This window comes from Sceloporus occidentalis, unplaced genomic scaffold (assembly GCF_023333645.1).
Source record: "Sceloporus occidentalis isolate IW3139 unplaced genomic scaffold, rSceOcc1.0.p SCAF_6, whole genome shotgun sequence".
NCBI lineage: Eukaryota > Metazoa > Chordata > Lepidosauria > Squamata > Phrynosomatidae > Sceloporus > Sceloporus occidentalis.
This window is the reverse complement of record NW_028316986.1, coordinates 106,570,581-106,640,461: the sequence shown is the minus strand read 5'-3', so window position 1 is coordinate 106,640,461 and position 69,881 is coordinate 106,570,581. Positions and strand designations below refer to the sequence as shown.

The 69,881-nt window shown below is 40.3% G+C and overlaps 1 protein-coding gene across 2 annotated transcripts; it reads right to left on the bottom strand.

Annotated features, from left to right (window-relative positions):
• Positions 1-35,504: 35,504 nt before the first annotated feature.
• OSTM1 (osteoclastogenesis associated transmembrane protein 1) lies at positions 35,505-61,065 on the bottom strand. 2 transcript variants are annotated; one of them, XM_089530631.1, is made up of 6 exons: positions 60,675-61,065; positions 51,717-51,831; positions 48,571-48,668; positions 45,364-45,525; positions 44,047-44,212; positions 35,505-41,692 (listed from the first exon to the last, which is right to left on the bottom strand). In XM_089530631.1, the coding sequence occupies exons 1-6, from the start codon at positions 61,011-61,013 to the stop codon at positions 41,637-41,639; spliced, it is 936 nt and encodes a 311-aa protein (XP_089386757.1). In that variant the 5' UTR covers positions 61,014-61,065; the 3' UTR covers positions 35,505-41,636. The 2 variants fall into 2 exon arrangements, with proteins under 2 accessions (XP_089386757.1, XP_089386758.1); XM_089530632.1 differs by lacking the exon at positions 60,675-61,065 and adding an exon at positions 53,878-54,063.
• Between the last annotated feature and the right edge of the window lie 8,816 nt (positions 61,066-69,881).

The following is a 69,881-nucleotide window of genomic DNA, read 5'->3' as shown; positions in this document are numbered from 1 at the left end:
AGGCCACATGCGAGATGGATGGACTCTATTAAAGAGGGTCAAGATCAACTCGAGGGTGCTTCACAACAACAAAACTGCAAATTCCAGAATGCAACAGGAGGCAGCCAGAGCAGTAAAAGTAGACTAATAGCGCTATAAAAGTGTAGTGTGATATCGTAGTTAATTATTTCCTGATGGTAATTTGTCCATCAGATTATCTTGTGGACTTCGGTGTCAAGGGTGAGAGCGTTAGGATTCCCATCTCAGCCATGGAAACCCACCGACTGACTTTGAGCAAGTGACATGCTCTCAGCCTCAGGGGAAGGCAATGGCAAACCGCGGTTTGGCTGCTGCGGTTCCCGGACGCAGCAACCGGCAGTGGCACGAGAGCGCCCGTTTTGGGGGTCTGTAACGTGCCATGAGTATTTCTGAATATGATCAGTATGGCCAGGACACTTGAAATGCCTAACAGGTGACATTTGCTTACAGGCACTGGAAAGCAAATTTGCCATCAGAGCAATGAAATGTGAGTTGATAAACAAATAATATTTAGTACTGTATGTAGCATAAAGTGATGATGTAACAACAAACAAATTTACAAAGGGCCACATAAAATGAGTATATTTGTTCACTACCCATGGTGATGATGCCCAAGAAGAACATAGCAAATGGGGGATTAAATTGTCAAAACTGCAGAATCCAGGTCAAGCCTGTATAGCTAGAGCAGATTTTGGAAATGAAAGAACAAGTAGAGTGAGGAAGCAAAGACTAAAAAAAGGAGGTCCCAAGGCCATGTTAAGTAACAGCTGCATTGCACAGTGTCAAGTCTCCTTTTAGAAACCTTGTATAATCAGAAGTACTGGTTCAGTTGTAACACTGGGAGGAAAGCAAAATCATCAACAAAGGAGTACATATTCTTCAATTATAACAATAAAAAGGGAAAAGGTAAAATCCAGTAATTAAATATACCAGAAAATGGTAGAAAAGTAAAGCTGTTCTTATTCAATTTTGTGTAATTATTTTTGACTCGCCCTGTACGTCAAACACAATTAAGGCTTAGCATGCATGAATTAAAATACCACAGTATTTTATTTGAACAATCAATTTTTTGTCATCACTCTAAAACAGCAAGATGTTTATTCAAATTCAGTGTGGCTGGTAGTACAGATTCTTAAAATCCAGTTGACTATACAACCACTGTTGTTATTGTTGTTGTGTGTCTTCAAGTCATTTCTGAATTGTAGTAACCAAATGGGGAACATATCATGGGGTTTTCCTGGAAGATTTCTTCCAAGAGGGTTGCCATTGAGGCTGAGAGAGTGTGACTTGCCCAAGGTCACCCAGTGGGTTTACATGGCTGAGCCTACACCACTCTGGCTCACAACTACTATTATACTACTTGTGTAGTATCCAGTACTGAACATGCAAAGACATCTAGCATAAGGTTAAATCCCTTCAGCCAAATGTCCCAGTGGACCTAATAATCCTCATAAATTACACTGTCTTGCCTTAAATGCACTAAAAAGGCCAAACCTTCACTACACACATGTGAAATAGATACAAATGCAGCAATGAAGGAGATATCTTTCAGGAAGGTTTTTAAAGAGGTAGCTCCCTTCCCTTTTCCAAACACAAAAACAATAAAGAATATCATGGACGAATTGTCTCAAGATTGATTTTTTTAAAAAACCAAGAGTTATAAAACACAATGGCCAGAAACAAAATAATAATACCAATTACAAAAGAGAAACTGGTACTTACACAATTATTCTCTTTAAACCAGGCCATGACTCTTCTGTTTTCCTAGACATGTTAAATTGGTTTTATGTTTCAGTTCTGCCTAGTATTTTTTACAGGCTTTGCTAATTTTATTATTCTGAAAGGTGGATAGGTGTTGTTGTTTCTATTGTATTTTTTATTGCACACCATTCTGGAATCTCAAAATGAAGGAGGGGCTAGTTAGAAACATTTTAGTTATATACACACACACACTATCCAGTGGACACCACCAGCCACAATGATGGAATGGCATCTGAATCCAGAACTATACAAACCATAGTAGACAGGTAATAGCACATTTTCTCCTAGGAGTATGCCATGAGTGGTCATTCCAAGTACCTGAAAAATGTCTGAAGTAAATACAACCTGAGCTTGTTTCATATATATATATACACACACACACACACACACACACATATTTTGTTTTGTTTTGTTTTAATGAATGAAATTAAGAGCTGGAATGTTGGCTTTAGATATATTCAAAGCATTTGACTGTTTGGAATGGCCAACATTAAAAATAATTATGAAAGAATTTGGCATGGGAGAAAAAATAAGGGGATTAATAGATCAATTATATTCTAATAACTCAATAAAAGTAATAATAAATGATGGAATAACAAATGAAATTAAAGGGGTACAAGACAAGGATGCCCGTTATCACCAATATTATTTGCAATGGTGACAGAGATGTTAGCAAATGTTATAAGGAAGGAAGGAATAGGAGTGGGGGGGAAAGCATAAAATGAGTTTATTTGTTGATGACACGTTATTAATTAATAAGGATTTAATGGATAAAGTGGGAAAAATAAAGGAACGTTTAAAGGTATTTGGAGAAATGACAGGACTTCAGATTAACTGGAACAAATCTGAAATGATGTTATTCAATTATACAAAAGAGGAGGAATTGGAATTTGCAAAACAAAAAAATTTAGAAATAAGAATAAAAATAACATAAAATACTTAGGAATAAACACCACAAAAGATTTAAAAGAAATGGAAGGAAAAAAATTAGTAGTATTAAGAAAAGAAATTGAGGAAAAATTGAAAGAATATAAGAAAATTCAATTATCATGGTTTGGAAGAATAGCATTAGTTAAGATGAAAATATTGCCAAAATTATTATTTTTTATTTAGAATGATACTATTAAAAGTGTCGGAAACTGAATTGAATAAATGGCAAGAATTATTGAATGTATATTGTAATGGGGGGGACCAGATTAAATAAAGAATTCTGGTATAAATTTCACAGAAAGGGAGGGTTAGGCCTTCCCAATTTAAGGGGATATTATGAGGCTAATCAGTTGAGACACATGATAGAAGGTACGTTAAGTGTACCAGATAAGGAATGGTTAGAATTAGAAAGAGAGGAAATAAATATGAAAATATGGAATATATATATTTTAGGGAGTTTGCTAGGAAAGAAATTAAGGAAATTGGAAATCCACTTAAGAAAAATATAATAGAAATATGGAATAAATATAAAAAAGAACTAATGAATGAAAACTCAATGATAATACCAATAATAATGGAAAAGAAATTACCAAAAAATTTAAGAGATTTGTTAGATAAGGAATTAAGGGAAAGGAAAACAGATAGAATAGAAAAGTGGACAGAAGTAAGAGCAGGAAAAGGAAATATAAAGAAAAACTTAGGGGAATAAACATGTCTTGGTTACATTATATGCAGATAGAACAGTGGTTTAAAAATGGGAAGAAAAGAACTGTAGAAAAGGAAAAATATACACAATTTGAATAAATAATTCAGAAAGGTAGAGAAATGGAGAAAAGTGGGAATATGAAATGAATAATTAGTAAAATTTATAAAATATTGGAAGAGAATAAAGGAAAGGAAAGAAATGAAAATATTTTGAGAGATATATGGGAAGAACAATTGGGATGTAAAGTATGTGAAAAGATATACAACAAGAAAAACATACAGACTTCCTGAACTTCTTCCATGACTGATTTCCTTGTAGCATTTCTACTTTTATTATTTGAAAATAATAGATTCTTCAGATCTGAGTTTGTTTCTGTGGACTAAGGTTTACTAACTGTTTCATCTTCCAGTGGGGTATAGGCCAGGCTTTTTCATCAGAGTCCTCTCACATGCTACAAAAGGCATGAAGGAATAAATTAGAACAAACCACTAATTAGAAATGACTTTTAAAAAAGAAATGATGGGAGAACATGTCAACCCCAAGGGACACCCTGTCCCTGATCTTAAAGTGGCCACTATGGAGGGAAATATACTTGACAGGAAGCAGAGCAGGAGACAGATGAGACAGGTTTTGTCAGAAGGCTCAACCCTAGCTCCGGACGTTTAAAATACATCTCCACTACAGTTGTCAAGTTAAAAAAAACTGGACAGGACTCCTGTACAGTTAATACTTGTATAGAGCTGGGAAGTCAATAAGTGTTACTTGTCACACAAGTGATACCTGTTGAAATTCCTTCTGCACAACCATCAAAGGTACAAGAGTTCTGGGTCCCCTTCTGTTTTCTCTCTACACACTGTCCTTAGGAAAACTCATGAGCTCTTTTGGTTTTTCCTACCATCTGTATGCCGATGACGCTCAGTTGTATCTTTCCACCCCTGACCTTTCTCCAAGGCTTGAACAGCAAGTTTCATCATGTCTCACAGCTGTCTTGCAGTGGATGTGCCATCGGCGTTTGAAGCTCAACATGTCCAAGACGGAGCTTCTTGTCTTTCCTCCTAAGCCCACCCTTCAACACTCCTTTTCTGTCTCTGTGGACAACATTTCTATTCAACCAGTCCAGCAAGCCCGCAGTCTTGGTTTTATCTTTGATTCTTCTCTGTCGTGTATCCCTCAAATCCAGACCACAGCCAAGGCTTGTAGATTCTTTTTGTACAATATTGCCAAAATCCGACCATATCTCTCCGCCTCTACTGCCAAGATCCTGGTCCATGCCCTAGTGGTCTCACGACTTGATTATTGTAACGTCCTCCTGGCTGGGCTTCCTCTTTCTCACCTCCGTCCTTTAATCTCTGTCCAGCATTCAGCTGCACGCATTATCACATCCACCCACCGCTGTGACCATATCTCTCCTGTGTTGGCATCCCTTCACTGGCTCCCTCTCCCTTTCCGCATTCAGTATAAGCTCCTGCTGTCAACATTTAAAGCCCTCCATGGATTGGCCCCTCCTTACTTATCAGACCTTATTTCTCCTCACCTTCCCACTCGGGCCCTCCATTCTGGTAGTCAAGGTCTGCTGTCTCAGCCCAGGATTTCCTCTGCCCCATCCCAGATTCGCCCCTTTTCACTCGCTGCCCCTCACTCCTGGAACCTTCTTCCCCCACAAGCAAGAGCCATCACTTCTTTAACCAGCTTCAAAACGGAGCTGAAGACCATCCTGTTCAGAGAAGCGTTCCCAGGCATTGCATAATTTTCACTTGCTATTTGATGTTCTTTTGTTGTCTGTTTTATTGAATCACTTCCTGTATTGCTATGTATTTTATATATATTATCCTGCTAGAGAGGCCCCCTACCCACAATCTTTCCCTTCTCCTTTTGTGTTGTGTCTTTTTAGATTGTAAGCCCGAGGGCAGGGAACTGTCCAATTAAAAAGATTGTATGTACAGCGCTGTGTAAATTTACAGCACTTTATAAATAAAGCTTAATAATAATAAAATAATAATAATAAGAGGTTTGTCCTATATTTCACCTGGCAACCTTAATCACCACAACCCCCCTCTATCTCAGCACCCAAAACCATCACCAACTTCGGCTAAGGCTAGAGATGCAATTTTCTCATTAAATATTTTTTTAAAAAAACAGCCTTTGCGGGAGAGAAACTCCCTTAAAACACTAGTAGTGACATCTCGTTTCTATAAAAGTAATATTTTGGCCAAAAAAACAAAACAAAACAGGACTCAAGGGAACTTATATTTAGAGGGCAAATTCCACCCCTTATAATTTTGAAACAATTTCCTCTAAATATGAATACCTTTGACTTTTTATTTTTTAAAAGAAAGGGTCTGATGCAACTATATCTAAGGAGCAAATCATTTTCCATTCTGGAAACTATAATGGGGTACACTGGAAGTGTTGCCCTGTCACTTCTGGTCACCATTTTGGCTAATGTAAAGCTAAAATAACAGGCTTGGGGAGAGTGTCAATTGCTTCATTTTTTATGTGTGTGCAGCTTTGGGTGCTCTTGCATGTTTTTCAGCCACCAATTGTTTGTAATTATGGGAGTGGGGACTGACTGAAGATTTTCCAGGCCCCAAAGTGGTGTTTGGGAGGGACACACAGTCCAGGAATTGCACCATCTTAACTCCTGCCATAGCTGAAGTGAACATAATAATAATAATAATAATAATAATAATAATAATAATAATAAATATGTTTTATTTATAAACTGCTATTCCAAATAGATCATAGCGGTGTACAAGAAAATTATAAAACAGTAGAAGAAAAATCTACAATTAAGATACACTGTATCTTCAGGCTAGCCCCTGATGACGCTGGGCCAGCCTGTTCTCTCCCTCAACGGCCGAAAGATGACAGTTATGGAGGGAGGGCATTCAGTCTTCAGGCTAGCCCCTGATGACGCTGGGCCAGCCTGTTCTCTCCCTCAACGGCCGAAAGATGACAGTTATGGAGGGAGGGCATTCAGTCTTCAGGCTAGCCCCTGATGACGCTGGGCCAGCCTGTTCTCTCCCTCAACGGCCGAAAGATGACAGTTGTGGAGGAAGGGCACTCAGTCTTCAGGCTAGCCCCTGATGACGCTGGGCCAGCCTGTTCTCTCCCTCAACGGCCAAAAGATGACAGTTGTGGAGGGAGGGCACTCTGTCTTCAGGCCAGCCTCTGATGACATGGTCCACGGGCCTTCAGATTTGCCCACCCCTGAAAGAAAGGGTTCCCAAAACATGCTGGCTAGAGTCCTATTGATCAGTCTCAACTAGAGTAGACCTATTGGATCAACTGCTGTATGGTGAGTCACCTCATAAGTAAATCCCATTAATTCTGTGGGTTATCATTAACAGTGTGATTGTCACTGTCAAGACAGTGAGCCCTCCAAGTTCACTGGGGTTAGGAGCCCAGGACTCCCATGAGAGTGAAAAAGAACTCATATAAAAAACTATAGTTTTTTTTGCTTGAGGGAACACCTCTCTAGGGATCTCTAGGTCCTCCAGCACAACTCTGTGGCCAACATCTGGCAAAGGCTGACCATAGAATTGCACTGGATGACCTACAAATGCCAAGAGAAAGATTTATGTCTAGGAATCTCTAGGTCCTCCAGTGTAACTCTACTGTCAACCTCTGGCAGAGTTGCACTGGAGGACCTAGAGATTCCAAGAGAAAACATAATAGTCAAATCTGAGAATAATCAAATCTGCAAAAGCCTCAGATGTGGAGGGCCAATTGTACTATTTTCATTTCACTATCTTCTGTTTTCATTATCTGCAACCTATTGTCACTACCACCACCACATGCTCTCTCTATCTACTCATTGATCCTTCCTTGAAAATTTGGATAACGGTTCATGCCATTGATAAAGTGAGCTGTAGCTCATTATGCACCAATAAATGTACTCAAGGAATTTTGTAGCTCCCCAGTTGTCATCAGGTGTACAGAGTTTTCAGAAATTGCATGTGATCAGCAGATGGCAGTCTTGCTTTGCTAAACCTGAGACTTCCTAAGATTCAAAGATTTCAAACCACTCCACACCTCCCCAGCTGTGAACATTTAAAATCCTTACATTTTAACAAAGTGAAATAACAGTGCAGTTGTTTTAGCATGTTTGCTAACATTAACACATCTGATTCTAGTTGATCAATTCTAGTACATTTAAGACAAAAAGAAGTCCCACCCAAACAGATTTATATGACATATTTCTCATTGAAAGGGAGAAGAGATAATCTACTTCTTTGTGAGCCTTTCAGAAGCACCTGTAGCCTAAATGAAATATAGCCCATGGAAATGTGATTCAGGCTGGGCAAAGGAGGGATTTACTTTGGCAATGATTTTTATCCCTGATATGATACATTGCGTTTAGTTTACATCTTGTTTTTAACTTTGTTCTATTTGTATCCAGACCATACCACATAAAATTCTCTATAGTGGTGACATACACATCAGAAGGGTATGCTTAACTGAAAAGGCTTAACCATTCAAGGTACCATGGAAATACAGTAGTTTGAAAATTTATAAACAGAAACTAATTTTAGAAACAAATCATTTTGGCAAGCCAAATGTATCTAGCATTGCCAAGTTTTCAGGTGGCTACTGTAACTGACATTTTATCTGCTAGACAGGAATTATGCGTATCTCCACGCATGAAAAGCTTCACCTGCTACTTTCAACATATGAAGCTGTCCAGTGACAATGTAAGCCCTTTTCCACTTAAAATGTAACTGCATGACACATTGTGAGCATAAGTAAGTTCTCGTTCCAAACACACTATTTTTTATAAAAAGATCAAAAAGTTGACTTGCAGTGTTTGGTAAGTAAGCATTTGCACTACCTCTAGGTTGCATCTACACTGCAGAATTAATGCAGTTTGACACCACTTTAACAGCCATGGCTCAATGCTGTGGAATTCTGGGATTTGTAGTTTTGTGAGATATTTAGCCTTCTCTGTCAGAGAGCTCAGGTGCTAAAATAAACTAGCAATCCCAAGATTCCATAGGATGAAGCCTTTGTGGTGTCAAACTGCAATAACTCTGCAGTGTGGCAGCAGGCATGGTTTAGAAACAGAAGTGGCTGGGCTGGTAAAAATTGATTCCTACCTTGTTTCCATGCAGGTGCATTACTAGCATGGTGCAGGGAGTGAAGACCACAACAGGTCACACCTTAAGTGGGAGAGACAGTACTGTTCCCTAAACATCTGCCTTTTGGCAGAAACCAGCTGTGGCATTCACCTGTGTCCCTTTAAAATGCTGGAAATGGTGTGAGTTTGGAGAAGAAAAGAAGAGTCTCAGATTTTAAAAATAGGTATTTTAATATATTTTAAATGATTTTTCTCAGTTTTCTTTAAAAACACCTTACTAAATGTTCATTCCAATCACATGAACCCATGTACATGTAAATACATTTAGGCTGTGCATATGTATTTTAATTTTACTAGTTGTATATGTCACAACTGTTACCATTACATTGAGTAATGCAGGGGAATTATGATTTCTGAGTAACAGTGCTGTAGTATAAAAAACCATCACTAAGGATTCTGTACGGTGTGATATAGGAGGAGGTCACAGGGGGTGGGGGATGATACCATGAGTATCAGATATCAGGTGATGTCAACCCTAATGATTGCACTCCTTGTGCCTAATGATACCACTGTTTCCATGCAAGACTTTTGTTGCTGTTGTGTGCCTTGAAGTCATTTCCAACTTATGACAACCCTAAAGTGAACCTATCTTGAGGTTTTCTTGGCAAGATTTATTCAGAAAAGGTTTGTCTTTGCCTTCCTTGGAGGTTGAATGTAACTTGCTCAAGGCCACCTAGTAGGTTTGCATGGCCAAGCAGGGATTCAAACTCAGCCCCCAGACTAAATTAGCTTAATTTAATGTTACATATATCTTTGTTTGATGTTAGCTTGTAATTTTGGACAGACTTATCATACTTAATGCTGAAGTCCTCTGCACTTTTATTTGAACTCACTTTTCAACAGACATGCATTGCCCAGCATTGTATTGTAAATGCTCTTTGGGGGTTTCATGGTAATAACACAAATTGCTATGTCATTTTAATGTTTCTTTGTAATAACCCCTGACCCTTTTGGTTGATTCCAACAACTTCTTTAGTGGAACAGAAAGATCTGATGTATTGCTATTTTTATGGATTAATCTCCCACCCACCAGTATTGACCAAGCTGGACTAAAACTTTGTGGATACTTATGGGAATTCACAATGCAACTGACTTTTACAATGTTCTAAGATCTCCCTCCCTCTCTCTAGCTTCCTCTTCCACTTACTTCATAAGACTAATGGAGAACAGGGAAGGGTTTCTGATTTTTCTCTCCCCCTTCTTTTGATCTTTTCCACAAGGAGAGAGGTTCCCTGTAAAGGGTTCATATTCCAATAAGACTGTGCACTTCAAGAGGTGAAGGATTTGCTGCTCTGTTTCAAAGGAATGAGAACAGAACAGCAATATTGTAAATAAGTACAATGAAAGCTTGAAAGGCCACTGCTGCATCTTTGGAAATTAACAGAGGTTGTGATTAATTCTAGCAACTGGGGCCTCGGGAATTATCAAGAGAGGCACAACAAAGATATAGTAAGTGGGTTATCTGAAAAGGCTCCGCCTCCCCATTTCCCTTGTTTGTTTAAATTAGACATTTTAAGACAGCATCTTAAAAATGACATTGTGCTTTAGAGAAAGAGAACAAATATATTTTTCAAAGTAAAATGGTAGATTGTATGCTGCAGGTAAAACAAGGGTCATCCACTGTCTTTTAAGAGACACTATACTACTAGCAGAAAGCACCACAGACTTGGAACAATTAGTAAGGAAGGTCAAGGAAGAAAGTGGAAAGGCAGGATTACTGCTGAACATAAAGGGGCCATTCAGACTACCTTTTACCCCAGATCAGGAACCGAATTATGCATGTGAAGTTCATATTTGCCCCGAATCTCCCACAAGTGAATTTGAGTTTTGCACACCCAAAGATGAAGTCAGGGGAAAGAAGGAGGCCATGGAGAGCAGCATCGGAAGGAGGAGGAGGAGAAGGCAGGAGCCAGAGGATGTGTGCCAATGGCAATCGGGGAGACGGATGGAGCCAGGGTGCCAAGGGCAGAATCGGGTAACAGGGGAGCAGGAGGCGGAGGAGGAAGGAGCCAGAGAAAGGGTCAATTCAGGGCAGGTCAGAGGGAGGACAGGGAGTGGAACAAGCCTCCACTCTTGCAGGCAGCTTTCTCTCTCTTTTTATTATTATTTTTTTGACAGACTATGTGCATGCTTTTTGCTACTGGTAGATACATATATAGATAAATGTGTGTCTGCTTGTGGTACTTTCCCTTTCATTTGCTTGCTCCCAGCATGCATTTTGCAAAAGGCTTTTTTTCTAAATTATTTTTTATATGCGAATGCTACAATGCGAATGTTACAAATGTTTCTCTTTCAATTTGGCAAATTGATACATAACGCTTTTGCTACATATGTGTATTCTGGGGTGGCAATGAGGGAAAGCAAAGGATGCAGAGAGGGCATTCCAAGGTGAGGAATTATTATTATTATTATTATTATTATTATTATTATATGTGTATGTGAGGCATTCTGGGGTGGCAATGCAAGAGGTTGCAGAGATGGCATTGTGGGGTGATGAATTATTATTATTATTATTATTGTGATGGGAAGAGGATGCATGGGGGGAGGCAAGAGCTTTGGAGGTAGCATTGGGCTAGAAGCAAAGGGGAGGCAGGAGGCTGGAAGGCTGCGGAGACCCATGACTTTGGGGGAGTCACACTCTCTCAGCCTCAGGGGAAAGGCAATGGCAAATCTCCTCGGAACCAATCTTGCCAAGAAAACCCCAGGGTGGGGCCATTTTAGGGTTGCCATAATCTGTAGTGACCCAAATACACACAACACACACACACATGGAGGTTTTTAAATTTGACAGAATATGCGCACATCCCGCCCATGTTTTTTTTTAAAGGAGGGGTGAAGCACACTTCTGATTGCCCAATGGCTGTAGGAGATACCACCTATGACGAAAGCGAAACTGAATTTGAGTGACAGCAAAGGTGCCTTCATTTTAAACCGGTTTCTCCGCAGGAGCTAAAAGGCCATTCAGGGTTAAAATACCCTGATTGAGGTAGTGGACTCTTGGTTCCAGAGAGATTCCGGTGGGGGGGGGGGCGAATCTGCCCAGTTACATCCAGTGCAAAAAGGTGAGTCTGAATGGGGCCAAAGAAAACAAAAATAATGACCACAGAGGATCTACATAAATTCAACATAGGCATGGAACAGACCGCCCAAAAAGGGCGGCCTGCCAGCGCCTCCTTTTCCACCGGCAGGAAATCGCAGTGGATAAATCATGCGGTTTCCTGCCGGCAAAAAAAGAACCCGCAAAAAGCGGGTTCTTTTTGTGGCACACTTCTGACACCTGAGTGCACCAATGGCGTACTCGTGATGTCACAAGTGCGCCACGACATGCAGACACTAAGCGTCTGTCGTGTCAAAATGGTGGCGCCCGTGTGTACAGGGCGCCGCCATTTTGACGTACGGAGTACGTACTAGGGTTAGGGAGCATCTGCATGGTGCACGCTCCCTAGCCCTAGTACCACCACCACCACGCCACATTTTGCCTGTCTGTAACGGGCCCTAGACAATGAAGAAACTGAACTAGTAAAGAATTCCCATATCTTGATAAAACATTATTCAGAATAGAGACTGCAGTCAAAAAATCAGAAGAAGGCTAAGAATGGGAAAGGCAGCCATGAAAGCACTAGAAAAGATCCTCAAGAGTAAAGCTTTACATGTGAGCACTAAAGGTAGAATCATCCAATCCATTGTATTCCCCATCACCATGTATGGATGTGAGAGATGGACAGTGAAGAAGGTGGACAGGAAAAAAAATAAACTTATTTAAGATGTGGCGAGGGAGATGAATATTGAGAATACCATGGATGGCTAAAAAGACAAACAAATGGGTTCTAGGATAGATTCAGTCTGAATTCTCACTGGAAGCCAAGATGATCAGATTGAGGCTGTCATGCTTTGGTCACATTATGAGAAGGCATGACTCATTAGAAAAGACAATAATGCTAGGAAAGGTGGAGGGAAGTCAAAAGAGAGGAAGACCTCATGATAGATGAATAGACTCATGGCCAAAATACTTGGCCAGAAGGGGGGGCTTGAAACCACCCAAAAAAGGAGTACCAAAGAGCCGCTCCTTTTTTGGGCAGCAAAAAGCTGGCTTTGCAGCTACACTGCAGCCAGAAGCTGGCTTCATGGTGCTCCGGAGGTGTGTGTGGCATGTGAACGCCATGCTGCCTGAGCATCATGAAGCCATCCCTGTGTAAACAGCTGGGCGGCTTCCGAGTGGCTTCCATGTGGCTTGGGAGCATGCAGCATGTAAACGCCGCACTCCCAAGCCACCCGGAAGACAGCGCAAAAGGACGTCTGTTTCATTCCTCAATTAGGGACATCACGGATCATAATTTACAAGACCTAAGCAGAGCAGTAGAGGACAGGGGGTCTTGAGTATGTAACATCCATAGGGTCGCCATGAGTCAGGGCTTACTCAAGGGTAGTTAACAAGTGTAGAACACGTTTCTCTTTGTGGAAAACATTGAAGAATTATTCACTAGAGTATCCCACTCAGTCAGATATTTCCCAAGCTGATTACATGCTAACAGCTGAGATGACCTTTAAAACATTTTTAAAATCACTTACATGCATTTTATTACAGTCATCTGGAATAACCACTAAATACTGTATTGCCATATCACCATGTCTACTGCCTGCATAGATGATTTTTAGTTGAGAGCTTGGTAAACAATGCATGTTACTCCAAAATTTATTTTAGTCCAATGAGAATTTCTAATTTAGTATGGCCAATGGTTTAAGTCCTAAATTCAGAGAACCAAAATACACAATGTTTATTTATGTAAGATAATTCAGGACTGGATTATAAATTTACAAGAGTGACACAAGTGCCTGCAGGTGAGATTTTCAGAATGTGCATCTCCACTCTTGCTGCCATTTTCTTCTAGTTTTAAATCCAGACTGTTTTCAGCAAACTGGGAAGAAAATTTGACAGTGTGGCACATCATACAAAAAGGAAATATAAAATTCTGGAATGGATTGTGATCTGTGTCTTGCAATCTTGTTTTTCTCTTCTTTATGCATAGTAATTAGTAACAATTAATAAACCACAAAATAATAATATAGAAATTAGTAATATTGGAAAGGGTGGGACAAAAATAACAGTAGCTGTGGACTTTACATATGAAAGAGCAAATAGCTTTGCAAAGCAGGCAAACATTAAAATTCCTCTTGAAGAGCAAGCATATCGATTTTCACAGACCTGGCTTTCTTTTCTTGTTCTAGCTAAGGCACTGACTGCTCAAACTAGTAGAGTTATCTCAAGCTATTTGTTCTGCAGAGAGCTTTTCTGTAGCAAGCACCTTCTTTCAACTTACAGCGTTCTATGTTCTGGCTTGCTGTGGGATAATCTGTGGAACCAATGGACTGGTGGAGAGCCTCGTTTTTGAGGAGAGGGGTTAGATAGGCTGGTGTTTTGCTCCCTTTCAACTCTGATTTGGAACATATAGGAACATACAGAGTTCCTTCCCACTGACCCCATCAACCTAATGTAACCCTCGAGATTTTGGTTAAAATTAACTCAATGGTAGTGGTTTACTGGCTGGGTTATGTAGCCTTGGGACCAAATCTCTGTGTACACCAAGTCCGGAGACACAAAGAATTCCAGAGGCAGGTTCCTATACGTTGCTTTCTCCTTTTAAAGGCAACAATCATATGAAAACACACAACCACACACGCTCACAAGGACTAAGAATGCCTCTGTATCAGTTGCAGAGTGTGTAATAGAAAATATAGCTGAAGTCATGCCCTGTTGCTGGGTTTACCATGGCCAATTTATTGATCGCTGTATGAACAGAACATTTGACTGTTTAGTGTTTAGTCTTATCTAACATGGGTCTTCTTATGTACTTCATTCCCATGTAGTCCAGTCTGCTGCTAAGTTTTGGGAAGAGGCTGACACCAAGGCATGCAATATCAATAAACATTGCTTTGCCAACTTCTTTTCTTTACTAAAGGGATTAACTTGCTAGCCCTGAAAAAGGTTTAAATATTGCAGTGTATTCTGGAAACCATAAAGCAGTGTTACTAAAAGTCATTGTCCCTGGACTGCTGTCTGTCCCCAAGCCATTGGCTGCTAGTCTTTGAGGAGTTCTCAGGAAAGAAAGAAACTACCATAGCCAGTAGACACAAATATGGTGCCAATCCCTGCTACAATGGGGAGGAACAATTGCTGGTCCCATATATCAGATAGCCTAAGAAGCAACATCATAAAGGGCTCTGGACTTTATGTTTTAAAGCACTTTCAGAAATATTAACATAAAATACCCAGCAGGTGGCAGAAACACACAGTATGCTTATACAGAAATTGATAATTTCTGGGATTTTACTTTTGTAAATAAGAAACACCATACCCCTCCTCCCTTGGTAAATTCACAAACTCTTCTTCTTGTTTTGTCTGTTTATTCTCCTACCAATGGAACTCAAGATAGTTTGTATCCTGCTTTTTTGTAATTAGCTCAAGTAAGAAGGGCTGAATTAGAAAGAAAAACAAGCAAAAAATATATCAGTTTGTGAAAATATCTTTGAAGGCCATTGCCGTGCAGGGAGGGGGAAATGTTACAAATTGTTACAAATCTGAAAAGGAAAAATGTTTTCACTTATTGGTAGAGCCTTTTTTTTTTTTTTTTTTTTTTTTTTTTTTGCAAAAATTACACAGAAATATGTATGTAGGTATTGGATTTATACCCAGCCTTTTTCCCAAGATGGGATCCAAGGTGACTTGTAAAGGTTTACTATGGCCCCATACAGACAGGCCAAAATAAAGCTGCTTTGGGTCACTTTGGAGGTATGCTATTTACATGATGCATGTGTCCTAAGAGGCCAGAAGCTGCACCAAAGCTGCGCTCCAGTCTTTAGGACTGGAGCATGGCTTTAGTGTGGATTCCAGAGGCCTACAAGATTAAATTAAAATCTCATTTTATACAAATTAAAAAAGAATTGAATAACACTATATTAAAAACTATGGTTCAAAGAGTTACAACTTTTTAAAAACATAAAGTGGGAGACATTTTAGCAGCAATAAACACTATAAAACAATAACTGACAAACTGCCACAGCAGGCTAATCCATACCTGAACGCCCAAATCCAGCCTTTCCCAACATGGTTTTGTGGACCTGTGACTGTCATCTACCTAGAACTGCTGAGCCTCAGGCCCTGGCCCTGAGTCTTCAATTTTCATGGAGTGTCTCTAGGCAGAAGACAAGGGTGCAAATTCTCCAGATGTGGTAGACTCAGCTCCAGGAAAGAGAAAAGGACTCTGTGCAAATTTCCAGCTCAATTAGTAGGCCAGCAGTTTGCTAGAATTTGCAAGGCTTAATTCTGTTGTTGCAACTTGCAAAGACTGTCCAGGATATTTTCTCCTTCTCTCCCAGTTATGGTAGTACCAGGTTCAGGACTCACCCTCTCCTCTGCTCTGCATCCACGTTCTGGGTAGAAGTGAGAAAAAAAGATAAAGGTAAAGGTTTCCCCTTTGACAAAGTTGTCTAGTCGTGTCTAACAGTGGGGCTGTGCTCATCTCTGTTACTCAGCCAAGGAAGCCAGCATTGTCAAAGATGCCTCCATGGTCATGCAAATGACCTCTGTGGTCATACAGATAAATACAGACCAAAAGTCATGTGGCCGGCATGACTAAATACTACTGGTAATAGATGTTACAGCAAAAAGGGATCTCAAAACCAAGATTTTTTACAAATTTCTGCTGAAGAGCTTCCCGATGGAGATGAACCTATGACTTCATAGACGAAAAGCCAAAGCATATGCTTTCCTGCTGTGTGTAAAGACAGAGTTTTGAAGTAAAGGTTAGTAAAATACAGATGTCAGTGCAGTTACTGATTTTTCTTTAGTAAGGAAAAATAGTGAGCATGCACTACAGGCAAAGCCTGCTGTGTTTGTTGTTTTGTTTTGTTTTTAGATAAATAGGAGTGTATGTTACAGATAAAACACACACACACAAATACATAGCAAAATCTCGCAATAAAAGTAAAATGAACATTTTCTATGACAAAGAATGTTCCAGTTCTTCTTTCTGCTACTGAAATGACATCTAAATCACTAAGTATAGCATAAAATGACTCAGTGAAAGGGGAGAAAGCCATTGTGGTTTATGGCAACTCATTTTATAAACATTTCTTGATAACTACTGTATGTTGAAAATACAAGGTAAACACCCAGAACACTATGGTTTGAAAATTATTATATATTTTCACCAATTCTATTTTATTTCCAATCAATCCATTTCCGATCTTTCCAATCAACTTCTGGTTGTCAACTCAGAGGGACCATCACAGAAGGCTTGAAAAGTGGAATTAGAGCAGAATAGTAACATCTGTGTCTATAACTTGACATAGATGTCTATGTCTATGATGCTCTGTCTGCCCAGTAGCTGGTCTGCAGTCCATCTACTGCTGGAATGCTCCTTTGCATTGAAACTCACCAGCATCTCCCAATTGTGCTGCTTTTCCACTATTGCTTCTGAAGCAGTTCTGACATGCAGGCAGTCATGTGGTGCAAATGGACGTGATTCTGCTCCTCTCTCCACATCTCGCTATTCTCAAGCAGGCTGGGTTTTTTTTAATTTCTTTTCTTTTCTTTTTACTTAATGAGATGTCATGATCATACAAGTGCACTAAAATTCATATAAATACAGACCAAAAGTCATCCTGGGAAGGACATAGGGCAAGGAGGAGAGGCTATGGAAGTGGGTGTGAAAAGACAAAGGGCAGAACAGAAGCGATTTGGAAGAGGTGTGTGATAGCGACTGTCCCCAATCCAGTATGTTTGTGTTAGCAAGTTAGTTAGTGGCAAGTACATTTCTATACTGTTTATCAGTGAACTAGCACTCCCTAAGCAGTTTGCAACGTGTAAGCTAATTGCCCCCAATAAGCTGGGTAATCATTTTACTGACCTATGAAAGGATGGAAGGCTGAGTCAACCTTGGAGCCCTCCTCTATAATTGAATTTACAATGTTGTGGCTGTAGTACCAGCATTTAACCACTGCTCCACCATAATTGTGTTGTAGACTAACGCAATTATGGTGCCTTAGAAGCCTGGTGTGATAAGTCCTAAATCCCACTGAATTAAGTTATAGTTACAATTAGCAATTGGATGCAGGCTTAAGTCTCTAATCCTATGCATGCTTACCTACACCCAGATTTAGGCTGCATCTGCTCTGTAGAAATAATCCAGTTTGACACCACTTTAACTGCCATGACTCAATGTTGTGGAATTCTGGGAATTGTAGTTCTGTGAGATATTTAGCCTTCTCTGTCAGAGAGTTCTGGTGCCACAATAAACTACAGTTTCCATAACTCCATAGGAATTAAAGTGGTGTCAAACTGGATTATTTCTGCAATGCACATGCAGTCTTAGGTCTACATCTGATTATTAATTTCAAATAGAGCCAACTAGTTGAATCAATGAAACTTAAGTTTAGATTCATCAATTTGTTATAAATTTAGCAAATCTACATCTAACTGGGACTAGTAATTTATTTTATGCCATTACTACCCATCACAGGATTCCATGGTTGTATAGAATACTTTGAATAAGCCTATGGATAGAGCTTTAGTATGAAATCAATATCATGTAAGCATAACAGAATGTAGCATACCAATTAAACATACTTTTTTAAAAAAAAGCACAGTAATAATTAGAACAAATACAGCTGCAAAACAAAAAATAGATGCCATTTTGCCATTTCTGATTGCATCTCTACATATCTTTTTAAAGCACAGAAATATTTTTTTAAAGATAGATATATACAATATTTTTACAAGCAGAAGCAAATGTCAGGCAAGGCAGAGGCACGCAGCCCACAAAACATTAAGTAGAATTCTTAAAGACATTTTTTAAAGATTGTGGCCACCACTGTGCAGTATAGACATGCACAAAGCACATGTGTGCATTGATTCTACAGAGACACTTATGCTGACACTGAATATTTTCAGTCATTCTGGCAGATTTACAGTACTGTACTTTGTTTTTGACGGATTTGATGTATCAGTGTATAACTACTGCAGGTCAGATTCCAGAGTCATTACTGAGAATGAAAACAATGGATTTGCTAAGGAGAAGGAAACTTGCCCTCCTTTTTTTTTCTTCCTCTGAATAACTCACAAAGAATCCAAGAGGAGGCATATATTAAACAGTATTTTTTTTACAGCCTACCTCCAATAGACAAACAAAAACATGGTAATGGAAATGATGGCAAACTCCTTAACTCAAACTGCATCAAGGGGGCAGTGCTATAATTTTAATAAAGCTGTCAGATTAGGTGACTGAATGGTTACAGCATGATATTAATACAGCTTCTTAACTGACAATTAGTTAACTGGCTCCTACAAAGAAACCGGCTTATAGGATTTCCCTAATGAATATCATGCTTTGTTTCTGGGCAAAACATATGCTTTGGATATATAATTAGAAAAAGAGTCCCCCATCAAGGGAGCATGTGCAGCAGAATAAAAGAGCTTATTATTATACCTGTGAGGGGTCAAAGTCTATCGGCCTGTAGCTTATGGTATTATGGCAGATTACAAAATCATTCTATTATGTTAGTCAATCTGTTTCCAAGCATCAACTAGCAGGACGCCGTGCACTAGAAACTAACACATAAGGCTCCCTTTGACTTTTCCCTCCCAGAAAGGTCTTGTGATAGGTCAGCTGTTGGTGGCATCATCATCTCCCCCATCACATGTCAAAACCTTTCAGTGTGCAGCTGATCACTTTGATATTGAGAAGCATCTTCACCCATCAACAAACCTAGTTTCAGAGCTGACTTTTCCAAAGTAGAGGCTAGTTTGAAACCCATGAAGAGCCATCCTTTGTGCAAATGAAAAGGGGAGGGAGGGAAAAGCAGATCATTCATGCTCCATCTGACTGTTCTTATAAAACAAACTGGTGAGGGAAAGAAGCAACAAAACAGCAGCTGCCACAATCAGCTTTGGGGAAATCATTGGTTGAAAGAGAAAGATTTTTAAAATTGAGCATAATATCTGCCATTGCATAATGACTGCTACAGTATGTGACCATTCCCAGCCTTTTCACATTCAACATCCACCTGAAACATGTGACCTGCTTTTAATGTTCTGTTCTTTGTGCCCACAAGTTGTATGTTGGCCTATCCACTGAACATCCAAACATATCCATCGAAAGAAACAATAGTGGTGCCACTCTTTCATGCTGGGTGGGTATCGACACCTTGTGCTGCAGTTCAACCTGCCACATTAAGACCAATGTGATCTAAATTAACTGATGTTTAAGGTTATTGCATAAAATCTTATTTACTAAGAAATAAAACCTCTGATGAACAGTATGGTTCCACTTTGTCATATAGTACTTGGTACCTTCAGGCTATATTTTAAAAAAAAACTTTGTTCCCAGCTTCATTGCTGTGTGCACACTTTCTGCCTTTAGAGTCCTGTTTATGTTGTTTGTTGTTGTTGTGTGTCTTCAAATCATTTCTCACCTATGGCGACCCTAAAGCAACCTTATTACCCTCTTTTCCAGTTACGCATGCCATATTTCTCTACATTCCGGGGGTGTAGACCTTCCCCAGGTTTGGTTTCCTTTGGAAGGATGTTACTTGAGTCTTCATGGTGTTTTGTAAACTTTGAATTTATTTTCAAATATACAAATTGAGCACAGGTAGAAGTGTAAACGTCCCAATAGAAAGTAAAACCCAAAGATCCTGGCATAATGATGTTGCCTAAAATGTGTGCGGTTATATAGAAATTATACAACTTGTGCTTATGATATATCTACTGGTACGACTAGTATGGGAAATGGTTTTCTTAGGCCAAACAAGAAAAACAAAATATGAAATGCTTTTCACTTTCATACTTTTACCTTGGAAGGAAAATTTAAAAAATATATGATTTCATCTGTCAGTGGTGTAATAGAGTCAAGGTTCACAGGTCTCAAAGCCCTAGGAAGTCTGATTAGCAGGGATGTGGTTGTCATCTATCGTTCCTCCTTGCCTTCACCTTCCTGTATCCTCTGAGCTTAGCTGCCATTGTCATAGGAGTTAGAGGGGAAATTAATTTTTCCAGCAAAGATAGATTGTTGTGAAATATCCCTGTTCTAATGTGAAAAGTTTTGGGGTGGCTTGGGCATGAATTAAGACCCATAAACTTTCCAAAAGACCCATTCAAGAATTGATATGTTGGTATGAGGCAACAGCTGATGCATTTTTGGACTGTCCTCGGAAATGTGGCTATGAGGACTATCATGATGAGTGCCTACATGTCAATATTTGCACTACACCCCCCCGCCGCCATTACAGTGGGGCCTTGGGAACCAGTGGGGTTTGATTCCAGGACTCCCTGTGGATACCAAAATCCATGGATGCACAAGTCTCACTAAATACAAAGGGATAGTAAAATGGTGTCCCTTATTAAAAAGAAATATAAAAATCAAGGTTTGCTTTTGTTTGTTTGTTGTTGTTATTGTTGTTGTTTTATCAAGCCATTAAAATTTTTGTTTCAATTGAAATTTGAAATTGAAAACCATTTCAAAATCCATGGATAAAGAATCTGTGGATACAGCGGGCTGACTGTAATGTGTTTCCCATGACTCCCATTCTACTCTTCGAGTCCACAATACAGAGCATGCAGGCACCATGGCACTTGTAGAGATGGACAGCAGTGCCTTCCAGATTATTTGCTCCTTTCTGCATTAAAAATCTCTTTCATATAAAAAAGACTAGGCTCCCATTTTCCTGTGCTGCCGTCATCTGGCCTGCTTGCTGTTCTGTGCTGGGCCTGTGCTGCACCTGTCCACTCTCTGTTCTGCTTGGGAGGCAGCAAGCCTTTGGAATGGCTGCGCAGCAAGTCTGGAAGGGAACAGCAGGGATGGCAGCTGTAGCTGTGGATAAAACAGGGGTGGGCAACTGGGAGGGTAGGGGGCCATGTTAGCCCACTAGGAGAACTTGCAGGGCCAAACACATACCCACTGCACCTGGTCCACATTTTTTTAAAAAATGTTGGCCCCCAAAACCCTGTTGAGGGGTCTGGAGGGCATTTTTTGTCATATTGTAGGGCTCCCTGAGCCATTTTAGCAACAGGAGATCTTTTGTGAAATTGAAGGTTTTCATGGCCGGCATCCATAGTTTTTTTCTTTTCATCTTCTTTCTCTGAAGATGCCAGGAATGAATTCTTCTAGAACATGTCCACATAGCCCAAAAAAACCCACAAAAACTATAGGAGTGTGTTTTTTTTAAAGGGAGGTGATTGGAGGTCACTTCCAGTTTATTTCCTGTTTTTAAAGAAGGCCTCTTCAGGCCCTAAAATGGCTGTGGAAAGCAAAAACATAGTAAAAATGCCCCCCCCCCCCATATTCGGACCTAGAGGGCATTTGGGGACATTCTGGGGCACAACAGTGGTGTTGGAGGATGACAAAAAGGGCTTTGCATGGGACTGTACTTTGCTCACCCCAAAACTTGAGGAACAGAAGGAAAGTGGATAGAGCAGTCCAAATGGAATAAATAGAGGGCAAACCCGAAAATGGGTTCTGCACACTCACTAGGCAACTACAATCTGAAAGAAAGGGGGAAGAAGAGGAGTGGCAGAGAGGCCTGGAATGGGTAGAGAGGAGCAGAGGGTGTTGATTACCTATGAAAGCTTCTTTCCCAGCTCTGTGTTATAAGAAGTGATCTGGTGTTCTGTTGTTCTGCCACTTGCACTGCTTTGTAGGCAAGTTCTCAAGTAAGTCACTTGTTTTCCAAGTCTAACCCATTTCCCTTCTGTAATGGGTGTCCTTACTGACCCACACACTCCAGGAGCCATTTTTGTGAATGAGTGCAGCCCCTTCATGGCACTCTTTTCCAGCATCCATAATATCCAGGTGTACCTGCCAGCCTCCAAAATATTGGGGAATATTGCAAGTCTATTCAGTGTTCTGGAGTAAACTGTATATTAACACAGCTGCTGCATATAAAGAAGACATTCAAGGGAGATGATTTGCAGGGGATGATATGTTGGTATCTCTTTCCTTGCCTGCCACTTCCCCATAAAACCACACCTCATTAGTTTTCTCCATCTTTTCTGGAACTTACATTACAAACATGGCCCTGGATCACTGTGAGATACACAGTGCCCAGATGGAAAGTACCAGGAGGAAAGCAACAGAAAGGAAAAAGTTAAACTCTTTCACTGGTGGCATGGTACCAGCCCCTCCTGAAGCTGCTCTATGGGATGCAGTACAGTTTACTTCCCAGTTTTTTCACAAGCATTCATCTATTTTCATGGCAGGGTCTCTCTTTATAGTGTCACTAAGCCTCTCTTTCCATTGGGAAGGCAAATTCTGATCTAGCTCACACTTCCTTGACATCAGTGTAGTAGCACCTGCTCATTATAAAGGGCACAGTTTGGCCCTGTGATGTGTGTTCTTCACAGTTCATGACTTTTATGTGATGCAGAAAAAGGCCACTGGAAAAAAACATTGATATGGTTATTTAGTGGAGGAGATCAAAAGGTTCCCTTTACAGTTAATCCCTTCCATGTTTTCCATTGTATGGAATAAACACTTTTAAAAATAACCCTGCAGGTGTTCAAGCACTGCAGTTTGAGAAACACATTTTTGTTGTGTACCTATTTTGCAGCTCTCTCTCTCTCTCTCTCTCTCTCTCTCTCACACACACACACACACACACACACACACACACGAGCTTGCTGTTTCTCATCAGCTTTATTTTCATCCATTTAGATTTCTCTGAAGAAACATTTCAGTTAGAACCAGTTGTTACAACAGGAGTGCCTGTTATCAGCTCCGGCTGATACGCCAGCTGTGCCCTTTCCTGGAAGTCAGGGACCTTGAGACTATAGTACATGCACTGGTAACCTCACGCCTTGATTTCTGCAATGCACTCTACACGGGGCTACCCTTGTGCTTGGTTCGGAAACTTCAATTAGTTCAAAACATGGCAGCCAGACTGGTCTCCGGTACATCCAGAAAAGACCATATAACACCAATCTTAAGATCACTTCACTGGCTGCCCATCAGTTTCCGGGCCCAGTACAAGGCATTGGTTATCACCTTTAAAGCCCTAAATGGCTTGGGTCCAACCTATCTTCGGGGCCGCCTCCTTCCATATAATCCTCCCCACACACTTAGATCTTCAGGGGGAAAATTGTTACAGCCTTGCAAAACAAGGCTGTCTATGACCTCCCAGAAGACCTTCTCAGCTACTGCGCCCAGATTATGGAATGTCCTGCTGGACGAGATCCATCATATTACCACTCTAAATAGCTTTTAAAAAGCTATGAAGACGGATCTCTTCCGGCAGGCCTTTCCTGAATAGTTCTCCGGCTATCAGAAAGAAAATCTAACTGCTGACCTCTGATTTCATCACAGTTATTGTATTGTTTTTAAGTATAGTTTATGTTTTAAATTCTACATGGTGTAATTGTATTTTAAGGGGGGCTGGTTGAGGGTTCGGACTGTATATTTTAATCTTGTAAGCTGCCTCGATTGCATTTTGTAGAGAGGCGGGATATAAATAAATTTCATTATTATATTATTATTAACTGGCGAACAGGCTAGTAGAAGAGTGCTCTGCAGAAGTTATTGCATAAAATCTCTGGTTTGATGGTATACTGGCGCTTGCCTGAGTCAATATTACATTTCATTGTCACTTTGGGCCCAGGGTCAAAAACACCTAAAAGTTCAGCTTGAATCTGGAACGGGCTTTGAGACAAAAGGTAGTGGCAGAATACTTTCCTCTAATGCTGGGGAGCTTCCATAGCTGGTAACTGCAAGATTGGTGCAACCCATGTGAATGATGGCTTGGCCAAGTGGGTGTGGATACCCTAATGAAGGGACTGTTCTTATTAGATAAGTTCAGAAAGATAGAGAGAGGAGAGGAAAGGAAAGGAGAGGAAAACTACTTTTGCACATGGAACCCAATTTGCAGCAGCTGAAGTAATGGGAAAGTAGGAGGAAGAGAGAGAAACAGAGACATTTTTAAGGCAGTTGAAAAAATGGGAGCTCAAGGGATTAATTGGCACTGAGTCTCTTACAAATTGGGACAGTTGAAGGGTATGTTAGTGTAGGGATAAGGAAGAGGAAAGGAATCAGATTCAGGACATCAGTTCCTTTTTAAAAATGTATTGCATCCACTGGCTAATCAGAAGATCATTTTGAGGCTGCAAACGTGTCCTCACCCCAGCTGTAAATGGCTTTAGCATGTGTGGCAGGGTAAATAATAGTGGTAGCACCACTTGTCTTGTTTATAAAGCACAACAGACTTCTGCAGAGGTTCAGAAAATAAAATAGTGATTCAAAATATTAAGTGGATATTAATGCAGCTATTTTTTTTCAGTGTTTTCTAAAAACAGAGCCTTGGAGTTCCCTGTTCCCTGTTTGAAGGACAATGTTTGTTGTGGTTTGATAGTGTTGGACTGAAGCCAGCAAGAACTGAAGACCTATCTACTCTCAACCACAAAATTTGTTGGGTGATCTAGAATCACTTCTCAGCATAGCTGTCTTGGGAGAATTGTAGTGAAAAGGACAGAGCTCCTTGAAGGGTTCCGTAAAAATGAAAGGAAACTGGGCCCAACTCTGGATCCTCTTAAAGGTTGGGAATCTAAAGGAGGCCCAGGTTACTCTCTGTCCTGGGAGAGTCATACTTTCAAAATTCCAGCATGAGGTCTTTCCCTTGCCAGCAATAAAAAAATGTGGATGTTATCTCCTAGGCACTTTGGTAACCAAACATAAGATGGGTGAGGAGTCTCTCTTTGGGATGTGCACATAGACTGCTGGACTATTTCATGTTATTCTCCAACCAGGCAGGAGCTGACTGAGATGCAGAAGACAGAGCACTGAGGACAGTACGAGTGGAATTCAAACTGCTTTTACAGGCTTTACATGTGTACCTTAACCAAATTGTGTAGGGGTGTGACAAAAGAGGGGGGTGTTTGTTTCTTTCTGTGGGTATGTTAGAGAGAGGGAGGATGGTGGGGAGGTAATAGTCCCAGAAACCCACAGTTTCTACGGGCAACTGGTTGCAATATTTTGGGAGTTATTGTCCAAAAGAAGAAATTTTAGACAGGGGAGAAAGGGACTGACTGCTAATAATCAGTGTGTGTGTGTGTGTGTGTGTGCGCGTGTGCGCCTTCAAGTTGCCTGTTAATTTCTGACGACCCTGTTAATTTCATAGGGTTTTCTTAAACAAGGTACCCACCCCCAAAACAGCATATTCCAGTATTAGTTGCCTTGCATTTAAGTAAGATATGACATGTTCTAAGTAAAGTTTCACCACCACCCCTTTCCCAGAGATGTATATGAAAAAAGAAATTCTGGTTTTCTGCTGTGAAGATCGATCTAAATATTATGTGGGAGGATTTGTATGGGACACTGGGGCTGAAAGACAGTTCATCAAGTTCTAGCTTGATATCTGATCTCTCAAACATAGCTCTTCTTTTTTGCCTGGATTTCTGTTTCTTAAAAGAAGGCTTGATTTGGTTTCCAATGGAAGCCCACTTCTTCCATCTGCTAAAATAAATGCCCCATTTAAATGCTTTTGTCAGCACAGGAAGGAAGCTGTATGATGCATTTACAATACAATTTGCGCCTGATTCCCGCTACCTTTTAAACTGGATCACAAATCGGTTTGAACTGGTTCAAACAACCCTGATTCCCATTCAAACCAAATCGCTGAAACAATTCCAAGAGGGGGGCCATGCGCTAGACCCACTTAACCTGTGTCTTTTTGACACTGATGTTTTCCGCATATTTTTCAATAAATCAGTTCCGTGCAAATGTGAACCAGATGCAGATCAGAATTGATTTAAATTTGCCTTTCGACCTCTGGAGCAGGTCCATTTTGAATTGATTTATCAGTCAATGTGAACCACAAGTGATTGTAGTGGGAACCACCCTCCACTGTTGAATCAATCCATCGATGCATATCACACACCTATTTATCTGTAAGTGGGAATGAGGCCTTGTAGTCGTCCTCTGATCTATACTGTATGGCTCTAATGTTTGCCTGTTGAAGTGCTCTTCTTTCTTGTGATATAGAAACCTATCCCTATTCTTTCCATGCTATTCCTGCCTCTGGTACCAAATTTTCTATTAGAAGTAAAGTCCAGGAACACATCTACTTCTTTAACAGAGGTATACCTGCAACTTGTTTTCTAAAGATGAAAGTTCTGTCCAACTTCTAGGTCAAGAACATATTCATATTGCAACTCCATCATATTTAAAAGTCTTTTTCCTTATTGCAGTTACAATTTGATTAATCCTTACTGTATTTAGACATTGGCTCGAAACAGATGGGCTGAAAGCGCCATGTCAGTGCCAAAATTAGGATTCCAGAGCGCAAAGCAACCCTAATACATATGGACGGCATCATCTTTACGTGGCACCATCCATATGTGGCGCGCATGCACAATGCAAGCATGGCTCCGTGTCCACACCTCTGGGTGCCACACTTGTATTGTGGATGCATCACAGTGCACCAATGGTGCACTGATGACGTCCTCCCCTCACGCCCAAAAGAACCCGCTTTTAGTGGGTTCTTTTCAGAGTGGAGGGAGCCTGCATGGTTTGGTTGCTGCAGGCTCCTTCTGGAGGAAAAATGAGCGGCTCCATTGTTATCTATATTAACCAGAATGATTTATTTCAGAGAATACATGTTTAAACTGGCAGTTTTAGCGTGAAATACATTGATATTTTTATTTCAGAGAGCTTGATATGTGGGACACAGCTCTCCCACCAGGAAATATATATTTACCCCCTGCAAAACTCCCACCATGACCCTCTGGATTTTTTTCTGGTGCCACTAATGGGCACCTGCCATTTGTTTTCCCTCAAATGCCCCCAAACAATGCTACATTGCTACATCCTAGCAGTCCAGCCCTAATGTTTCAATCCATTTATTTATTTAACCAGTTTACTACAGGGATGAGAATCATAGGGCCATTCCTACATGTAGTTTGACTGCAGTTCCTAGCATCTCTCATTTTTGCTGTGCCTGGTAAAAGTGAACAGTCTAACACAGAAGGATCATGTGGTTCCCCTGTTGATTTAAAAACATTTAAGGTAGGAGAGAGTTTCTAGTGGTTAGGCTACTGCAGCTCTGATCCCAAAGCTTGGAAATAATTCATAAAAAATAAATACTTTATCATTCATTATTATTATTTCATTTCAAAAATTAACAACTATTCTAATTATTATTTTAATCATTCTATGACAATGACTTTAACAAGTTTAGTAACAATTAGTAATGCACATTGTTTGAATTTTTACTTCAGGGGCTAATTGTTTAAGGAGTTGGCTATTTCGTAACCATTTTAGTAATTTTAAGGTTTTTTTTTTTAAAAATAAAACTAATGTTACTAATGCATTTTTATTAATCACATAACGAATTGATGTTATATTTTTAATATTAATACATGAACTTCCAGGTTAATGTCTGTACATTGTCTTTAACACTAACTCTGCTGTGTCCTAATCCACAGCGGAAGAATGGGGCCATGTTGCTCTGCTGCCATGCCTGTTCCAATCCCAGTTGATGCAAAAAAAAAGGGGGGGGGGTCAGCATATACCTGCATCCGGTAGCTACTGTAATAATTTTCTTTAATCAAATGGGGTTTTTAAAAATAAAAAAATGGAAGCATTTTTAAAAAGTAATTGCTGGGTTTTTGCATTATAGCTGCAAAAATGGCAGAGAAGAAAAGAGTAGGGAAAAATGAAGGATAGTTCAAAAAGGGAAATATGTTGTATTCGATTGTACGACGTGTGTGCGTGTGTGTGTGTGTGAAAGAGAGAGAGAGAGTGAATGTGTGTTGTTGTTATTACGATGTACCTCCAACTCATTTTCAATTTATGGCAACCCTAACACAAAACTATCACAGGGTTTGCTGAGTGTGTGGCATGCTCAAGTTCTCTCTCTCTCTCTCTCTACACACACACACACACACACACACACACACACACACACAAGCTGATCATATGTCCAAAAGACATTTACTTTGAGTTGATGTCTATAGGAAACATATTTGCACATGGCTAACAGCAGCATCTTCTTACCTTTCAGCTATAGATGGTAGATATTTGTGGTTCCAGTCCTGGTGTGTGAATGTTTTAATTATAGTAATTTAATTATGGCATGCAGAATCAAAGAAAGTGTAAAAACTAGGGGGTGCAGTTTCCAGCCCTGGTATGAACCATAAAGTCTTAGGAAACCGAAGTTCACATCCCATCGATTCTCCCTCTTCAGCCCTCGTACGATTGCTCTGTTAATTTTTCCTTTAAGTAGAATACCTTACCCACATCTATTCCTGCATGTTTCACTGGGTTTTAGATAAAAATTTCAACAAGATCATTAAACTGTTTAAGAGGTGTACACTAAACACTTGCATTGGAAAGTGGGGACATGTCAAAGTTTTTACAGGCTTAGAAATAAAAGCAATTACACACTGATATTAAGCTAGGCAAAGAAATCTTATTTGCATAGGTCAATGTGCACAGTGTTTTTAAAGTAATGCTATAATAGAAACACACGCAGGGGGGAATGTGCATGCTGCTAGTATTAACAAGCATGGCTAAATTGTTCACTGAAGAAACATGTTTAATCTTTGCAGAAACACTGTTCTGTGAATCCTGGTGAGGTCAGGGTCAGATTGGGTTACCTATTGTATAAGCCTCGGATGCAGAAAGCTAAAGCAGGGCACGACTTTCCTTCATGCTTAGCTTTACCCAAGATCATTAGGGCCATATTCATTTCATATCACCATTGTTCAAAGTTGCCAAATGTCTTGTGAAGAACTTAATTTCTCAAAGAATCATAGAATCATACAGTTGGAAGAGACCACAAGGGCCATCTAGTCCAACCCCATTCTGCCATTCAGGAACTTGCAATCAACGCACCCCCCCCCCCCCACAATAGATGGCCATCCAGCCTCTATTTAAAGACCTCCAAAGAAGGAAACTCTACTGCTTTCCAAGGGCGTATGTTCCACTGTTAAACAGCTCTTACTGTCAGGAAGTTCAATTGGGGGTCTTCTGCATGCAAAACACATGCTCTGCCAATAAGCCATCTCTTCAAAGTCTTATTGTCTGTTGTTGTTAACTGCTCTTGAGTTGACCCTGGGGACCCTGTGGATGAGACATCTTGAAAATCCCCTGCCCTCCACTGCTCTGCTTAGGTCCTGTAAATTCATACCCATGGCTTCCCTAATTGAGCATCTAGCATGTGGTCTTCCTCTCTTTCTACTTCCCTCCACCTTTCATTAGCATTATTCTCTTCTAGCATTATTCTCTCTTTCCACTGTCTACATTTTGAACAAATGTGTGACTCCTCCACTATTTGTTGTAGGTCAGTCCTGACAGTCAATAAGAACTGTCTATACAAATTTAAAAGCAGGTATCATTAGGAGGCTCAAAGGTGAAAGATATTGATCTTGTACCTTTGTGCAGAAGAAAGAACTTCGGCATGTGCAAATAATCATTCATGCAGGGGAAAATTCCTCTCTGCCACAACCCAAGCTTGAAATGTTACTTTCTAAAGGCAATTTTTACTTTTTTACTTATGACATTCTTCATAAACTATTTTTTGTTGCTCATTATAATATAAGGAGGAATTTTTTGCCTTACTGGTTACTTTTTTCCCCTTTGCTTTCCATTAAAAAAAAGGCTGACAAGAGAAAGGCATAAAACGTGAAGCACGATAATTGTAACTACTGTATATTTCCCAGATCCCCTGGTCTGGGCTGTCCTCTCCAGTCCTCTGAGTGGGGAATCTCAAGATAAAAGCACTGACTTGAAAAGAGTGTGTGAGAGTGTATCTGTGTGTGTGCACGCGCGTGTGCGCATGCATGAATGTGCACATGCACCCATCCTAGTTTGTTACACTTTGTGGTTTTGATTTCCATAGTTTATTCTGTGAAACTTTGCCAGATGCTTAATCATGCTCAAGAACATCACCAGGGTCTGCCCCTTAGGATAGCACTCTTGTGACATCATCAGGCCTGTTCCCTGTGACATCACAAGGAGTGACCCCTAGGACTCAGATTTTGGCACTGAAATGTAACTACAGTACTGGAATAGTACTGACCTGGTAACTCTACTTGTAACTCATTGCTTTCAAGTGCTATTTTGGAACTCCAAAACTACAGAACTATGGAATCTCTTCTCATTCTGTTCATTCCAGATGATACTACAACATACAAATATAAAATTTGTATTTGTACAATTGTACAAATACACATTATTCTATTTCTTTATCCCACCCACTACCCCCACCCCAGAAAGGAAAAAGGATATTAAATAAACCATTCCCGAGTTACATTTAGACCATTTTCTTTGCAATGAAATTATCTTGACATATCTGAATATAGCTTAGCCTTTATTCAGAGAAGCATACTATAAAAATTGGAGGTTAAACAGCACAACTGTATCTGACTGCTGCCAGTGGTGTCACTAGGGTTGGCATCAACCAGTGCAGTAACTCATGGTGTCATCCTTGCAATTGACCTCCTCCCATATGGCACCATACAGAATACTTAGTGATGCTTTTTGTACTAATGTAACTTAAAAATTGTAACTCATGTATATCACTTAATGCAATAGCAACTACTGTGACATGAAATTAAAATTAAGCCTCTAAATTACAATATCATATGCACAACCTAAATGTATTTACATGTACATTGTTTCATGTGGTTAAAGTGATAATACAGAAAAATGTGATATTTTAAAAGTAAACAGGAGAAGGAGAAAGGAGAGGTAAAACAATGAGTACAATATAAATTATTGCACAAGTAACAATGATCTTCATGATATCAAAAAGTAATGTTAAGCAGTCTTGTTCTGTTAACACCAGTAACATTCGCATAAATCATAGATTCAGATGAGGCACAGCATGATTTTGCTGATCATCCTGCTTCTCCACCTCTCTAAGGAAACTCAGTATTCTGGGCATGAAGCCAAATATACAGATTAGTTGAAAAGCATAAACAGATTTGACACTCACTAAAAGAATGCCCAGCTCAAAGAAAAAAACTGGAAAAGGCTTAAATATCACAAATTAGCTGATTCATCAGGCTGTGTAACTGATAAAAGAACATCAGTCCAAGAATTGAGTTTAAAGATGAAATGAGACAGTGGGCCAATAATGTGTACAAATTCATAAAATATTTCCAAAATACACATTTGGCTTCTGAGCATCACAAGAAGAAAACAAACAACAAAAATTCAATATGGAATCTCAGCAAAATCTCTCTTCTTCCTGAAGGTATACCTCAGCCAGTAAGGGGAGATGGACTTGGTTCTTCCTCTACTGTCTTTAGCCACTATACAGATCTTAGAAAAGCATCAACTGCAAGTGGGAACTGCCATTTCCCACATTGCTCTGGACTGATGCTTTCACAGAGGCATTGCAGTAGGTTAAACCGGCAGTTCCCACATCCAGCCTTCAAGGGTAGGGTTCCAGGGAGGGATCAGATTGCCAGTAGTCCATGCCAGGGCACTAATACCCAGCAGCTACCTGAGGGTGCCAGTTGCTAATGCTAGGCCTATTTCTTATGGGATTGGCTATGGGAACCATAACCAATTCCTGCAAATTATCAGGTAATTCCTGCAGATTATCAGGTAAATTACTAGGTAATTACTGCAAATTACCTGCTAATGTTACTATATTTTTGTGCCACCTGAAACACAGTGGTCTCTTTCACACTACAGTGGACCCTTGTTATACGCTGGGGTTTGGTTCCAAGATCCCCCATGGATAACAAAATCCGTGTATGCTCAAGTCCCATTACATATAATGACATAGCAAAATGGTGTCCCTTATAAAAAAATGGAAAATCAAGGTAAATTTATACTTTTTTGGAACATTTTCAAACCGTGTATGCTTAAATCCGTGTATAAGAAGGGATGACTGTATATAACTGTCCCACTAACTGCCCTGTCTGCCTCTTGCAAAATCCTAGGATCTGTAGTTTGATGGAGCCCTCGAGCCCTCAGGCAGAGAACTACTCGACAAAACTCCAGGTCTCATGGTTACATAGGCTGAAGCCAGAGCAGTTAAAGTACCATTAAAGTATATAATTGTATAGTGTGAAAGAGACTGTATGGAGTTTTTGAAAACTTGCTTAAAATATAGGAACGTAAATAACATGGAAGTAGGTGGATCATCTGTGTCTAAATTGGGATAATTAGTAAAGGTAAATATGAGAGTTTTACTAGAGGCAGGCAAAGGCTAAACATCTAGTTTGAGGATATGAGACAGTCTTTTCAAACTTTCTTTAAAAATCACATTTATCTGCTATGATCTCCTCCAAATTTCCATAAAAACACAACACTTAGTATGAAGAACATAATTGCTACAAGATAGAAATGGCACTTTCCTTATGAAGAAAGAAAAAAATAGACCAGAGTACTTGATTAAGCAGATCATGAGAGCCAGAAATAATACCATTAATGCTCTGTTTGAAAGCCATTTTGTTATAAATTAGTCATCAAATATGAAGGATAAAATAAGTTCTCCAAGAGGTGTCAATTCATTAATTTAAAAATTTAAAAAATCTTATGTCTTTTTATAAAGACTGTATTTAAGCAGTTTCTTTTAAATCTCCACTGTTCACAAAACTTCAGCACTCTTAATACTAAGAAGGAATGCCAGTTATAAACCTTATTTACCATGCTTTGCTACTGGTCCATATCTCATGAATAAAAGCAGCAATTATTACTTTAAAAACATGAAAAGGCTAATTTTCATGTCCCTTTCTCCGGAACGACAACAGTATCAATGACTTTAATGGTAAAGAGGATTTCGTTCAATGTATCCAAGATGAAGTAATGTAAATGAGATATGATTGGTTAAAAAGCAATTCCATCTTCTGTGTAGTATGCAGAGCAAATTTCTTGAGATTAAAATGTAGTTTGGTTTAAAACTATTCAGTCCAGTAACAAGAAAGACAAGAGAACACAGAATGCCTTGGCAAGTTTCTTACTTACAGTTAAGTCGTCAGGCCATAAGCACCCCATGGCTTGAGATTTCAGGGCCAAATCCTGAGATCTAGGCCTGATGATATTATTAAGCATGATACATCAGGAATCAACTACCATTGTTCAGTTCATGTCATTCAAATAAAAATCCCAAAGTCTAATAGAAAATACATTGGGAAAATTAAGTTTTTCATGATTAGCACTGAACCGGGGGGGGGGGGGGGGATCCCCAGCTGTTTTAAATATGTACCCTTACATACCTTCCTTTTAAGACCACCTGTAAATTGTAATCGAACCATAAATTTTCAAAGGAAAAAGGTAAATTTTCTAAACTCTGCTTCTAATGGGTTGCTCCCCAGTGCTTCTCTCTCTCTGGTTGCACCTTCTCTTCTCTTGTCTTTCTTTTTTGTCCTTTCCCAGTCAAGAGTGTAGAATCCTTCTTTATCGTCCAAAGTCATAATCATAATAATGCTACTAGGAATCACCAGATATTTGGAGAAGGGGCTGGTGATTATAATAATGATGCTAATGGGCATGTCCCGTCTATGCATGTCTGTTGATGTATGCCTTAAAATCATTTCCAACTTTTGGCAACCCTAAAGCAACCTTATCTCAGGATTTTCTTGGTAAGATTTGGTCAGTGGGGATTTGCCATCACCTTCCTCTGAGGCTGAAAGACTATGACTTGCCCAAGGTCACCCAGTGAGTTTCCATGGCTCAAGGGGGATTCAAACCCTAATCTCCAGTGCTGACAATTATTTTATCCTTAGTTAAACTTGCAGCTAGACATAAATCAGCACAAACTTTATGCAAATGAATACTCTCTTGTTCAGTGATTAATTTCACCAGTTTTTGTGATGTGTTAAGTGGCCACACGAGTTTCTCCTCTGTACAGTTTGTTTATGATTGAATGAATATGTGTGATTGAACTGTATGCAGTTGAATGCATGAACCATCCATTGGTTTAAAATATAATGGCTGGCATTTTGTATTACAATTATAGATTTGTAACTTAAAGTTACAGATCCATAACTGCTCCATATTCAGTAATGTCATGTAGTCATAGGGTGCATCTATACTGTAGAAATAGTGCAGCTTGACACCACTTTAATTGCCATAGCTCTATCCTACAAAATTCTGAGATGTGTAGTTTCGTGAGGCACCAGCATTCTATGGCAGAGAAGGCTAAAGACCTTGTAAAATTACAAATCCTAAGATTCCATAGGATGGAGCTTAAAGTGGTTTTAAGCTACATTATTTCTACATTTTAGATGTACTCATGGTGGTAGAACTATAGCCACAAATGCAAATACCATCCAGCCAAACAACCAGCAGCTGCATCATGTGAAAGAGGTCTCTTCAGCTTCTGATTGGGATGCAAGAGGTATTGTGGAAGGTGGTTCTGACTGGAGATAACATCATACTGACTCCTATTCTTATCATTCAGGTGTCCAGCATCACTTCCCACTATTTTTATTTTTAAAAACCCAACCTGGATGCAGTATTGCTGGTTAAAGTTCACTGGTCCTAGAACAGGAGTGGGAATGCTACAACTCCCCCAACTTTTTATGCCCCCCCCTTCCCAGGCTGTCCATACCACCCTTGCAGGGTTGGATGAAAGTTAGGATAAGAGGCATGCCATTTCATTTTAGGAATCAGATCACAGTATCATGTGCAAGGAAGAGCAAGCCATGGCTCAGTGCTTTGCATGCAAAACATCACAACATTCAATTAATTCCGATCAGAAAGATCATGTAGTTGTGAAGCCAGAGATCCTGAAGTATGCAGCTAATCTGTCCACTTTAACTGGCCAAATGTGCAAAATGAAAAATATATCATTACCATCCTTTATACCTTCAGATTGACCACAAGATTAATACTATAGTCCTATGACACAAATATTTTAACTAGATTTTTGCAACATCCACAGCTATTTATCAACATTCATGCATTTCTCTTCTCTGCAATAAGAGACATACAGCACTTCAGTAATAGAAAGTGGTTTTGAATAAAGAATCTTTATTATACCTGACAATTATTTTTCTTTAAAAAACAATTTCTGCATTTTTATTACTAATGTACTGATTATACAGTAGATTGAAAAATAAGCCCTAAAAGTTAGAGACTAGTAAAAATATTTCAGTGCACAATGTAACATTTTAAACCATGTGAAAAAGATAGCATTAGGCTTAAAAACAAATTATGTCTTTCACTCTCTTATGTTTAAAACAAGAAAACAACAACAAAAATCACATGAGTACTTTCCAGTTGGCTTAGCAGCTAAGGAAATCATAAAAGCAGCTTTCCTCCTCCACCTTGACCTCAAGTACTTAACCACCATACCCAAGAATAATGACTTTCAGACCTACTTAATATGAATGAGCTCAAAAAGCCACTGCTTATGAGAGCAAATCTGTCATTCCGTAGCTTTCCACAAGCACACAGGCCCTCTCAGCATGAATGAAAGATCGCTTTGAGCTGCTCCCCATCATATGATGCCTCAAATCAATGTAATGCTATTAAGGGCAGCTGCTGACTAAATCCAAACATCTCAAGAAAGCTGAAGGCAATAGATACAAAAATAAGCTTTTAAATAGGTGGTGTATCCCTTCAGTAGGCGACAGGTTGAGGGATTGAACCCAAAGAGGCTCATAAATGGTTCCTTTTCATCCTGGACAGAAATTACTAGTGGGGTGCCTGAGGTTTCTGTCCCAGGCCCGGTGTTATTCACCCTCTTTGTAAATGGCTACAACTGATGGAAACAAAGGTATGGTTATCAAATTTGCAGTCGACACCAATTTAGGAGGAGTAGCTAATACTGTACCACAGAGGGCAGGATCAGCATTCAAAATGACCTTAACAGATTGGAGAACTAGTTCAAAATTTACAAAATGGATTTCAATAAATATAAAGCAATACACTTAGGAAGGAAAAATAACACAAATATAGGATGGGTGATATCTGGCTTGAAAACACCATGTATAGAATAGGATCTAGGGTCTTAGTAGACCACAGTTTAAGCATGACTGTTGTGATGTGGCAGCCAAAAAAGGTAATACAATTCTAGGCTGAATAACAGTAGCATCATATCCAGATTGAGGGAAATAGCAGTGCCACTCTATTTTTCTTTGGTCTGATCTTACCTGGAATACAGTGGGCCCTTGCTATCTGCTGTGGTTTGGTTCTAGGACTCCCTGTGACACCAAAACCAGTGCATGCTCAAGTCCCATTAAATACAATGGCATAGTAAAGTGGTGTCCTTTATATAAAATAAAACATTAAGGTTTCATTTTTGGAATTTATATTTTTTAAAAATATTTTCAAGCCATAGATGGTTGTATCCATGGATAAAAAAATCCATAGATAAGTAGAGCCAACTATATGGTGTCTAGTTCTGGACACCATAGTTCAAGAAAGTTATTGAGAAGCTGGAATGTGTCTAAAGGAGGTTGACTATGGGCCAACACACACTTCAGAAATAATCCAGTTTGAGACCTCCTGCCTCAGTGCTAGGGAATTCTGAGACTGTAGTTTTGTGAGACATTTAGCCTTCTCTGTCAGAGGGGTCTGGTGCCACAACAAACTACAGTTCCCAGAATAACCTAGCTAGGGCAGTTAAAGTGGTCCCAGACTGGATTATTTCTGCAGTGTGTTTTGGCCCTTATTCTGCTTCTGCACTGACTTTAGTTTAGGGAGACCATTTTGAGTTGAGGCACTATTACGCTACATTGTTATTATGCTATTATTTCATAGCAACATTGCATGGAATCCTGGGATTTGCAGTTTAGGAACATACATTTAGAATTCTCAGCCAGAAAGCTCTGGGGTATCACAAAACTACACAACCTAGAATTCCACAGGGTGTTGCCATGGCAGTTAAAATTGAATAATAGCACTATAACAATGTAGTGCTTCAGAGTCCTTCAGAATTTACAGGTGCACCAAAAGGTTTGGGAGAGATGCCTTTACACTGGTAATGCACAGCTGGATGGATTCCTACCTTACTATTTCATTAGCAACGTTTCATGAAGGACTGCTGATTGAATGAGATAGATCAAGGTCTCTTTTGCATATTATTTATTTAAAGTACAGTCGTCCCTCCACATCTGTGGTTTTGACTTCTACGGATTTGATTATTTGCCAATTTGATTAATATGTTATCTCCAGGAATCTCTAGGTTATCCTGCTCAACACTGCCAGATGTTGACCATAGAGTTGTGCTGCAAGACCTAGAAATTACTAGATAAAACCTCTAGGGATTTGTAGATCCTCCAGCATGATTCTGTGGTCAGCCTCTGGCAGACGTTGCATTGGATGACCTAGACATTCCTAGAGAGGTGTTTTCTCAGGTTAAAAAAATAGTGGTATTTTATTTATATTTTTTCCATTTTCATGGGGGTCCTGTGTCCTCAACCACAGTGAATGTGGAGGGTCCACTGTATTTATACTCCACTCTTCAGCCACAAAGGCTTTTAGAGTGGCTTACAAACTGTCAGTTTGACAGTTCCCTGCCCTCAGGCTTACAATCTCAATGCTTTGATCCCAGTTTAACTGCCATGGCTGGATCTTGTGTAATGCTGGGATTTGCAGTTTGGTGAGGCACTAGAGGCCCCTGACAGCAAATTCTCAATACCGCAGAAAATTATAAACCCCAGGACTCCATGGGATGGAGCCATGGCAACTTAAGTGATATCAAAATGCTGTAACTATGTAGTCTGAAGGAAATCTAAGTTGTTTAGGGAAAGAATTGAGTCTTCTGGGCTGCATGAATGAGATAGACCACATTATTAGGGAAAAAGTATAGCTACCTTTATCTGCTCAGAAATAACTGGTTTGTTGTTGTCGTGCACCTTCAAGTCAGTTCCGACTTATGGTGATCCTAAGGCAAACCTATCGTGGGGTTTTCTTGGCAGAATTTGTTCACAGCAGGGTTGCCTTTGACCCCATGAATTTTTCATAGGTTTTTCTTAGACAAGGAATTCTCAGAGGTAGTTTTGCTAGCACCTTCCTCTGAAATATAACCTACAGCACCTGTTATTCATTGCCAGTCTCCCATCCAAGTAATAACCAAGGCTAACCTAACTTAGGCCCTTTATAAATGGGCACCCTAGTACGTACTCTCTTTCAGATGCCCCCAACCCTAGTACATACAGAGTACGTACAAAATGGCAGTGCCCATTCTACATGGGTGCCACCATTACAATGTGACGGCCGTGGCACCTCCAAACGGAGCGGAGCGGACATGACATCTTGGCGCCACGGAAGGGCGCCTGTGGTGCCCTTTCCGTGGTGCCGGAAGGAGCTCCATTTTGGAGTTCCTTCTGGGTTTTGTGTCACTGGCGCAGGCTTTACACGGCTGTGCCAGTGACACTGAGGAGAAAGGGTCCGACTGGCCCCTTTCTCCCTTTTGCCACCGCTGTTGGGGTGTCCTTGGGGCTTGAAGCCCCAAGGACACCCCTTTCCAGGCCGTGGGGAAGCAACCTTTTGCCATTTCCCCATGGCCTGGAAAAGTGGCAGATCGGGGCCTCAAGGCTGCCGCTGTGGCAGCTGAGGCCCCGACCCATCAGGGAAAGGGGCGGGTACAGGCCACCCCAAAGGGGCTGTCTGTAAACAGCCAAAGCTTCCAAAATCATATGGGATCTGGTACCTTTAGGGTATTTACTCAGAGATTACATAGATATAAGAAACATTCCAGAAATTATATAGAATAATGTCACAGATGTCTGTACTACATCAAAGGATTACTTTGAAATGTGCCCCCATAGCAAAAACTCCTTTTATGTAGGAAGGCAGCAAATCTGTGAGAAAGGTCTTATGCAAACCTTTTTGATGTACTGTACTGCATTCTTTCAAACAAGGAATTTCTCATTACAAGCAGAGGCGAATTCAGAAATGCATCCGCTACTCCTGCAAACTGAATTTGCTACTGCCTTGGTCTACTCCATCATTCAATGTGGAATGATTCTTTGGACACAAGTATCAGTGTCTTCAGTACCTTGCTTTTACAGTGGGTAGTACCCATTTCAGTTCTCACACTGACTCATTCAGGATAGTCTTGATTTTAGCAATGTTCCTCTAACAACGTTTTAACAATGTTCGTCTATCATCTCAATTCTAAAAATATGGAATGGGAAGCCAGTTCCATTGATTTCTATGAGTGAAATCCCAACTTACTTCTACTTATAGTTGATTCATGAAATAGATGGAAGATTTTGCCATTAATAATATAGGTCTCTCTGATTTGTGGAGATTTGTTAAGTAGTATTAAGTCTGAATTTTACCTGATGAACACATTTCCAAGTGTGCTTAAATATTATTACTAAGAACAGAACTATATGTCCTGTGCACTTCCACTATCCACCCCCCCCCCCCCCAATTTTTCCACCATGGCTGCAGTCTGAAGGGGAATACTGGCATTGACTCATTCATGCTGGCCAGAGCAAATAAGGAAGATGATAAAAAATTTCCCACCTTTTTTTTCCTTTTTAAAAAATCCCTCCTAATGGGAAACAAGGGGATTTGGACCAGGTAGATCCAAAGATTCCTACAGTCCAGTGCATCCTTTCTGCCCTTTCCAGACACTGAACAATGGCAGCTTTTCATTGTTAAATGGATCTCCCAACTGCAGTGGGTAGGTGTACACTTTCCTATGACCAGAGGGACATCCTCTTGGAGACTATAGACTGTACTTGTATCCTCGTTAGTATTATTTTAGAGATCTTTTAATCATGCAATGTTGTTGTTTTAGAGTGTATGGTACTGGGCAGGTTTTTATTCTCTTCTCTCCCCCCCCCCCCCAATTTTATTTGACCCTTACTATGTAAAGCGCTGTGTAAACTTTACAGCACTCTATAAATAAATAATAATAATAATAAACTGTACCCAAAATCCACCTGCTGTGTTGTGGTTTGGACAACAAAGACCCTCATAATTTGAGACCCAAGGTTTCTTACGTATATTTTTATATCTTATTAAAACAGAAAAATCTATGTTCCTCCTATGCCAATAAAATATTTTCATACTTAGAAATTTTCAGAAACATTTCAGTATGTTTAAAAAAAATATCTTTGCATAAAATATATGTTATATCTTAGGCCAAAACAAGTTCAGTCCAAACAAAATTCATCATGTATAGTTATTTGTTTTTACTATAACTTCCCCATGGCGATATATACAAAAATAGCAAAATACTGTGGTAATTCTAATAAATATATTTATACTATGTACCATTAAGCATAAAGCCACTTTATAAAGAGTAGCTTTAGGGCAGCCTTTCCCAACCTGATATTCTCTAGATGTGTAGTATTATAATTACCAGGATTCCCTAGCCAACTAACCAGACTTAAACCTATAGTCCAACACATCTGAAGAGCACCAGGTTGGAGAAGGGTACTTTAGGGTTAAGGGAGGAAAGGAACATGATTATGTAACAGTACTTCAATTAACACAATCTTCATACAGTCCTAACCCAAAGTAACAGAGTTGACTGTTTATTGAACACTATCTGTGGCAGTATCAAGAGCACAACATAGATTCTGCCAAGACAGAATGATCAGTAGTTCTGGCTTCTTTGCTGAAAAAAATAAAGTACACGAAAATTACAGAAGCTATTTCAGAGAGGTAAGCAGAATTGCAACAAATGATCTGGTTAGAGAACCAAGATCTAAATTCTATAGCCAAAAGGTGCAGAATACTGTTAGCAATTAAGGCAGTAGCTTTAATTTTGCCTTTTTTAAAAAAGGAGGGGTGTTTACAGACAAACTAGAATGTTACTGACTCATAATAAAGGCTGGGAACATGAAAGTTAAAATTAGATTGTTACCAGTCATAGGCTGCAAAGAATAGGAATGTATAATGGAAACAAGGAGGGATAATTCAATAGTTACTAATCAGAAAGCAAGTGAGACAAAAGCACAAGTACAGAAGGAAGGAAACAGTCTCATTTTCCTTTCACAATAAAAGGCAAAAAACAATGTATCGGTGAAAGAAACCTTTGCCACTTCAGTGTATGTACCCGTCTCAGAGCTGTACAAGTCTTGTTTAACATCTTACAATCCAGTGCAATGCCAAATTGCAATTATCTCCTTCAGAGCAATTAAATATGTCCCACAGCAGTTTGCATTCTGTAGGCTCAGTTGTTTTTTTCTTGGATGTTCACAGAACTATCATTTGACTGGAACCGCTTGGCTAGAAAGAAAAAGAGAGAGTTAAGAAACCCCACAGAAAACCCTCCACTTTATTCATCTGTATATAGTGCATTCACAAGAGATCTGAACAAGCAAACACAACAGCCAGACCATTCCCATGGGCCAGACCCTTCTGAGAAAATGCAGCTAATGATTCTGTTAGACATGCAACAAAATCACAAGATACAACGTTTTGGGGATATAGCTTCATCCAGGATGCAAAGGCTCCCATGCAAAAAGGCGTTCATATGTTGTGACAAAAGTAACCCCCAATTACTGTATTTAAATTGGAAAATAGGGTGTGAGGCCTTCAAAAAAATCAAGCTAAAATACAGTATTTTTCATCTGCAAAATGGTTGCATTAAATAACAGCAGCTAAGAAGCACCTGCATACTGGATGTCATTCGAATATAGTGATCTAAACAGTTAATAAAATCGAATGAGCCATGATTTCTTTGCAAACCTTCTGAGGAACTATTTTGAAATTCTTTCAAATATCTTTCTTTCAAAAGCCAATATTACTAAATTTGCTCTTCTCTGAGGAAGAATGATATTTGTATGATATCCATACATGTGTCAAAGTTGAGAAAATGTTTACTTACAGCTTTACATGTTCCACTAAAGGTGAGTTGTTCAACTCTCAAAGTGTACATATATGGGAAGGTTTCAAGGTACATGTGCTTGTTTTTGTTGTTGTTGTTGTGAGTCTTCAAGTCATTTCTGACTTATGGCAACCCTAAGGTGAGCCCATCACAGGATTTTCTTGGCAAGAATTCTTCAGATGGGGTTTGCCTTTGCCTTTCTCTGAGGCTCAGAAAGTGTGACTTGCCCAAGATCACCCAGTGGGTTTCCAGGCCGTGTGGAGATTTGAATCCTGTTCTCCCGAGTTGTAGTGTAACACTCAAACCTCTAAACCATGCTGGTTCGCATACCTGCACTTTGTTTCAGCAAGTTGCTGAAGTATTAGTGTTGAGATTTTGCGGGATTCTACCACATCCTTTTCTCTGGATGCCTAAATGGGATTTCTAAATGCTCAGATACTAGAAATTTGGGAATTGAAGGAAAATTTCATGGGGGAGTAATATTCTAATAGGGGAGGGTGGGTAATGCCATCATTCCTTCTCCCCATCACTGCTCTGCTATCACAGAAGGTTGAAGGCTTTCATGGCCGACATCCATAGTTTTTTGTGGGTTTTTCGGGCTATGTGGCCATGTTGTAGCAGAGTTTCTTTCTGACGTTTCGCCAGCATCTGTGGCTGGCATCTTCATTTTCAATGCGTGTGTATATCCCCACAGATGCTGGCGAAACGTCAGAAAGAAACTCTGCTACAACATGGCCACATAACCCGAAAAACCCACAAAAAACTATCACAGAAGGTTTTGTACAATAAATAGTTCTGGGGTCCACAGGCCACTTTGGCTAAACTAAAAAGAACTGGAGTCTATATAGTCAAGTGATACCTTTTGAAATTGTAGGGAAGCAGTTTCTGGTTAAATATTAGGAGCAAAATCCTAACAATAAGAGTTGTTAGGGGAATAAACTCTTGGGAGATGATGGGTGCTTCCTTTATTGAAGGTATTTAAGCAGTCTGGATGGCTTTCTGTTCAGGGATGCAGAAGAAACATCCATATTGCAGATCCTGCAACAAGATTGGACTGCCAACTCCACAGGTTTTACACATGCTCATCGATGGTTGGGTCTAATTTTGATAAATATATTATTTCAGCTAGATCAGATTCCAGTCTTTTGACACCTGTTTATCATTGTATCTTAACTTGCTGTTATTGTAAAGGTAATCAAAATCTGATTTTATTAATGTATGGTCTGCAAATTATTGCAGTGACTATTCCAACTGGTGCCACCTACCAAGCTTATAGACTCCATCCCAAGGTACTGAGCTCTAACTTCAAGATTCCAATGTCAGCAACCTCTGCTGTACAAAAGCAGTGAATGCACCCCTCTGGCCAGCCAGCACAACCCAAGGCCTCTGATTCACAAGGATTTTGATGCAAACTCATGTTGCCCATGTCATCATTCCTTCAAGCAAGAAGGGGAGCCAAAGTAACTTGCTTGGTTATATACATATCCACTGCCACCCATCCATGTTTCCCAGTGTCCTGGCCAAAAACATTCTGAGTCTGAGAATGCACCAGGATGAAAAAGTGGTCTAGTGTCAATTCCTGACCAACTATGTTCACTGAGATGACTGCAGAGGACATCACTGACATGTTGTATATCTTGCCAGCCTCATCACCAAAGTGCCCCTTTCAGGATGTCTATTAGCCTGCACAAATCACTAATGTTTTAATGAAGGGAAATAGAACCAACAGTAAAGATTTGGCAGTTTTACTTACATGGCATTAGGATACGCTTTTTCTGCTTTGAGTGAAGGAAGCTACTCAAGTAGAAAACAACTGGCAGAAAGAGAATGAATGAAGAAACGGCAATCACTGGCACCGTGTCACTGCAGGGGACAGAACAATTGAAAGTAGTGCTCCAAAGTCTTCGTGTGATGTTCATCTAATCGGGAGAACACTCAGGATTAAAAAACAAAAAATTGTCCACCAAGAGAGATCAGTATTTTGTACAGGTTCAGGAACAAATGTGTTTCAGGGCACCTACAATTCTCTGGGTACAATTAAAGCATCCTGGGTGCATTCACACAGTAGCCCCAATATGAGAATTTCCTTTCCCCTGAAGTAATACCATATCATAAGACACATCTCTTTTTATGCAAGAAATAACAATTTTAAGAGGCATTACTCTCATGTGTGTTTTCAAATTAAAGACTTTGGAGTAGGAATACTGACCCATATCCGGAAAGTATCATGGGGATGTATATCTGAGGTGTATTGGCACAACTTCATTTAAGACTGATAAATAGTTATCAGCTTTCTATACAATGTCATTATTGGAAAAGATATACCCACAGCTCAAGAAAGTTATTTTTAAAAGTAAACTAGTTATTTTAAAAAGTAAACATAACTAAAATAATTGCCATTAGGGTTAAAAAAAATTCAGTACCTGCTTCCCATTTTCTCAATGATAACTTAAATTGATACTTTTTAATTTACTTAGCAGGGGAGTGGATGTTCCAGTCTGCTGGCTTACAGCACAACACACACTCTCCTCCCATACAGCTTATCACCTCAGCATCCACAACAGAGCACGAGGCAACAGCATAAGGCACAGCGCATACCAGTACTTGAGATGTGATACTCTTCCCCCACCATTTAGTAAAGCCATTCCAACTATCTAGGTAACTGAAACATTGCAGATAAACTGCAAAAGGAGTGAAGTGGTCCTTTGTTACTACAGTTGTAATGTACCATACTGAAAAGGAAAATCATTTAATAATGATTAGTTATTTGTAACTAATTACTTCCAAACACTGCATTTACTTAGCCAGAAGGAACAAAACACAAGGAAACTAAGTTGCTTCTTAACCAATTTTGTTTGAATCCTGATTTCAATATGTTGGGATTTTAATGATACTATACCATTCTTACAAGTTTGGTTGCCACATCACCATATTATTATTTTGAGCATAAGCCAAAGTGTTTTTGATTTTGCAGTCCATTAAGATTGTAAAACATAATTAACTACAATCCTACAGACAAAATAGCAGACATAGGGTGGGGATGTACAACAAAATCTGAATGAAAACTTACTGCATCTTCCACATCAATACACAAATGGAACTGTTCTCCAGATTCCTCTTGCTGCCCACTCTTCTGCATATGGTTGTACATGTCATTCAGTTTTTTGTAAGTTACATTGCAGTTCTTGCATACCTCTGAGCGGTTACCTAGGAGCAGATTGTCCTCCTGCATCTACAGTCACGAGAGGGAAATTAGTTTTTCAACAACTTGATCTAGACAGCAGAGTTGATTCTAAGGTACAATCCAAAATTAGAAAAACTGATTCAAGTTCCTTGACAAAGGTCTCTCATATGAACTCACATAATCACTTTTCTTCTTCCATGTGTGTTCAAAAAAGGACACTAGAATAAGGTTCTCACTTTCTAGGTTTGTTAAGCCATCTACCTCACTGATCCCGTGAACCCAACCACGCCTGAGTCACACCTAACAAAACAGCCACAACCCCAAATCTGCTATCTAGAAATAGGTTAAAATGGACCAGTAGAGGGGGAGACAAACCTCCTGTGGCATTCAATGTATGTCTTGGAAGACTCAGCAGGCATAAATCTGCCCTGGTAGTGCTTGCTGTAGTGGTAGCCCCTGAAACGTCTCTAGGTCAAGGTAGGCTTGGAACCACTAGATTGAAAGTCCCAGGATTGGGCATTTCACCTACACCAGCAGTAGGCAGAGGCCCTCCCATTAAAACCCATAGAAGGGATTTTAAACAAAAAGGAGAAACACCATCTCCTCCAGCTCCTATCCTAGCTGATATGAGCAGGCAGGGCTTTGGAAGGGTAAACAATCTACTATCTCCTTGTCCACCTTTTTACAGCACTTAGGTTTGCTCTGGTCAGCTATGAATATATGAAAGCAAAATCCTCAATAGGTCTGACTAAAAAATATCTATCAGTTGTTATCGTACAACCCCAGAATCTCATTTTCTGTTACGTTCTGACGAATCTCACATTCATCATTAAAAATTTTCTGATGCAAAAGCTTATTGTTTCAAGGGTGCAGAATTAAAGCCGTTAGAATCTTGCTGTTTATGTCCTATAAAATATGATGATATTTGCAAAGATGATGCTTAGAAATCAGAATTTCCCATTCTGTCCTCACATGACATGCAAGAATAAAATCATTTACTTTATACAAAGCAGTAGCCAGAGGCATGATTCTACTGAGTTAAAAAAAACCACACCTCCAACTAATTATTGTGCTCTCCCAATTGTTCTAAGATGGTCAAGTGAATGAGAATGAGAATATAGGGAAATCAATGCATACTACAAGAAGGTATAGAGGAAATTCTTTGATGACAGGGTAAGGTCTAAAGAAAAACGGATAAGTCAATTTAAAACAAGACAGAAGAATAATTAAAAAGAAGCTATGCTGAAAAAGTATGAGTATGGAAGGATTCATGTTCTACTTCAGAATGCACAAAACAGAGGCTTATTTGTGGGGCTGTGAGTGAATTTCATTTGTATGTTTCTAAGCTCTCAGTATATCAATGTTTGTCCAACTTGTGCTATTCTTTTCATCTACCTCCTGCTGACAACTCTCATTATTCAATAGCTACTGACTATTCCAATATAAATGCAAAACAGTTACACTAATGATTGTACATCAACAATAACTGACTTGTTTTGGTACTGCGGAACCCAACAAAAAGAGGTGGAAAGGAAAAAACGATATACACACGCATTGAAAATTATCTATCTTTTCATATTGGACATATGCTTGTAATCAAGAGTAGCTTTTACATAGGATCTTTAAGCACACAGTACTTTTTCCAGGGCCCCACATGACAAGTGAGAACTGGAATGACTGATTTTTAAAAAATAAAACAGTTTCTCAGGCCTAGTTGCAATTCGGTTTTTAATTTTTATTAAGAAAATTTTATCCCATAAACAAGCAACACCAAATTGCATGTTATAGTAATGTACCCCAAGGACATGGGGGCAGGAATTGCACGCATTCATATGTTCATTTTAAATGTGGAAGATGCTCCCCCTCTTTCTCCCTGGACCCCATTAATTCTGCTTTCTTTCCTCACTCCTTCTTCTAATTCTGGCTTCCCCAATAATATCTCCCAGCCTTTCACTTTTCCTAAATCTGTCAAATAGTCTACATGATGTGATTTCTTCTTCCATTACAATCCAAAAACGTATAGGGAACCCACAGCAGAACAGGAGCACCTTCCTGTTTGTACTCTCCTGCAGTTAGAGGCCTACTGCTTCTGATACAAAAAATATACAGTTGGCCCTCCACATTTGCAGCTTTGAGTTTTGTGGATTTGATTTATTTGCTGTTTTGAATATGTTCTCTCTAGGAAACTCTAGGTCCTCCAGCACAACTCTGCCAGAATTTGACCATACAGTTGTTCTGGAGAATCTAGAAGTTCCTAGAGAAAACACTACTGCAGGCATTTGTAGTTCCTCCAGCATGATTCTATGATCAACTTCTGGCAGATGCTGAGTTGCACTGGAGGACCTGGAAATTCCCAGGGAAATGTTCTCTTAGATAAGAAGAACAGTGTTTTTTATCTGCAGTTTTTCCACATCCGCAGGGGTCCTTCACTCCTAACCCCAGCGAATGTGGAGGGACCACTGTATAGCCAATGTGACTAGTACAGACAGAAAGTCTCCTACTTCATGAATCAGTCTAGTTCTCTGTCAAAACAGCCCAGTTTGGTAACCATCAATACACCTTGAGGTATCAAATTCTATACTGCTTAGCATTTCATATGCAAACATGTTAACACTCACGTTATATTTTTATCGAGATAGCCAGACATTGAGATAGACAACTATCTATAGCTAAGATAAAACTGCATCAAAATACCAAAGACCCATATAGTTAAATCCCAAGGTTACAAGGCTCAGAATAAGGAAAGAAAGTGATTTACTATATGCAGAAATTGCACGACTCTTCCTATATAATTACCAACCATTGTGAGACCAAAACAGTACCATAATTGCATATGAAATGGAGGTGAACGTTAATTAGAATGCATTCTGTTCTTTCAGTGGTGAACACCTGCGTTTGAAAGATAATTGTTCTACCTGCCTAAACTGCACAAGATTTTGTGAATTATATTTGCTGCATCTTGCTCTCTGTCTCTGTCTCTGTCTACCTCCCTCCCTCCCTCCCTCCCTCCCTCTCTCTCTCTATATATATATATATCATTTTCACTACACAATTAGAAGGCTCAACTGTACTCTCACATAAAGTGTTAAGTACCTGGAGGTTGTGTTCAAAGCATGCCAATGATTCATTGAATAAGGCCAGGAATGTCACTGTACTATTTGACAAGCCTTCACTGTTGTTCTTTAAACAATCTGTGAAGAGAAGACCAAAAATGTCAATATAACCTGGAATCTACTTTCAAAAGGTCCATGTGTGTTTGTATTTGATATATTATTCACTCATTCTTCTTTTATTGGGGGGAAGAGGAAGATTCAGATTATTGTTTAGGGCCAACTTGGACTACGTCTCTGGGGACCACGGTTCCATTCCCAACTCAGCCACGAAATCCACTCTCACACGGTCTCAGCCTCAGGGGAAGGCAACAGCAAACCTCCTCTCAGCAAATGTTGCCAAGAAAACCCCATGATAGTTTTGCCTTAGCGTCTCCATAAGTCAGAAATGACTAAGGCACAGACCACACACATGCGTCCACAACACTTTACAAAGTGTCCCCAAGGGTTTGGAGACAACTCCCAAAATTCCCCAACCAGTGGCCATGCCAAGTAAAGGATTGTGAGAGTTGTTGTCCAAAAATGTAACTTTTCCAATAATCGGTATATCAGATTCCTACTCAAAAATGCTTAGATCTATATTAGATACAGGAAATAAAGAAAAAAAGGAAATGAAAGGTAGACAGAAAAATGCATTTCAACTACACATACTTTAGCTATTATAGGAACTAAAGGAGACATTGACAACTGTTATGGTTTCAGGGGGATGCACTGCCCCCATGGGACACTAGAGTACTATATCTCCTGCTTCCCCCCAAAAAAATATTTACAAGAATTTCTCTTAAATGTCCATTTTAGGCCCAGAAGAGCCACTCATTCAAGATGAAATGCCACAGAAGTCAACTTCCCAGTCACTTCCTAATGAAATTTAAAAAAACAAGCTTCATTTATATACCGCTTCATACTGCCTAAGCAGTGTCTAAGGGGTTTACAACTGTAAGCTTTCCTTAAGCTTAAAATGGCCCCAAGGGCTGCAAAACATAATGAAAGGCTTTTGGGGGCAAAAAAATTGGGGAAAATCTTAGGGCTCAAAGCAGTGAATTTTGAGCAAGGACTTAATGAAACAAGGGAGCTGGGCACAAGAAGGACTTTAGAGAAGGAATTCCTGGCAAAGCGGGGAATGAGGGACGTTAGTTCTAAGAGCACAAGACCTTTGGATAGATGGCTGAGCACAACAGACGTAGACAAGCAAAAGTCACCAGAAATAATGTTTTGTGATACGTACATACAGATAAGATGTAGCAAGGCTATGGGAGGCTTTGGAGATAAGGACAACAGAATTGTGCAGGAACTGAGAGAAAGCCAATAAAGAGACTTGGGGAACAGACTCACATGGACAGAAAAGTAGGGGTAAATAATCTGTGCAACAGAATGCTGTATAGATACAAGTGGATGAAGGTGAGTCATCAGAAGAACAAAGAAGAATGCAGTATTCAAAATTAGAGGTGACCAGTGTATTGTCAGCATACCCTACACCCCGCAACCTGAATACAGGGCTTCATCTTTCTGTAATTTGATATATAGGCCCAGTACAGACGGGCCTGAAAGCATGCCCTTTTTGGGTGGTATGTACCGCTCCATAGTCAGGCATGTTTTTAAGAGGTCACAATGATCTTTGAAATATTAGGAAGTTTCGCATGGGAAGGACATAGTGACCCAAAGACATGTGAAGGATTAAGATAGCACTAAATAAAGGTTTAATGGGTTTGCTGATTGCTCCATCCTTGCTCCAGGCTTTCTGTATATCCTCTCCTAGTAGAGACTGAGAGATTTCCATCAAAGTAGTTAAAGGACCATATTTCCTTCTCATCCCGGGCTGTGTCCCTATTCACCCCTTCCTCTCCAGCCATCAGTTCTTCCAGAATCCCATTCTCGATTCCTGGAAAAACCATTAAGTCTTTGTTACACTGCAGGAGATCACAATGCACTCTTCAAGACTAAGAAGCATATAGATATCAGCACCAGCTCTAGGTAAGTTGTCTAGGAAGTGCAGAAGTAGAGAAACCTGCTTGGTGTACTTGAAATCCAATTTAGGGGCTTCACACATCTTTTCAAAGATATCTAGGTGGACAGACACCAAGTTTTCAGAATATGTCTATAATGGTCTGAGTTTAAAAACAGACTATGTGGCATATACAAAATCCTTTTGAGGCAGGGTATTTCACTAATTTCCTCCAAAACAGCTGGATGGATTTCCACTGGATGCAGATAATATGTTTGGAATAGTCTGATATACAATATAGTCTGTATGACATATGCAAAATCCATGCTATGGTGCATCCCAATAATTAAACTAAACAAGGCTTATCCAAAGTGCCCACATCAAATCATTAAATTGATTTATGTTTCTTATACACCTTATACCCAAAGGTAATTTTATACATAATATTTTAAATAATTTTGTGCATGAAACAAAGTTTGTGTACCTTGGAACCATCAGAAAGCAAAGGTATCACTACCTCAGGCACCCATTAAAAAAGTTTTAGATTTTAGAGTATTTTCAGATAAGCTGTAGTAAACCACAGTCCTGGGGTCAGATGTCACTTTAAATGTCATCTGATTTGTTTCTTTTCCTGCTTGTTCACAGTGAGGAAAAAATGGGCTAAAGGCACTGCTCATTTACATCATGGTTTATGAAACCAGAATTTGAGGCTCATTCTTATGTGCAAACCAAGTTTTTGGCTGACACATAAAGTCGTGTGGGACCAGACAGATCTTCATTGAGATAAAATTCTACAGTCAAAGTCTATCTTCAGAAATAGCCCTCTTTAATTCTGGTTCCTATGTGCCCAACCTCGAAGACATATGCATCTGGTAAAAGGCTTCCAATCACAAGCCTGGCTGATTATGTGGGGAAAGGCACTGCTCCAGGTACACTAATCACAAATCTTGGGTGAAAGGTCTAGCACCAAGGCAATCCTGAGGGCAGGGGAGCTTACTTATTCCTGAAATCCATCAGTTCTCATAAACTGATGTCATTGAAGAAAGACATCATTAAGGTCCTCTTTATTTATGGCACAAATAACCTGAAAATAAGCAATCAGCTTAATATCCACAGTACAAGTAAGGAAAAGATACAGGTAATTTTACACAGGGTGGTTCAATAAATAGTAAAATGGGAGTACATACTTGCACAATTTGCTTTTTTCCATGTGTCTATAAAAAAATTGGACATGACCATAACTATCTGTAGTCTATCAGACATCAAGAGACTTTTGGCACAGGGGTTACTCTCAGTAGTGTTCTGAAAAGAGAGAGAATATATAAAATTACACATTTATATGTATTATTATACATTCATATAAAAGTAGGTGCTTTTGCAGTGCCAATACACTGAGGTCATGGTACCAAGCTTTCTTTCCATCTGCAGGAGAAAAATGACTGCCTCTGAATAAGCTGTCCAACAATATTACAATTCAGAGAGAACCCCTGAAGAAAGACAATAGCATGGGCCTGAATGCAGGAAACCTCTCAATACAAATACATACTCAAAGGCTAGATTCTTGATCCAAGAATTCCTACCCACCCACCCTCCAAAAGATCAACCGATAATGTTAAGACCATGGTACATCATCAACAAACAGCAGGAATCTACAACTATGCCATGCTGTTCATGGAAGAAATAGCAAGAGAAGACATTAAACAAGTGAGTCATGCTACTCATTGATGTTCCACATGGCCTTTTCACAAAACACACTGTTGCAAAAGATAGGAAGAAACCAGAATGTCCTTTTTAAGTATCACAAGCCAACTGGCCCACTATAAAGTAACTAGAGTCTAAAAGTGAACATATGAATATTGCTTTATACCAAGTCAGTTCTGCATCTGTCAGCTTCAACAGACTTCATCCAAAGTCTCAGGCAGGAGACTTTCCAAAACTTCTCTACTGAAGTTCCTTTAGGGTTGCCATAATTCTCTACTAAAAACCAAGACAAAATGTAGGACAAAATTTAGACCAAAATATAGGACAATTGTAGGATAAAATTTAGCCCCAAATGTAGGACATTTAAGAAAAATAGAGGACTGGGCAAAATTTTGTCCTACAATTGTCCTATATTTTGGTCTAAATTTTGTCCTACATTTTGTCCCGGTTTTTAGTAGAGAATTATGGCAACCCTACTTTCAACGGAAGGCTGAATCTCAGACCTATTTAGAGCCTGGGAACATTATTTTCCAGATCTATACTTTCCAGACTCCGCCCTCCACAACTGCCATCTGCCGGCCCGAGAGGAAGTTGGCCAGGCAAGTCCAGTTCCATCAAAACTAGCCTGGAAGAAGGAAGAGCCCTCCCTCCAATCCATCTGCCTTGGTCCAGGCCTCAGAGGGAGAAAAGAACCACTGGACCTCATCCCCTTTCCCTCCACCATTCCCTTCTCCTTTTGTTTCGTGTCTTTTAGATTGTAAGCCTGAGGGCAGGGAACTGTCTGATTAAAAATAATATTGTAAGCCGCCCTGAGAGCCATTAGGGCTGAAGGGCGGGATATAAATACCTTAAAAAAAAAAAAATCTAGCTGCTATGGTCACTGGCCAGGCTTGCCTGGGGAATCTGGGAGCCACAGTCCAAAAACAAGTTCCTTCTTTCAAAATTCAATCTATATGTATTTATAAATTCATTGTATAAGAAATCTCTGTGAATGTCATATGATCAGAAGTGTAAAAAGTGAAAACCTAACCAATGAACTAGATGCATACCTCCATCCAAGAGCAAACAACACTAGACCCTTAGTTTGAGTTTAATTTTGTCCTGCTAACTTGTGCTTATTATGTTTACTTGAAGGCAGTTTAAGTGCTAAAAGATCTGCCACTTAACCTCATATTTGTAATATGCCACTCAAATAATTCCATTTCCCATTTCTGGTTGTTTTTGCTTAACATCCTACTTCCTAGATTTTTCTTTTGCAGAACTAGTATTGTACCCTACTAACAAGAGACCAACTTTCACAAAATTAAACCAAGTGTCTCTAAGGTCCAAAACACACTGCAAAAATAATCCAGTTTGAGAATGCTTTAACTGCCCTGGCTCAGTGCTAAAGAATCCTTGGAATTATAGTTTATTATGGCATGAGCTCTTTGTCAAGAGAAGGCTAAATGTCTCACAAAACTACAGTTCCCAGAATTTCCTAGCACTGAGCCAGAACAGTTAAAGTGGAGTCAAACTCAATTATTTCTGCAGTTGTGTTTTGGACCTAAATCTCTGTTCCTGGCCAAAGTTCAAGCTTTATCTTTTTAAACTTAGATTTATGCAAGCATGCCTGTTTAGTACAGACCCACTTCTAATGCATGTTCATACCTGCTTTTTCTTCTCTCTCTTTGGAAGGGTGGGCATGTTTGACCTTCAACAATCCAGGCTATTTCACAAACCTGTTCAACTCTCCCCACTATCCTTTTAGAATGAGCACTAAAACTATTGGTGGGTATAAGAAGAAAAATTCACAAATTCACAATTACATTTGAGAGTTTCACAATCGCAAGCGGAGAAAGTGTTTACACAGACAAAACACATGAAGATTGGCAGTGGTATCTGCAAGGGAGGATCTTAAATAAATTCATCATGAGACAAGATAACCTGGGGCAACCATGTGTGTTTCTTCTCAGAAGTATGTCATATTGTTTTACATGAAACTCAGGCCCCATACAGACTGCCAAAATAAATCTGCTTCGAGACACTTTGGAGGTATGCTGTTTAAATGTTGCATGCGTCCTAAGAGTCTGGAAGCTGCGCCAAAGCTGTACTCCAGTCCTTAGGGCTAGAGCATGGCTTTGGTGTGACTTCTGGATTCTTAGGCCACATGCAACATTTAAACAGCATACCTCCAAAGTGTCCAGAAGCAGCTTTATTTTGGCCTGTCTGTATGGTGCCTCAGTCACCCTAAAAAAGCAGGCATAGGGTTGCATTTTAAGACTGCATCCGCACTGCACAAATAATCTGGTTGACACTACTTTATTGCCATGACTCAGTACTATGGAATTCTGAGAATTATAGTTTGTTGTGGCACCAGAGTTCTCTAACAGAGAAGGCTAAATGTCTCATAAAACTACAGTTCCCAATATTCCACAACACTGAGCCATGGCATTTAAAATGGTGTCAACTTGGATTATTTCTACAGAGCACAAGCAGCCTAAATTGCTTTTTGGCTTGATGGCTTACTCTTCAAAAATAGGGGACACACAAAATGGATTGCCTTCTCCCCTATTAAGTTGCCCACTAGTGGAAAAGGGCATTATGAAATCATTTCAGTGTTCTATGTCTTTAGAAGTCAGGCAGTCTCAAGTAAGACAGCTTCCTCTGTGGTGGGACAAAGCTCCAAAAATCAATTTCCCTCCCCCCCACACACGCAATCTCTCTCTCTCACACACACACACACACACACACACACATATAATGCCTGTCGCCCATATCTTCACTACTTATGGTTTGTACGTTGCCCTGCATAGCCAGAATTTGGACTATATGGCCTTTGTGATCTCTTCCAATTCTATGATTCTATTCTATGATTCTACCTTTAGTGGCATTTCCTATCTCTTTTATAAAGTTACCTTTTAAAAAAAATAAACATTATTCATTTTTATTTGATTTTTCAGGTTTTTAAAATATTATTATGTCTTTATGTGAGTTTTGCTTTGTATATCATACTGAAGACATCGGCAAAAGTCCATTATTAATTCTATAAAGACAATAAATCCAGAGGAAAGAGAAGTTGCTGAAGGCTTTCTGCAGAAGGATTCCAGCCAGGAACAGTAAGTATTCCCATAAACTTTCTGAGGTACAGCAGGTGGTAACTACACCATAGATGGGAATTGTGTGGTCCCCCAAATGTTCTTGGATTGCCACTCACAGCAGCCCTAATCAGTATAACCAACAATATGGAACGCTGGGAGCTGCAGTTGAGCCATATCTGGAAGTCCACATGATTCCCACCCATGAACTAAACAGAGAGCCTCCTAAATGATAGATTCCAGGTGGGTGGGTACTAATCTGGCACCAATGCTATCATCATTAGGCATCAAATAATAAATATTTTTCCTCCAGGCATTCTAGTGGATTTCTTTATCCTTTAAGTAGTTAACTGAGGTTTGGATTTGCTGTTGCATAGACCAGATATTTTGCTGTTGCTCATTTTTGGTAATGTTTGTTACTTTTTACTGCCCCTTTTAAATTTCTTAAATTTTATGTACAGTATGTCTATTAACCCCCTGGGAATTTTTGTTAGCTGAAGAACTACTGAATAAAATAAAATAAATACATAAAATACTCTGCAGTGGTACAGGCCACTCAAGACTAAATCACTTTTCCCCCCTTACTACAAGATGTTTTGCTGTAAGAATATAATTTTGACCATAAAATCAACTTTGATCTTATCTGATTTCATCTACACTAAGACTTGCCTTCTACTGAAATTAGTAAATCCTGACAACAGAACATATAGACTGCAGACATAAGGAAATATTTGGTCAAAAATCAAATTTTCCAAGTGTTTCTAGCCCCAGTGAACTGACTTGAAACACATGAGTGACAGAAATTCAGTGTGACAGAATTAGTCACATTCATCCCTATTTTCCAGCCAGAGTAAGACATCTGTTCTTTCAAGTTTCTGCTGTTCCAGAGCAATCACTGGTCAACTCACATACAGTATATGAAGCAGACAATAATATTATAGAGATTTTCCAGATGTAATCAAGTGTTCAGATCAACAAAGCTTTTAGGACGATCACTGTTTTCAGATCTTGCTGAACATGTGGCTTACCAAGCTGAATTCAATTCATAAGCCATTTATGATGCCCAACCAAAGATTCAACAACCCAGTCACTTTTGGTTGCTAGTGATCTGGATCAGTTTCGGAGGCTACCAGTTGTAAACATTTATCTGAACATGGAGAGTTTCAGATGTACCGCTTGCCAGCCCCTTCCTTAATTCAGGATTTATAAGTGGTCTGTCTGAGTTTGAGTCTCAGCTATGTCAGCCAAAGAACGCAAATCCAGCAAGTCCACCATGCTGAAATTGCTGGGTCCTTCAACTGCATCATGGGCCATCTGTTACCATGCATTGAAAAGAGAGTCAGGACATAAGCATCCCAGGTGGCATGCAAGAGGGCCTCCTTACCCAGTGGCATGGTGGCTTCCATTTTAGTGGAGTGGCAAAACAGCTCTAGGTTGTAGCCTAAGCCTTAAGGAAGTTTTTGTAGGTGCTGAACCCTATCACCAAAAGAGCGCAGACCACAACTCAGGGCAGACTCACCACTGCACTGACAGTGCAGCCATGATCTAATACTGTCCCTTTGTCATTGTTGTGTGTCTTCAAGTCAATTTTTACTTATAGCAACCCTTAAGAGACCCCATCATGGTGTTTTCTTAGCAAGATTTGTTCAGAAAAGGTCTGCCATTGTCTTCTCATGAGGCTGAGAGCACGTGACTTGCCTAAGGTCACCCAGCTGGGAATCAAACCATGGCCTCCAGAGTGCACCACTCAAACCACTACATCCCACTGTCCCTACTACCTTGTAAACTTTATAAGTACAGTTTGCAGCTGCCCTCACTTCCTTATTCCATCACTTCCTTCTCCTACCTTCCTCCTCTCTACTATGTGGAGAAAGTAGGCCTGTGTTTTTATCCCACAGCAGTCAGCAAAGTGGTCAACTACTAGAAGTCTTTGATTATTTCCGAGTGACACTTTCATCCTGACAGCTACTTTTTAGACAGGAGAGAGAGATAGGCAGCATCTTCACCACCTATTGGCTTTCTGAGAGGACAAGATCAGACTTCTTTGTCCCAACACTTCAGAAAGACAATTTCCAAAGAGGCAGCAGCAAGAATAACAACAGGTCTCATGATACCTCAAAGGGATCAGCAAAGGGATTCTGGTCACAAGCTTCCATGGCCTAGGTGATTGCTTCCAGGGGAAGGTAGGCATAGCCCACCCATCAGTTAGAAAACATAACTCTGAACATTAAGCCAATGTATTCCAATCGCCATGTATGGATGTGAGAGCTGGACAGTAAAAAAAAGCCAAGGTGCTGGAGAAGAGCACTGAGGATACCATGGACAGAGAAGAAGACAGACAGATCAAACTTGAAATCTCCCTGGAAGCCAAGGTGACTAGATTAAGGCTGTCATACTTTGGCCACATATTGAGGAAAAATGAATAATTAAAAAAGGCAACGATGCTAGGAAAGGTGGAAGGCAGCAGAAAGAGACGAAGATCGCATGTCAAATGGTTGGAAGACTGGGGCCTGGGCCTACAGGATCTGAACAGAGCAGCCTTGGAGATGCCTCATCCACAGGGTTGACATGTTTAGGAGTCAACATGAGGCAGTTATTGACAACAACAAAAGCTTTTTGGGAGCAGAAGCCCAAGCTGAACCTGACTGGACCATGAGACTTTGACCAAGTCACCCTGCCTGCCTAAGAGAGCCAACGTAGTGTAGTGGTTTGAGCACTGGTCTAGGACTCTGGAGACCAGGTTTCGAATCCTGGCTCAACCATGCAAGCCCACTGGGTGACCCTGGGCAAGCCACATTCTCTCACCTTCAGAGGATGGCAATGGCAAATCCCCTCATAAGAAACTTGCTGAGAAAACACTGTTAACCTTAGGGTAGCCTTAGGATCGCCATCCATCTAGCATGCAAAGTGCAAAGGCAGGCCTACTCCTGAACATAAAGGTGTTATGCCAGAGGCCACTCCTGCCCTGATCGCTGTGGGCCTGCAGCAACCAAATGCCACAGTCTCAAGCCAGCCACTACCACAGCCCCAAACGGGCTGCCAGCAAGGAATAGCTTGTTGCCATTCCTTTTACAGTCAGCTTTTCCCATCTGGATGCGCTCTCCACAAGGCTTTTGATCATTCTGGGGGTGTTCGTCATCTGCACATCCTGCCCCCCAAACAGCCAGGGGCTACTCCATCTTGCCCATCTGTTTTGGGTCAAAGAAAACAACAATAATGACCATGGAGGATCTACACAAATTCAACCTAAACAATGAGGAAATTAAAATCGTCATAAGATTTCCTGTAGCATGAATCAAACACTGGTCAGAAAAGGGACTTCAGTCAAGACATAAGGAGAAGACTCAGAATGGGAAGGGAAGCAATGATAGAACTAGGCAAGATCCAAAAGAGTAAAGATATACAACTCAGAACTAAAGTTAGAATCATCCAGTCCATTATATTCCCTATCACTATGTAGAGAACTGGACAATGAAGAAAGCAGATATGAAGAAAATAAACTCGTTTGACATGTTCTGCTGGAGATGGCTGAGGATACCATGGACAACCAAAAACACAAACAAATGGACGCTACAAGAGATCAAACCTGAAATCTCCCTGGAAGCCAAGATGACAAAACCAAGGCTGTCTTACTTTGGCCACATTATGAGAAGGAATGACTCATTAGAAAAGACAATGATGCTAGGAAAGGTGGAGGGCAGTAGAAAAAGGAGAAGATGGTGGACTCAGTCAGGGAGGCCAGAGGGGCCTGGGCCAGTAGGATCTGAAGAAAGAGGTAGACAGGGGGTCTTGATGATGTCTCCTCCACAGCAGTTAACAATAACAACCAAAGATTTTTGGGAGCAGAAGGTCAAGGTCATGGAGGGACCATGATACTTTGACAGAGGGCTCAAACAGACAGGCCAAAATAAAGCTGCTTCAGGTCACTTTGGAGGCATGTTGTTTAAATGATGCATGAGTTCTAAGAGGCCGGAAGCCTCGCCAAAGCCACACTTCAGTCCTAAGGACTAGAGCACAGCTTTGACGCAGCTTCTGGCACCTTAAGATTTGGGTGTCATTTAAACAGCATACCTCCAAAGTGACCCAAAGCATCTTTATTTTAGCCTGTCTGTTCAAGCCCAGAGCTATCTTGCCCACCTAAGGCAGCCGGTGTGGTGTAGTGGTTTGAGTGTTGGCCTAGGACTCCAGAAACCAGGGTTCAAATCCTGGCTTGGCCATGAAAACCCAAGTCACACTCTCTCAGACACATAGGATGGCAAGGGCAAACCCCCTCTGAAGAAACTTGCCAAGTAAACCCCATCATAGGGTCACTATAGGGCTGGGTGACCATGGTACAAAACATATTGCAGAAATAATCCTATTTGAGACTGTTTTAGCTGCCCTGGCTCAATGCTAGGGAATCCTGGGAATTGTAGCACTAGAGCTCTCTGACAGAGAAAGCTAAATGCCTCAAAAAACTACAGTTCCCAGAATTCCATAGGACTGATCCAGGGTAGTTAAAGCAGTCTCAAACTGGATTATTTCTCTAGTGTGTTTTGGACCCAAGTCCTAACTGTAAAGGAGAGCAACGCACCATGAAATGTAGGACATGTACCAAGTAACAGCTAAAAACCCTCACAGAAATAAAAATCCATGCTCTGCATGGAGGATGTTTTGGAATTCCTCCTGGACAGAAGGCTGAAACGTCCTGGAAAAGGGGGGGGGGGGGGTCTGGTCACCCTTCCTTAGGGTCAGCCCAAGTGGGAAAGGACTGCAGCAGTTCCCAAACTGTGGTCCTCCAGGTGTTTTGGACTCCAGCTTCCAGAAGCCAAATGGAAAACTAATGGGCAGTGACAAATCAAGAACCCAAAGGCTTCCGTTTAGGGAGCTGGAGATGTTTAGCCTGAAGGAGAGAAGGTCAAGAGGTGAGATGACAGCCCTGTTTAAGTATTTGATGGGATGTCATATTGAGGAGGGAGCAAGCTTGTTTTCTGCTGCTCCAGAGACAATGGATACAAGCTGCAGGAAAAGAGATTCCACCTCAACATTAGGAGAGCTTCCTGACAGTCAGAGCTGTTCAACAGTGGGCTATGCTGCCTTAGAGTGTGGTGGAGTCTCCTTCTTTGGAGGTCTTTAAACAGAGGCTGGAGGGCCTTTTTTTGGAAGTGCTTTGATTGTGAGTTCCTGCATGGCAGGATGGATGGCCCTTGGGGCCTCTTCCTATGATTTAAGGCAGGTTGGCCAACTGCCTGGGATTCTGGGAGCTGCATCCAAAACACCTGGAGGACCAAAGTGTGGGAGATGACTGAGAAGGCACAGAACAACACCCACCCACACCCACCCCCCTTGCCCAGCGCCTCCCTCCTTTCCCAGAATGCCCTAGGCACGCACCCCAGGGCCCCGGGTGATGTTCTCCATCTGCTCGGTGACTTCCCGGAACTGGCGGTGGCACTTTTGGCAGAGGGTCACCGGCCTCGCATTGCGCACCAGGCACCCGCTGAGCCGGACGCTGCTGTTGGCGAAGCCGGCCAGGAGCTGCCGGCACTCGGGCTCCAGGTGCGAATCCTGCATGGGGTCCGGGAGAGCTAGTGCCGCCCCCAGCCAAGGCCTGGGCTCTCCTTCTTCCTCCTCCTCCTCCTCCTGGGCCAGGGCCAGGGCCAGCCCGCCTTCCCAGCCGAGCCTCAGCCTCAGCAGCAGCAACAGCAGCAGCAAAGGCAGGAAAGAGAACATTGTTGCTGATGCTGCAGAGAAAGGGAAGCCCCTTGGAACGCCGCCGCCGCTGCTGCTGCTGCTGCTGCTGCTGCTGCTGCTGCTGCTGTCGAAAGCGAAAGAGGGCCCCTGCCTCGCTCAGAGTCACGCGCGGCCTTGAGAAATGTCTCAACGTTCGGGAACTGGATACACCGCCGCCTCTGATTGGCTGCCCAGCGTTCGATGCCTCCTGAAGAGGAAGCGCAGCATTCCAAAGGGGCGGAGCTACTGGGTCAGCCTCTGCTGGGGAGGCAGGCTGAGCCCAGCATCCGCACTGCAGCAATAATAATCCACTTTGACACCGCTTTAACTGCCCTGGTTCAAGGCTATGGAATTCTGTGAATTGGAGCTTCCATCCTGTGAAGGTGTCTATCCTTCCTATGATGCCACTCTCTAGTAGAGCCACACTTCCTGGGAGGCCACTCTCCCCGGGCCAAGGAGGACTTTCTTCTTCCAGCAGGCCCAGGCCAAGCAGGTGGCCAGCCGTGTGCTTCCAGCCCAGTAGCCTGGCACAGGATTCACTGGCACAAGGAAGATTGCGTGGCTGCCAGCTGCACTGTCCCTGGAAGCCAGAATGACCAAATTGAGGCTGTGATACTTTGGCCACATCATGAGAAGGAATCTGTCATTGGGGATGCTTTGATTGCGAGTTCCTGCATGGCAGAATGGGGTTGGACTGGATGGCCCTTGCGGTCTCTTCCAACTCTATGATTCTAACTAATTGCTAGAAGAGACAATAATGCCAGGAAAAGTAGGGGGCAGTGGAAAGCGAGGGGGGCTAGTGCCAGATGGATAGACTCACTTAGGGAGGCTATGGGCCTGAATCTGCAGGACCTAAACAGAGCAGTGAAGGAAAGGGGGTCTTGGAGGTGTCTCATCCACACAGTTGCCATGAGTCAGGGTAAACACAAGGGCAGTTAACAAACAGCAAAGAGCAAAAATAGATACAATAAACAGGTGTAAAACACCCAACAAGGCCAGAGAAGATTTGGATCGCTAGATGTTGTTGGACTGCAACTCCCATCAGCCCTAGCCAGTATAGCCAGGGCAAAGGGGATGTTGGAAGTTGCTTTGTAACATACCTGGACAGCCACACATCCCTAATCTTTACCTTACAGGAATTTATGCTTCTGCATGTGCCACCAATGGCATCACTAGGGTTGGTGTCACCTGGTGTGGCAATTTATGGTGTCACCCCCACTGCCACCCCCACTGACCTCTTCCCATACCACTTTATACACAATCCCTAGTAATGTCTTTTGTACTAATGTTACTCATAAATTATCATCACAAACACGGGTCATTACTTCTTTAACCAGTTTCAAAACAGAGTTGAAGACTATATTATTCAGGGAAGTGTTCCCAGGCATTGTGTGACTGTTATCTGATTGTTATTTGATATTTGCTTTGATATGTGATATTCAATGTTTTTAATTTGTTGCTTGCTTATTTTATCTAATGCCATCTTGTATTATTATCTATTGTTTTATATGTATTTTGTTATTATCCTGTAGAATGTACGCCATTGGCAGGTTTTATTTTTAATTGTATGCACAGCGCTGTGTAAATCTACAGCACTATATAAGTAAAGTTTAATAATAATAATAATAATTCCAGTATATCACTGAATGTAATAATATTTGCGACATAGTTGTGAGCAAAATTAAACACTGTACCTTTTAATTGCAACATCATACGCACAGCTTAAATGTATTTTAAAGGGATGCAGGTGAACACCACACCCCATTTCTGCCAAAAGGCAGGTGTTTGGGGATCAATGATATCACTCCCTTTAGGGTGTCACCTGGTGCAGCCCCCAACATCCCTAGTGATGACCCTGCATGCCATGAATATTTTAATATTGGATCAAAAAATGAGGCTAGCCTTCCTCCCACTGCCCAGGATTGCTTGCCTCTTATTCCTCTTCATGCAGCTTAGTCATATAGCCTAGGGATGGGACTCATGTGTCCCTCTGGATGCTCTTGGAGTGCAGCTGCCAGGATTCTTCACCACTGGCCATACTGTCATTGTAACCCACCTCAATCCGTAGGGAGAGGCAGGATATAAATAATTTATTATTATTATTATTATTATTATTATTATTATTATTATTGGCTAGGGCTGCTGTGAGTTGCAGTCTAGCAACAGCTGGAGCACTTACTCCAAAATAAATGTACACAGACTCATAATCAAAATGCTAAAGGATAATTCTTTAACTTTTCGGGATTTCTACTATACATGTATTGACATGGGTTTTAGGGAGTGGAATGGTTTTTGTGAGTGTATGTGCCATCAAGTTGCCTGTTGACTTATGGCAAACCCATGGATTAATTAGTTTAGAATACGTCATGATTGTGTACATGGCATGGCATAACCATGGAGCAACCTCAACAGATTGTCTTTACATTGTTCGTGTGATTTTAATCTTCCTGATCATTATCAATGAGAGGCCAAGAAACTTTAACAGAAGAACTTTGCATGTATTTAATGGTAGCCTTCAGAAAGTTATAATCTCCAGAGCAAATTGGAGGAATAGAGAAAAACTTAGAGGAGACTTGTGATTTAAATTCTGAGACAGGAAGAAGTTATTTTATTAAATCTTTTTATTATATTTAAAAACAAAGCAATATACCAATTTTTTTTTTTAAAAAAAATCACTCATTTACACACATAACATATAAAAACATAACCCTACCAATAAAACTGCTACGATCTGCGGAATCAAGTTCAGTTCTAACGAAAACCTTCCAACAAATATGGAAAACAAAACAGTGGCCCCCAACTGGAAAAGAGGGTGGCACAGTGGTTAAATGCCTGTACTGCAGCCACTCACTCAAAACCATAAGGTTGTGAGTTCAATACTAGCCAGGGCTCAAGCTCGACTCAGGCTTGCATCCTTCCGAAGTTGCTAAAATGAGTACCCAGATTGTTGGGGCAATTAGCTTACAGTTATAAACCGCTTAGACACTGTTAGTTCAGTATCAAGCGGTATATAAATGAAGCTGTCTGTTTGTAGAAACTCGTGTATAAGTTTAGAAATTTTAGTCAAAAAATGTATCCCAAAAAACCTGAGTCGACTTATCTACGGGTCAATGTAAGTTCTGTACTTTAATTCTCATTAAAAAAGAAACCATCCATTGGTGAAAGGCAAGAGTGTCCTGGAAGAACTGACCCCATCTCTACTCTCTCATCCCTCCAGCCTTTAGGATGAGCACAAACAGTTATGCCTGCTGGGAGTTTGCACGTTCTTTGGCATTGCTTTGCTTTGCTTCATCCTTTAAATCCATTGTTATATGCCCCTAAATATTACCCTTGACTTATCCATGGGTCATATAAAAATCCATAATTTTGACCCCAAAATCCACCCTCGACTTATATATGAAGTCAATTTATAATCAAGTACAGTCGAGTCGGATGCGGTGGCTTAATGGTTAAGATGCCAGTTTTGATGATCGGAAGGTTGGCAATTCAAGGCCTAAGTGCTGCATGATGGGTTGAGCACCTGTCACTAGTCCCAGCTTCTGCCAGCCTAGCAGTTCGAAAGCATGCAAATGCAAGTAGATAGATAGGTACCACCTTTAGCTTTATATACAATATACATTCCTAAACAGAAAAAAGAAGGCACAAAAGACTGCAGTAACTACATCACCATTGCACTAATTTCACACACAAAGTCATGCTCAAAATTCTGCAGCAAAGACTCCTACAATATATGGAACAAGAAATCCCAGAAGTGCCAGCAAGTTTCAGAAAAGGAAGAGTCACTAGGGATCACATTGCAAACGTATGATGGAGCATACCAGGGAATTCCAGAAGAAAATCTGCATGTGCATTAATGACTACAGCAAAGCCTTTGGCTGCATAGATCATAAACAGTTATGCCTTGCACTTAAAGGAATGGGAGTATCACAACATCTGATTGTCCTGATGTGTAACCTGTACATGGGACAAGACAAGATTCAGAGAAATAGAATGGTTCCCAATTGGCAAAGGTGTCAGGCAAGGCTGCATTCTGTCATCCTGTCTATTCAATCTGTATGCAGAAAACGTCAGACACAAAACAGGCTTAGACTCAGAGGCAGGTGGGGTGAATATAGGAGGAAGGAAGACCAACAGCCTAAGATATGCAGATGACACAATACTACTAGCAGAAACAAAGACCTGGAATAATTACTTAAGAATGTCAAGGAGAAAAGTGCCAAGATCAATGCTGAACATTAAAAAAAAATGGCTACAGAAAATCTAGAAGAATCCATTTTACATAACAAGAAAATCAAAATAGTGAAAGAGCTCCCATACCTTGGATAAAACATTAAGTAGAATGGAGACTGCAATCAAGAAAGTAGAAGAAGGCTAGGACTGGGAAGAGCAGCTATGAAAGAACTAGACAAAATCCTAAAGAGCAGTGATATAACTCTGAACACTAAAGTGAGGATCATCCAAGCCATTGTATTCCCCATCACCATTACAGGTGTGAGAGCTGGACAGTGGAGAATAGGATGAAAATCAAAGATGTGGTACTACAGAAGAGTGCAGAGGATGAGCCAAGAAGACAAACGAATGGCTTCTTGTATGTATTAAGCCTGAACCCTCCCTGGAAACCAGGATGACTAAACTGAGGAAATTGTATTTTGGCCACATCATGAGAAGGCATGAATTATAATAAAACAACAACATTGCTAGGGAAGTAGAAGGCAGCAGAAAAGTGGGAGACTATGTGCCAGATAGATGGACTCAGTCACAGAGGCCACAGGTCTGAGTCTGCAGGATTTGAGCAAAGCAGTGGAAGACAGAGGGTTTTGAAGAAGTCTCCTCCACAGTGTTGCCATGAATTGAGGTTCACTTGAGGGCAGTTAACAACAACATTAATCTACAAATATAACCCAAACCTAAATTATTCCTATTCACCTCTGATGGCCTCAAAAAAGCCTCTGTGAGCCACAAGCAGCTCTGTTTCCATGCTCTGCTTTAGGGTCTAGGACACTTAAGGGAGAACATAAGATGGTGGCTGGACACTGCCCAGAACTGTGAGAAGCATTCTGAGTTTCCAACAAGGTAAATTCTCTCAATATCCACCAATTTAGGTTGTAGACCCAACACAGTGGCACTTTGGTAAGCATCATTTCAGTTCTGAAAATACAACAGATTTCTACTGGGACCTTAAAGACTAACAAGCATTATTTGGTATATGTTTGCATTATTGGAGATGCTGCAAGGGCCTTTGTTTTTCTCTGCAACAAACTAAGATGGCCTTAGCAAATGTGTTAAAAGATTTTTTAAGTGCAGGTATAACAATAATGCAAAAAAATAGTTTTAAGTTTGACAACAACAGAAATGTCTCTTTAATGATGAAAATGTTTTGGATCTGTGAGAAATAGAACATATTTTGATATTACTACCAAATTATTCCAAACAGGATCCAGATGTTACAGCCCTGGAGTATAGTACCTAAATACAACTGCTTTGAATCCCATTTTGGAAGAAAAGTTTGTGTGTGTGTAAAATAATAAATACATTAAATTAGAGGAAGGGAGGCTACAAATAGAAAATGTAACTATAGAAGCTGCTTATCTTGAAATATTTATATATAATGTTCTTTGTAAACGGAACACAATAAAAATACTATTTCAATGCACCTGACAGGGCTTTTTTAAGAAAAAAATAATGGGTTTTTGTTGGTGGTGGTGGTGAAACCATAACAAGGAAAGAGTTGAATTTTTAAAAGCAATTATACTGTTTTGAAAAGATGCCTCTTGAAGTAAGTTTATACGATTTTGAAGGAAGAAGATTCTCCATCTGAGCAATTTAGTAATATGTCATTTCTAAGGATTCTGACAAGCTCTCTGTTGTTTTACTCATATGATTCTAATTAAACCATAATTGTGCCATTCGTTATAAAATGAAAGAAGAGCTGTTATAATGGGTATTTTTTGTGACAAGAGAACAGGATGATCCTTCTGAAATGAACAAAACATAGTTGCAAAAAAGAATGAAAGGATATGAGAATGACTCTTGAAAGCAGAAAGGAATACCAATCTTTGATCGGCAAAAGTTCAAGGCACACAATTTTATGTGATAATGTATGTTCAAAAACTGTTTACGCTTCTGAACTCATTTTGAAAAGTGGTTTGTGTACTGGCTCATCCACCACTTTCTTTTGATAGTAATGTGCAGAGTCACAGTATAACAAAAATGGATATTTCCTACTTTTTACACAACACACAAAAATTACTGGCTGTTCAGCCAAGACAACACTGATGATGAGACTACATCTGGTGATAGAGTTGTGCATAAAACAAAATATTCACCTTGAAACATGCTTTCTTGGCCTAAGTAAAGGGTTGCCTCGCTTGGAGGCCCAGACAGACAGTGAATGTTGCCTTGACTCCAGACTCTTCCATCATTTTTCAAAGCTATATAAGACTTTCAAAATGACTACAATGGGGAAATCAAAAATTGTAATAACTTCCTTGGAAAGGACAGAATTGGATGGTGCAGACAAAGTAAGTCTTTGTTGTGAGGGATTGAAGCCTGATCAGTTTCCAAAAAATGGATGCAGAGGATGACAATTGTGGCAAACCAAAGAGTGAAATAGAGTAGTATTGAAATATATTGTCAGTAACCGTTTTAGAATATGTTTTGAAATGTAATGAGAAGTGAACCAGTCAGGTCAGGATGATGTCTAGCTTCCATTTTGTATAATCTTTGAGGTACAAAGAAGTTGTTATGACTTTAGTAATTCACTGTTAGATCAGTGCACATATATATTAGACAAATAGATTCCATTGGATCTAATTGACTCATAAACATTTTATTGGATCTGCCTGGCTAATAGTTGTTGCCCATATGCTGGGCAGATGGAAAGGTAAATTTAGGTCACTGGTCAGAGATGCTTTGATTCACCATTGTCCCCAGCCTCTGAGTAAAATTGTATAGAAGGACAGTTATAGGATATAGAAGGAGAGAATGATTTGTTTTCCTTCCATCACACTGTAACAACCATTACCTGTAGTGATGGGACTTATAGTCCAACAGCATCTAGAGGGCTCCATGTTCCCTATCTCTGGTCTAGTGGACACCACTACAACTAGGAAGTGGTAGAAGACAAGGTAAGATCTCTGAAGGTAGAAGCTGTGGGACCGAGCTAGAAGAAGACACCTCTAGAAATGATCCCAACCCAAATAATAAATTGCAGCAGGAAGGGGACTTCTGAAGGGGCACCTGTGACTTCTTTGCTGTGTCCTAGTCCTTAGTTAAATACACACACACATGCACACAGCCCAAAAGTTGGCACTTTTAAAAATACATTTAATTCCTGATCAGTTTACACCAGAATTATAAACCAGGTGACTCTAGATACATCTGCTCAGGACCAAATGCTGCTGTGTTCATTGAGGATTACTCCCAAATTACCGAGTACATGATTGTAACAAGAGTTGCACGATGACACACACAAGGGCTAGCAAGTCAGTGTTAGGCAATTTTGGTTTTTATTGCAAACTAGGAGAATGATTTCCCCTGGGAGGATAGCCCTCCCCCCCAATAAGTGGTATGTTTGTTGGTGTTCTTCCACATCAGCACTAGAAGAGCACCTGGAAGATGCACATCTTTGCATTCTCCAGATTTACAACAGTGAAGGAAAATAGAGGCAGAGAGCCTTAGAATTGCTTATTCTTAATACCACTTGGTATTGCATCTGAAGAAATGAATTTATATCCATGAAAGCCCATGCTAAAATACAAATCAGTTAGTCTTATAGGTGCTGCCACGTTTCTTTTTTCTTCCCCTTCCTCCTTTTTAAAGGTTAATGATACATTGAAATAAATATGGGATTAAATAAATAATAAAGAGAAGATAAGTAGAAAAAAGAAAACACAGAAGAAGGCATATGATTTACAGCATAGGCCTGTTACAGACTGCCAAAACAAAGCTGCTTCGGGTCTCTTTGGAGATATGCTGTTTAAATGATGCATGCATCCTAAGAATCCGGAAGCTGCACCAAAACTGCACTCCAGTGCTTAGGAATGGAGTGTGGCTTTGGCACGACCTCCGAACTTTTAGGACCCATGCATCATTTAAATAGCATACCTCCAAAGAGACCCGAAGCAGCTTTATTTTGGCAGTCTGTAACAGGCCATATACACACAAAATGATGTGGAGAATGAAAGAAAAATAAGAAAGGTGAGATAAGGGCACACTTCTAAGTAAGAATTGTATTAATCTAACCAAGATAAAGTTAAAGTGTTGTGTAAAGAATGAACAGTGTCAACAGAGAGGGTGGAAAGCAAAGAAAGATTAAGAAAAGGAAATGTATATTTTCAGTAGATGAAAATAAGCTGGAAAAAAGGAATTGTTTTTTAATCCAAATTTTTAGCAAGGGAGAAGGAGGAAATGTCAGCAATAAACAATGAAAAGAAGGGAACATACAATTAGCTTATACTTTGTAAACTGCTTAGGGTGTGCTTAAGTGCACTGATAAGCGGTATAGGGGCCATTCAGACTACCTTTTACCCCAGATCAGGAACTGAATTATGCATGTGAAGTTAATACTCCCACAAGCGAATCCGAGGCTATTGCTAATCAGACTGGCATTTCAGGTTTACTACAACACTGATGTGTATTTTTCTGTGCTGTGGTCAATTGGTTAGTCCAGGGAATAAATTAGGATTGCATCCTCACTGCAGAACTAATCCAATTTGACACTACTAACTACCATGGCTCAACGCTATGGAATTCTGGGAATTGTACTTCTGTCAGACTTATAACCCTCCTAGTTAGAGAGCTCTCATGCCACAACAAACTACAATTTCCAGAATTCCATAGCACTGAGCCATGGCAATTAAAGTGGTG

What these genes read in the sequence shown, in the direction of transcription:
- OSTM1 (XM_089530631.1), bottom strand. Translation starts at nt 61,013, where the DNA reads ATGTTCTCTTTCCTGCCTTTGCTGCTGCTGTTGCTGCTGCTGAGGCTG. An exon ending in GCTTTGAACACAACCTCCAG is followed by an intron (nt 45,526 to 48,570) that starts GTACTTAACACT and finishes TCGTGACTGTAG; the next exon opens with ATGCAGGAGGACAATCTGCT. An exon ending in AAAGCGTATCCTAATGCCAT is followed by an intron (nt 41,693 to 44,046) that starts GTAAGTAAAACT and finishes TTTTCTTTCTAG; the next exon opens with CCAAGCGGTTCCAGTCAAAT.